This window comes from Melospiza melodia, chromosome 7, assembly GCF_035770615.1.
Source record: "Melospiza melodia melodia isolate bMelMel2 chromosome 7, bMelMel2.pri, whole genome shotgun sequence".
NCBI lineage: Eukaryota > Metazoa > Chordata > Aves > Passeriformes > Passerellidae > Melospiza > Melospiza melodia.
Window position 1 is genome coordinate 10518043 of NC_086200.1, and position 72089 is coordinate 10590131.

At 48.7% G+C, this 72089-nt stretch overlaps 2 protein-coding genes across 2 annotated transcripts; one reads left to right on the forward strand and one right to left on the reverse strand.

The window, feature by feature from the left end:
- Window positions 1–3865: 3865 nt before the first annotated feature.
- LOC134420873 (olfactory receptor 14J1-like) lies at window positions 3866–48753 on the forward strand (the record flags this gene model as incomplete). The annotated part of the gene is made up of 2 exons (XM_063161283.1): window positions 3866–4327; window positions 48733–48753. Coding segments are annotated over 2 exons (483 nt in total), but the record flags the coding sequence as incomplete, so codon positions are not given.
- Window positions 48754–53838: 5085 nt separating this feature from the next.
- On the reverse strand, window positions 53839–67005 carry LOC134420874 (olfactory receptor 14J1-like; the record flags this gene model as incomplete). The annotated part of the gene is made up of 2 exons (XM_063161284.1): window positions 53839–53985; window positions 66544–67005. Coding segments are annotated over 2 exons (609 nt in total), but the record flags the coding sequence as incomplete, so codon positions are not given.
- Between the last annotated feature and the right edge of the window lie 5084 nt (window positions 67006–72089).

Here is a 72089-nt window from a genome sequence, read left to right on the forward strand (position 1 = left end):
ACAGACAGGTCTGGCTGCCCTTGTCTTCTTTAGAGCTGACTCTCACCTGCCTTCAAACACTGGGGCTCAGTGCTTTCCTTCCTATGGAAAAAAACCGTCTCTCCTGCCCAGGTGGCCATATCTGAATTTGGTATTTTTCCTCCAAAATTCCTATGTTCAAGGGGTTTTCCTCCCAGACAAAAGCTCCCAGGACAGACAGCTCTGGCTGGCCTTGGCCTCTGGTGGTTGCCTGAATTCTGCCCTGAAACACTGGGGCTCTGCCCTTTCCATCCTAAGGGAAAAGAACCATCCTTCTTCTCCAGGTGCCCATGGCTGAAACTGGGATTCCACCTTCAAAAGTCCGATATCCAATTATTGCTCCTACACAAAAGCTGCCATTACAGACAGGTCTGGCTGGCCTTGGTCTCTGGTGCCTGCAGTTCATCAGCCCCTGAAGCACTGGTGTTCTGTGCTTTCCTTCCTATGGAAAAGAATCTTCTTATTCCTCAATGGCCAAAATTGCTACTCCTCCTAAAATATTAACTACATGAAAGGTTTCTCCCAGACAAAACCTGCCAGCTCTCCCTGGTGTAGTGGGCTCTGATGGCCACCTGTCATCTACCCCTGAAACACTGGGGCTCTCTGCCTTCCTTCCCATGGAAATAGAACAGTCTCCTCGTCCAGGGGCCGCGGTCAAATTTGAGATCTGGCCCCTAAATATCATATATCCAAGGATAGCTCCCAATCAAAAGCTGCCAGGAGAGACTGGCGGCTTGGCCCCCCAGGGGCTGCTTCTCATCTACCATCAAACCCTGGGGCTCTCTGCTTTCCTTCAGATGGAAAAGAAAGGACCTTTTCATCAAGGGACCAGTGGCCAAAACTTGTATTCTACCTCCCAAATTCTGTGTGTCAGCACCAGGCTCTGTGTGGGCAGGCAGAGGCAGGCAGGAGGCAGAGCTGTCAGCAAAGGAAGGGCCCAGCCAGGTGGGGCAGCCGGGGGATGCCGACAGCCTGCAGGGACAGAGGCGCAGGGCAGGGACACCGTGGGACAGCCTGGGCTGCACAGGGCACAGGGATGGGCAGCAGCTGCAAGACAGCCCTGCCAGAGCCAACTTGGGCAGCACTTTGGCCATGGCTGCTGGCCCTGGGCCTGAGGCAGGAGCAGAAGACAAGTGACCCTTGCAGGGCTGGGGCCTCATTGCCTCCTTGTCCCTGCTCAGCAGCCTGGCAGGGGCCGCCCCATGCTCCTGCCCTTGCCATTGCACATCCCCACATGCCAGTGCCCATCCCGGGAAGAGCCCTGAGCAAGGAGGGAGGGACAGGATCTGCCTGGCCAGGGGCTGGGGCTCAGGCCTTGGCCCTTGGCATTCCTCAAACACATCCAGGTGTGCTCAGCACAGAGACACCTTTGCCTTATTTGTCCCCAGCTGTCATCATTGCCTCCAGTGTTCTGCTCTAACTGGAACCTAGGGACACTTTGTGACTTGTGTTCCTCAGTGGGACCCATAACAACTTCAAGAAACTTTGGAGTTTAAATTAAACTTTGATTTATTGAGAAGTTTTCTGAACACTCTCTCAGGGACTGAGTCTGATGTAAACAACACCAAAGCCCCGAGAGGGTCATTAAAATCCTTGTGCTGTGTCTGTGCTGCTGAGCTGGGGTGGGCTCCTGGCACAGAGGCAGCTCCTTGAAAACCAAGAAGAGCTTCAAAAAGACATTTCTGCTGAGGAGCAGCTCCTCTCCTAACCCAGCAGGGCTGAGGCACTGCCTGCAGCCACCCCAGGCACAGCACAGAGGCACAGAGAGCTTCAATCAGGCAGGACTGGGAAGGGGCTGAGAAGTGTCTGGGGCAGAATCACTGCCAGCCATTGGCACAGGAACCTCTGGCTGCAGGACAATGCAGCTGCAGCTCCTCCAGTGATCTCCTAAAGCTGGAACATCTCAATGCCTACAGACTCTGTGAGTACAACTCTGAATATTCCTGGTGCAGGGGAGGTGAAATGCCCATGAAGCTTTGACATGCAGAGGAATGCTGGTCAGTCATAAAATATTACCAATACAAGGATTTCATTAAAAATTAGGACATTTCCAAAGACTTTGTATTCAGTTTCCTAATATTGGAGAATGGCAGGGACCGGGGGGATTAATATTAAAGATTGATTGTGAATTATTAATTATAAAATTTTAAAAGTTCCTGAGACATTGGAACTGTTATTTTAGTTTTCCGTAGATTCACAGGAGATCGCTAATGTACTTTCAGCCACTCTGCCCATGGGCGGCACCAGAATCCCCTCTGCTGGACGCATCAGGCTCAGTCTGAGCTGTTCTTTGTCCCACGTGCAAACAGAACCTGCCCCCAGCCAGTGCCCTGCAAACAGGCAGGGTTCTGTAGGGCCAAGGAGACTGCACAGAGATTTGGGGTCTGTGAGTGCTGGCAGGGAGAGATCAGGCACAGGGAAACACCTGCAGGAGGGAAATCTCCAGGAAGCAGAGAGCAGATCAGGAAATAAGAGTAAACACACCCCAGCAATATTGTGGCAGGGAGAGTTTAGAGATGCCCACAGGACCCCCTCCAGTGCAGCCCCTCCCTCTGAACAAGCCCCCTCCCTCCTGTGCCCCAGCCAAGCCTCTGCCCTCAGGGCCGGGGCTCCAAGGCGTGCAGCCCTTCCTGTGCAGGCAGAGCTGCAGCAGAGCCGTGGGGCAGCTCTGCAGCCCCGGGCCCAGTTCCCTCTGCAGAGCACAGGGCTGGGAGCAGCTGCCCGGCACTGGGGGCTCTGGCAGGGGGCACAGCTGGCTCAGGGTGACGCTGCCCCCAGTGCCCGGCTCTGGGCAATGCTGTCAGTGCAGCCAGGGAAGGAGCTGCAACTCCCTTCGTCCAATGCCATCATAAGGACACTTGGAAGTCTCTGAGATTTCAGTCCAAGCTGGGAGCTTCAATCCAGAGTGCAAACCTGTCCTAGAGCATCTCTGAGTTGTAAGATTGATGGGGAAAGGCAGAGGTGTTGTGACACTGAAAATGCTGCTGGGTTAATGAAATGAGCAACATGAGTCCTTGCCTACAAATGTGGAGCTGGGCTGTGGTGGATCCATCTCTTCTCAGCAGTACCTGGTGACATTTTAGGGAAAACATGGGAAGAAGATCACTCTCCACCTGAGAAAGGTTAAAGCCCAGAGAAACTCTGTTCAGGTCAGAATGAGAGACCGTCTCCCCTTACTCTCCTCTCATTACTTTGTCTCACAGAACTTGCTCTGTTCTCCCTGAGTGCAGAAACAATGTAGAGGGTTTCTGATATCCAAGAATAACAGGAGACAAATGGGGGGAGCTCAATCAGAAAACCTCAGAACTCTTAAACACAGAAGCCTGTTATTTAATAATTAAAATAATCCATGCGTGTTACAGAGGAGGGTGTACGGGAAATGGCTTTGATTTTGGTTACAAATATCTCCTCTAACACTTCACTGTCCTTTTCTCCATGAAGAGATCCCCATGTGTAGCCACAGCAAACGTCCAACAGCAGCTCCATCAGGCACTTCCTCCTGCTGGCATTGGCCGACACGCGGCAGCTGCAGCTCCTGCACTTCTGCCTCTTGCTGGGCATCTCCCTGGCTGCCCTCCTGGGCAACGGCCTCATCATCAGCGCCGTAGCCTGCGGCCACCACCTGCACACGCCCATGTTCTTCTTCCTGCTCAACCTGGCCCTCAGCGACCTGGGCTCCATCTGCACCACTGTCCCCAAAGCCATGCACAATTCCCTCTGGGACACAAGGACTATCTCCTACACAGGATGTGCTGCTCAGCTCTTTTTCTTTCTGTTCTTCATCTCAGCAGAGTATTTCCTCCTGACCATCATGTGCTATGACCGCTATGTGTCCATCTGCAAACCCCTGCACTACGGGATCCTCCTGGGCAGCAGAGCTTGTGCCCACATGGCAGCAGCTGCCTGGGCCAGTGCCTTTCTCAATGCTCTGCTGCACATGGCCAATACATTTTCCCTGCCTCTGTGCAAGGGCAATGCCCTGGGCCAGTTCTTCTGTGAAATCCCACAGATCCTCAAGCTATCCTGCTGCAAATCCTACCTCAGGGAACTTGGGCTTCTTGTTGTTACTGTCTGTGTAGCCTCAAGCTGCTTTGTGTTCATTGTTTTCTCCTATGTGCAGATCTTCAGGGCTGTGCTGAGGATCCCCTCTGAGCAGGGACGGCACAAAGTCTTTTCCACCTGCCTCCCTCACCTGGCAGTGGTCTCCTTGTTTTTCAGCACTGGCTTTTTTGCCTACCTGAAGCCCTCCTCCATCTCCTCCCCATCCCTGGATCTGGCAGTGTCAGTCCTCTACTCGGTGGTGCCTCCAGCCCTGAACCCCTTCATCTACAGCCTGAGGAACCAGGAGCTCAAGGCTGCAGTGTGGAGACTGATGACTGGATGGTTTCAGAAGCATTAAACTGCTGGCCGTTTTCTGCAAGTCATTGTAATAAAAGTGAACTTTGATAGTTCTTGTTGAGTTTGGAGGTTGGTTAATTCCTTTCATTCCTTTATTTTTTTAATAGGGTTCACAAAGAAATGCCATTGTTTGTGCCATCTTTCGTTTTGTTTCTTTCCACCTTTGCTGTGGCCCCAGACTGTGTCAATGAGGAGCTCTGCCCCTTGGTGGCTTCAAGTGAACTAAAGGGTCTCCCAGAAGAGATCCTCTCATCAGAGACTTTTCACCACAGATCCCACTTCTGTTGCCTTCTCTGGAGCTGCAGCAGCAATGTCTGTGTGCAGAGCTGGGGCAGATCAGGGCTGGCCCAGCAGCTGTGCCCAGCAGCAGAAGCAGCACTTGGTGTTGCCAGTGCTGCTGCCGTGGCCCTGCCCCGCTGCCCTGGTGGCCCTGGTGTTGCTGCAGGGCCTGAGTGCTCTCGGGGCCGGGCACAGCCCTGGGGGTGGCAGTGCCGGGGCTGCAGCAGGGACAGGCCATGGGCACTGCTGGGGCAGCGCTGATGCCTCAGCCCAGGGCCTGGGGGCTCCAGGCTCCTTGCCCAGGCTTTCTCAAGAACACGCCCAGGCCAATGCTCAGCACAGAAAAGACCCGTGGGCAGCCCCAGGCTGGCCGTGGGCAGGCTGGGGGCAAACAGCATGGCTGGGGCTCTGCAAGGGCCCTGGGGCAGACGGGAAGGAGCAGCAGAGCAGGGGCTGATCCATCCCCAGTGCGCTGCACAGCCCAGGGCAGCGTCCCAGAGCGTCCTGATGGAGCTGCCAACAACATCCCCCCTCTGCAGCCCTGGCCTCTCCCCCAGCTCACACAGGTGCCCCATCCTTGCAGGCACAGACACGGCAGCACTGGCTCAGCAGCCCCTGTTTGCATTGCACAGAGCAGGGGGAGCACCCCCATGCTGTTGGTGTGGGGACATGAACCTGAGGGGGCACAAATGCCATCAGCCCCTGGGGCCAGCAAGGGCTGGGGGACACCAGGGAAACCACTCAGCTTTGTCCTGGCCTCTGCAGTCAGCCAGAAAGTTTGTTCCCATCAGCTGGGAGTTTCCTGTGCCACTGCAGACGCTGTTGCTCAGAGCCAGGGCTGCCTGGCAGCCACCCCCAAACTGACCTGAGCATTTCCTTGGCTTAACCTTGGATTTCTTTCCTCGTCCCTGATCCAGATTCCTTCCTATTGCCCTTTGCTGTTCCCTCCCCTGCAAACAGCCCATCCCTGTTGGCCCTTTCCTCTCTGGCCCCACTCCCATTGCAGTTCCTGACTTGGCCCCATGGGAACGTCCCTTGGGCAGCAGGATCATCCTACAAGTGCTGCAGGAATTGTCTGCAGGCTCCTGCAGTGCCTCCTGCTGCTCCCTTGCCAGAGGCATCCCAGGCCAGGGGGGCACATCTGGGCTGCTGTGTCTGGCTCTGGGGCTCCCTGTTCTGGGCAGTGAGGAGGAGCTGCAGAGGCTCTGCAGGACTGACAGGATGGGCTTTGGGGCTGGCAGGAGAAGCTGAGGGACCTGGGCTGCTGGAGCTTCTGAAGAGGAGGCCCAGGGCTCGTCCTGCAACTGCTCCACGGGTGGTTCCAGAGAATCCCAGAATCAGCAAGGGTGGAAAAGACCTTTGAGATCATCAAGTCCAACCTGTGCCCTGACACCACCTTATCTCCCTGAGCCTCCTCTTCTCCCTGATAAACAACCCCAGGTCCCTCAGCCACTCCTCACAGGAGCTGTGTTCCTGACCCCTCCCCAGCCTTGTTGCCCTTCTCTGGACGTGCTCCAGCCCTTCCATGTCCTTCATAAATATGAGGGACCCAGAACTGGACACAGCACTCGAGGTGTGGCCTCACGAGTGCCGAGCACAGGGGAAGAATCCCTGCCCTGCTCCTGCTGGCCACACCATTCCTGAGCCAGGCTAGGAGCCATTGGCCTTCTTGCCCACCTGGGCACTCTGCTGCCTCATGCCCAGCCTGCTGTCCATCAGTCCCTGCAGGTCCCTTTCTGCCTGGCTGCTCTCCAGCCACTCTGTCCCCAGCCTGTAGCACTGCAAGGGTTGTTGTGGCCAAAGTGCAGGACCTGAAACGTCGAGTTGTTAAACCTGACCTTGTTGGATTTGGGCCCTGGATCCAGCCTGTCCAGGGCCCTCTGCAGAGCCCTCCTACCCTCCAGCAGATCCACACTCACACCCAGCTTGGTGTCATCTGCAAATTTGCTGATGCTGGACTCAGTCCCATCATGCAGATCATCAATGCAGATATTGAAATCCACACTGGCTGGCTCTGATCCCTCGACCATCCTGTGGGTGCCCTGTCATGGCACTCAGGGTGATCTGTTCCATAACCTTGCCGGGCACCCAGGTCAGGCTGACAGGCCTGGAGTTCCCCAGATCCTCCTTCCAGCCCTTTTTGGCGATGGGCTCACACTGGCACCTCCAGTCCTCTGGGCCCTCCCTGCTGAGCCAGCTCTGATGGTAAATGATGGGAGAGCAGCCTGGGGAGCTCATCCACAGCTCTCTCATCCCCCTGGGATGGATCCCATCTGCTCCCAGAGACACCTGTGAGCATCTGAGTGGCTCAGCAGGTCCCCAGCTGCTTCCTCCTGGATTACAGGGTGGCTGTTCTGCTCCCTGTGCCCATCCACCAGCTCAGGAGAACACTTTTCTTGAGGACAACTTGACTTATTCTTGAAAACTGAGGCTCAGAAGGTGTTAAGTACCTCAGCCTTTCCCTCATATTTGGTAACCACATCTCCCCTAATAATGAATGGAGATTGTCCTTGTACCTCGTTTTGCCATTAATGTGCTTTTAGAAACATTTTTATTATCCTTAACAGACATGGCCTAGGTAAGTCTTAAGCTTTCAGCTCTCTAATTTTCATTCTGCATGAGCTAACAACATCCTGAAACATATCCTGAAATACCTGCCTCTCTATCTGAAGGTGATGCATGTTCTGTTTTGCCCCAAATTCCTGCTAAAGGCCCATCACATACAGAACGTCACCTGTTGGCTAAAGTACGCCTCAGAGGAGGAAAATACAAGAGTCCATAAATTAAAAGAGGGAAAGCAAGCTAGTAAAGTAAAAGAAGAAGAAGAGGCTGGGAAGGCTAACAAAAACTGGGACCCCCTTGACCACTTACTTCACCCTACCCTTGCAGTACCTCAAATCCTTCCTCCAATTCCTCTTGCTGTGGACCCAGTTCCTCCTCCTCTCCCAGCTGTCATTCCTTTACCACCTCCTAACCCAGTTATACCTCTACCACCTTCCCCTCTACCCTCTCCTTACTCTCTTTACCCTTCACTACTGTTCCCTTACCTCTGCCATCTCATGCACCCCTAATTCACCAGCAGGTTCCGGCTCTGCCTCCCCCAGCACAAACGAGAAGCCAAAAAACATCTCAGAATCTCATGCCCAAGAGTGAAGTTACCCAGTCAGCCTCCACAGCTGATGTTGTAACACCCGGTCCAAAGTGGGTAAAGTGGAAAAATTGTTCCCCCTCAGAGAAGTTCCCATGGGTGGGGTGGCCAGGGAGATTGGATTTGTAAACCCTCCCTTGATTGCGTCCGAAGTTGGAAATTTAAGAAAGAATTGGGAAATTTAGTTGAAGACCCAGTAGGAATAGCAAATCAAATTGATCAATTTTTAGCCCCTAATATTTAGACATGAGGAGATTTGTACATCTTAAACATCCTATTTTCCCCAGAAGAGACTCGAATAATAAGAACTACAGGAATGAAAATTTGTGAGCGAGAAAACCAACCCGGGCCCCAATGTAACAAAAAATGCCTTTAGTGGAGCCTGACTGGGACCCTAATCAAGAAGAGGGGAGTAGGAATATGAGAGATCACAGGTCCCTGATGACCAGAGGGATAAAAGAATCAGTCCCTAGAGGGAGTAATACCAGGTTAGCGTTTGATGGCACCCAGGAAAAAGATGAGACGCCAGCAACATGGCTTAATAGGCTAAAGCAAAATGTCCAGATTTACTCTAATGTTGACCTAGATAGCCCCAAAGGCCAGATCCTTCTCAACATACAAGTTGTAACTAAATCCTGGCCAGATATCAGATGAAAGTTAGAAAGAATAGAGGACTGGCAGGAAAAATTATTAATGAACTGCTGTGAAAAGCCATAAGAGTATATATAAGAAGAGAAGAAGAAAAGACAAAAAATAAAAATTAAAATTATGGCAGCCATAGCCAGAGAAAGTGTGGGAGCCAACAAATACAGGCCAGTAGAACCACTTAGAAGAGACAAATGTTTTATTGGACCAAAAGGGGCTAGGGTTCTACTCAGTGACAAATATTGTTATTACTGTGGAGAGAAAGGACACCTAAAGAGAAACTGTAAGAAAGTCCAATTAGATGAAGCCATAGCCTAGGAGCAAGAAACTCTAGAGTAAATCTTAAGAAGAGACGAGAAATATGCGGAATAGAGGTGTCAAGGGTAGTATGCCCTGGGGAATTTAATGAATCATCGAGAAGAGCCCTTTGTAAATTTTGAATTGGTCTCCAGAATGATGAATTTGAAGTTTTAGTTGATACCGGAGCAGACAAGTCATGTGTGACTAAAATACCAACAGGAATCACAGTCGGTAAAAAGGTAAAAAGGTCTGCAATGTACGAGGGGCCAAAGGAGAACCATTGGAGGCCCAGATTATAGAAGATGTAGAAATTAGAGGAAATTCAAGAGAGCTAAGTTCATTTACATCCCCAAGTTAGGTTGTGATTTATTAGGATATGATTTACAAATCAAATTGGGAATTGGAGTAATGCCAAAAGAAGGAAAAATGGTAGTACAAATAATGGTCTTAACTAAGGGAGACATAGATGAAATGAATCCAAATGTGTGGGTGGGGGAGGGAAAAATTGGTTGTTTGAATATTCCACCAATAGAAGTAGAGCTGCAGAAAGACATGTCCGCCATTTGGGTAAGGCAGTATCCAATTTCCCCAGAGGGAAAGCAAGGACCAGCCCCAGTAACTCACCAGCTATTAAAGGAAGGATTTTAGAACCATGCATGTCTCCACATAATACTCCCATACTAGCAGTGAGAAAAGCTGATGGAAGGTATCTATTACTACAAGATTCAAGAGAAGTTAATAAAAGAACGGTTGCGAGGCACCCGGTAGTACAAAACCTGTACACATGGTTTTAAGCCAAGTACCTAAGGAGCATGCATGGGTCTCTGTCATGGATTTAAAGGATGTCTTCTGGGCATGTCCCCTGGCTGAAGAGTGCTGGAACTGGTTTGCCTTTGAATGGGAGGACATTGAAAAGAAAAGAAAACAGCAACGAAGGTGGACACATCTTCCCTAGGGGTTTAAAGAACCCCCAACCTCTTTGGCAAGCTTTAGAAGAAGTCCTAGAACACTTTAAACCTGAGAATGGGGTAAATATTTTACAATATGTTGATGATTTATTTGTATCGGTGGACAACAAGACAAAGTTAGAAGTTCCAGCGTATTAGCATCTAAATTTCTTAGGGGAAAAAGGCCTAAAAGTATCACAAAAGAAACTGCAATTTGTGGAACAAGAAGTAACATATCTAGGACATATAATCACCCAAGAGTATAACAGGTGAAGCCCCAAGAGAATGTTGGGAATTCTGTCCATCCCTGCCCCAAAGACCAAAAGAGACGTTAGAAAATTATTAAGTTTATTTGGGTATTGCAGATTATGGCTTGATCAGTACACTAAAAGTGTTAAATTTCCATATGGCAAATTGAAAAACTCAGGTCTGTAACCTGGACCTCAAATGACAAGGAACAGCTTCAGAATCTGAAACTTAAATTGTCCTCTGCCCCTGTACTGAGCCTACCAGACCTTAGAAAGATCTTCGACCTATTGGTAAACGTGGAAGAGGGGACAGCTTGTGGAGTCCTTACATGGGATAGGGGAGGATTCAGGAAGCCGGTCGCATCTCTCTCCAAGTTACCAGATCCAGTAGCCAGAGGGTGGCCAGCCTGTGTACAAGTGATAGCAGTAACAGCCACCCCAATAGAAGACACACAGAAACTAAGCTGAAAGGGGAAGATCCGGGTTCATACCCCACATGATGTAAAAGCTGTTTTAAGTCACAAGGCCCCTCAGGGGCTAACCAACTCCCAAATACTAAACCATGAAATAATACTAATAAGTACCAAGGGCCTCGAATTAGCCACTTCAAAATGTTTAAATCCAGCCCAGTTCCTCACAGGAGAGCTGATAACAGACCTGGAGCGTGATTGTTTACAAATGATTGAAATGCAGACTAAAGTGAGAGAAGATTTAGAATATGGGTCCCTCCCATATAGGAGAATTTTATTTACAGATGGATCATCATGAACTGTGGCCAGTAGACAGGTCTCAGGGTATGCAACCGTAGATGGGCAGAACATGCAAGTTGAGGAAATGGGAAAGCTACCCTCAAATTGATCTGCCCAGTGCTGTGAAATCTGTGCCCTGAAGAGAGGGCTAGATTTACTAGAAAAAGATAAAGGAAAAATCTATACCGACTCCCAGTACGCATTCGGAATTGTCCATAAATTTGGAAAAATATGAGAAGAATGGGGGTACCTAAATTCTAAAGGCAAAAATTTAATACATTAGGAGCTAGAAAATTAGTACTAGAGTTCCTAAGGAAACCAATAGATATAGCCAAAGTTCACATAGAAGGACATCAAAAAGGGGACACCCTTGAAATAAAGGGAAATCATTTAGCTGATCAAGTAGTGAAAGAAGTAGCTTTGGAACAGGAAAGTCCAGTTAAAATTCTTAAGATAGAGGGAACACCTAGTAGAGAAAGAAAAGAGGAAAGACCCATCTTTGATGAGAAAGAATTAAGAGAGTTAGAAAAGATGAGAGGACAGCAAAAAGAAAATGGAGAATGGTGGACCCCTGATGGATGGCAAATTTTAAATAAAGGCTCCAGCCCGAAATGTGATGATGGAGTTACACGAGTTGACCCATTGGTGAATACAAGGATTATGTGACCCCTTTCCAAGGGATCAAATGTGCATGGGAGTATGTACCATAGCAAAGGCAGTTACCAAGGGATGTTTAACTTGCCAAAAAATCAATCAGAAATTAATGAGAAGAGTACTGTCTGATCTGGGAAAGAGAGTTGGCCTTGTGGCCGTTCCAAAGCGGGCAGGTAGACATCACAGAAATGTCCCCTGTCCAGGGATACAGACACTTATTAGTGACCGTGGATCACCTCACCCATTGGGTAGAGGCGTTCCTGACCAAAACAGAGACAGCCCCAGCAGCCACAAAAGCAATCCTAGAAAACATCATTCCCCAATATGGGTTGATAAATAATGTTGATTCTGACCGAGGTCCACATTTTGCTGCCAAAGTCTTACAACAAGTTGTTGAAGCCCTGGGAATGAAATGGAGGTTGCACAGCCCATTGGCATCCCCAGAGCTCCAGAAGAGTAGAAAGAATGAATAAAACCATCAAAAACACGTTAACTAAATTAGTTACAGAAACCCAGATGAATTGGCTTAAATGTCTACCCTTAGCACTGTTACAAATTAGAACAAGGCCTCGAACAGGTATAAGAGTCTCACCTTATGAAATGATGTTTGGACTCCCCTTCTTGACAACCCCGTATAGCACGGGAATTTATCCAGAAGGAGAGACAGCCACCCAAAAATAGGTAAAGGCCATAGGAAGGAGATTCAAAGATCTTAGGAAAAAGGGTTATCTCCCTCAAACCTCTCCCTTAGACACTAAGGGACATAACATCAATCCAGGGGACTGGGTGTTAGCAAAATCATGGAACTCTGCACCTTTAACCTCTAAGTTTGAAGGCCCTTTTCAGGTCCTACTCACCACCAATACAGCCATACAGACCCAAGAGAAGGGGTGGACACATATAACCCAGACTAAAGGACCTGTACCACCTCCCACTGAAGAGTCAAAACCAACCACATCCCCTACTAAGTCTTCTAATGAATGGATTGTGACTAATCACTCAGACAATCTAAAGCTAACCCTCCAGAGGAGACCTAAAGACTATTGGAGACTGTCTATAGTCAAAAACTTGTTAAGAACTGTTTAAATAATCAAAACTTGTTAAGAACTGTTAAAAATTTCAGTTAATGTTATTTATATTTTACTTTTGAGTTTGAAAAGTAGATACTTTCCTGTTGCATGTATTATTAGTTAGTGTTTATTAAATAATGAAGAATTTTTAGTTTGCGTTGGAGCCTTTGTTTGTTTCGGCGTATATTATGATTTTGTAGGATTAGACATAAGGTGTATTATGATTTTGTACGATTAGCATAAAATCATACTATTATTTTGTAGGGTTAGGCATAAGAGTAAATACCTTGTTATTTGTTTGGTGTGAGTATTTTATCTATCATTTTGGATACTGAAAATTCTTAAAGTCATCTGACCATTGAGTTCAAAGTTTTTAGGTCATGTTTTTGTGTTAAAAAGTTAAAATACCCCAGTGAACTCCAATCTTAGTGTATAAAGTAATCTCCTATAGAACATCCCTCAGGGCAAAAATAAATTAGTAAAGAAAAATCAAATGTGACGACACTGACAGAATAAAAAACTCTGTACTAAAACCAACGAGCTCTTCTGTAGGAGAAAAGCATAACCAGGAGGCAAGGCTGGGTGAGTCTACAGTCCGCCTAAAAACAGCCACTCCAATCACTGGGTGCAGCTCAGTAGTTGTAGAGTTTAGGGGAATGCCTCATACCAGACTCCTGGGAATGCTCTTACTGATCTTACTGGTTAACATCACGCTGGGAAGTCAGAAGAGCCCATGTGCTAAATGTTACTACCTCCTTTACAGACGGGAAGAAACCAGATCTTTAATACGAGTACATACAAATTTAAACCTAAACTGTGCCAACCTCTCTCTGTTAGCAACCTGTCAAGGGCACGGGAAGACTTATTGGATTTCACAAAATATAGAATGACTGCAATGACTGCTTGGGAAGCGTCATATAGGAGATGCTTGGCTTTGCTTTGAACCTAAGTCCAATTAAAAGGCAAAGCAAACTTAATAAAAGAGAAAGAAGTAACAACATCAGTAGATGAGAAAGAAGACCTAGAAACATCTCGTGGGAAAAACTTGTTCACAGATTTAGTGGGAAAGATCAGTAAAGAGTTACATTTAACTAATTGCTGGATCTGTGGAAATACACAAATGGCCGAAGTCTGGCCTTGGGAAGGGATCAGCTTAAGACCAATAGATATCCTAAAATAGACACAAACAAGACAAAAAGTACCAGCTATTGGACATATAGGAACAGAATGGTGGGAATGAAAGTCTAAAATAATTGGAGAAGAGTAGTGTATATCTAGGAAAGGGAAAATGCATAAAATGTATAAATTTATAAAACCCCAGTAGGAGAAATATCCTGTAAGAGATATTTAGAAATAAAACATCCATTAGCTGGGGAGGTCCCTAGAGAACCCAATAAATACCTGAAGTATTATTTATTCTTTATATATTGGATAAATAAATATTATTTATTAAATAACAAACAATACCATTTTAATTTATTAATTTTAAACTTATTAAATAATGAATAATATTTTAATTTATTAGAATATTATTTATTAAATAATAGGAAGTAATATTAATTTATTAAAAGAGTATTTTAATATTATTAAATCATTCATTAAATATTATTATATATTAATGTTATATATAATATTAATATTATATTATATTATATTATATTATATTATATTATATTATATTATATTATATTATATTATATTATATTATATTATATTATATTATATTACATTATATTATATTATATTAATATATATTATTATATATAATATTATTGATTAATATATATTATATATCATATATTATTATTATAATATATATATTATATATTATATTAAATATAAAATAATATATCATATATATACTAAAATATATATTATAATTATATATCATATATTATGTATTATATATGATATATTATATATAAAAATATTAATTATATGTAATATATATAATTATATATATAATATAATATAATATATATAAAATTAATATTATTATATTAATTGTATATTAGTTATATATAAGTTATATATAATGTATTTAATAATCAATATAGAATCTATTATATATATTATAATATAATATAATATAATATAATATAGTATAATATAATATAGTATAATATAATATATATATAATATAATATAATATAATATAATATAATATAATATAATATAATATAATATAATATAATATAATATAATATAATATAATATAATATAATATAATATAATATAATATAATATAATATAATACATATTATATATATAAGCTATGTTATATATTAATATAATAGTAGTAATAATAATAATAATAATAATAATAATAATAATAATAATAATAATAATAATAGTAATAAATACATTTAACACTGAAAATCCATTGAGAAGAAAGAAACAGGGTGTATCTACCGAGAAGGATCTAAACTCCATGAGTGTACTGGAAAAGGAATTAATGAAGGAATAAATAAAGTAATAAATAAAGAAATAAATAAAGGAATAAAAGGAATAGACCCATTCTGGGGAGTGAGAGAAATATCCAAGTACTGGGAATTTCCAATGACTCTCAGTGATGCTTCCTGGAAAGCTCCAGAAAACCTGGTTTGGATATGTGGGAATGTGGCTTACACTGAATTACCCGGGGAGTGGAGCAGCACTTGCACTATCGGAATTATTACACCGTCATTTTTCTTACTCCCAAAAGAGTCTGGATTGAACCAAGGGGTCCCAGTATGTGATTATTTCAACAAATCTAGCTGACCAATAAGAAACTTAATTGAATTTGGAGGAACACAGACACGGAAAAACACAGTATGGAACACCCAGGAAATAATTTGCACTCATGGATCGGCGACCCGGGCTCAAGATGGGTCCTGGGGACACCGGAGCCCAATTTATACGGGGTTAAATCGGATTCTGAGATTACAGGCAGTACTCGAGATGGTATCGAACCAAGCCTCTCTAGCTTTAGACCACATAAATGACCAACTATCCCAAGACTAGAACTGTAGTGTATCAAATCACACTAGCAGTAGATTATTTACTAGCCCATGAAGGAAGTACATGTGGAAAATTTAACTCCTCTGAGTGCTGATTAGAAATGGATGACTGCAGAAGTCATTAGAAATATCTCAAAGGAAATCTGGAAGTTAGCTTATGTTGGAAAACAAGAGTGGACCCCTACATTTGATACCAGCTGGTGGGACAATTTCTGGTCATTAAAAGGAAACTGGTGGGGAAAAAAAACCTTTTTCATCTTATGTGAAATTGCTGGTTTGATCCTCCTACCTTGCATGCTCCCCTGTATAATCCGAGTTGTAGCATCTGCTGTACAAGCAAGTGTAATGACACCAAAGGAGCTTAATAAAAAAGAAGTAAAAGTAATCATGAAGATGAATGATCAAGAACGTGAAGATGCCAAGCAAATTTACAACCAATATTAAAAATTGTACTTTCAAGAAGAAGTAATTGCTAAATGATGCAGGCTTGACCCCAACTGAACAATTAGAGGGGGAAATTGTAGAGAATCAATTGTTAAAGGAGTTGATATAAAGTTCATTGTTAAAGGAGTTAATATAAAGTTCCAATGTTAATTATAGATTGTTTGTTGAATGTTGAATAGTTATGTCAAGTTCCAATGCCAGTTAAAGGATTTATAATTACTTAAATCCCCTCACTGTCAGGTGTTCCCCCCACTGCTCCCGTCAGCATTCAGAAACACATAATCATGAGAATGATTCTGTGCAGGTGCTTTTATTGAAGAGCTCTGGGTGTCAGGGGTACAAACCCAAATCTGTCTCCGACATGCATTTGGGAAAAACATGTTTTTATAGTCAATCCTTATATAACTTTCATGTTTATTATTAAACTTATATTGTTCTATTGTATACATAGATTTCATCCAAGCATGGGCTCCTCGTGACCCCCCCCCTCAAACATCTAACATAGTTTCTCAGGATTATTCTTATGAGTATACAATAATTGTATTTAATTACTAAACAATCATCACATCTAACAATTATATCTTTTATCATATACTGCTTATGCAGGTGCAATTTCACATGATCTGGCAAACACAAAGCCTAACATTACCAGAGTCTATTTTTAACATTTTTCTACAGCCCCACTATGTCTAGCTTCTTTCTAATTCCCCGAATTTTAAGATATTAGAATCTTTTACTATCATTCCCACTCCCATCTAAGATGTTGAACCACCCAACACCATAAAGAAGAGGACTGTGTCAGATAATAACCAAATATGAAAATGCCATTAGGCATAACAGAAAAGAATGACCTAATGAAAACCCCTAGAACAACAAGCCACCATGCAAATGAAGAATTAAAATAACACTTCTAAACAGAGAAAACATAACACAACATCAGGACCGTGGTCAGAGCTTTTGCCTTCGTCACACTAACCAGAGCAGGCCAAGAGCAGCACAGGGACCATGGACCTGAAACCAACAGCGCCTACCCAGAGACTCTTGAAAGGAGAGAAAACCCAGCCAAGCCAGGCCTTGCTCAGCATTGCAGTTCCCTGCTCAGAGCCTTGGGCTCCCTGCAATCCTGGCCTCAAGGATCTGCTCTCACCAGGCCCTGGGCAGCCTTTGGCACTCCCTGCCCTCACTGGGGCCCAGCCATGCTCCAAGGCACTTGGAGTTTTGCTGCTGACTCCTTGAGCAGCTTCTCCATCCTTCTCTGTGTGCCTGAGGCTCCTGGAGCCAGCCCCAAATCCAGCGTGGGGCTGATTAAAATACAGAAAGCCCTCAGGAGCTCTTTGTCTCCCTTCCACTGTTTTTGAGTCTCCAGGGCTCGTGCAGTGATTGGAGTCGGTTTGGAGTTCTCTTCAGGAGGGAGATTCCAAAGTGCACATCAGGATTTTTCTTTTCAGTCAACGGAATATTTTTTTTTTGTTTTCATTTCAGAGAAGAAGGGACAGAAGCATTTCCCAGGTGATCTTGATGCTGAATGTCTCCTTAGGAGGTGTGGGCAGGGAGAAGAATGAGCCCCTTGCAGGCTGAGCCTGTTTGGACAAGCTGCTCCTCACCCCCAACCTCACTATGTCTGACATGGCCCACTGGGGACTGACATCTCAAAACACATAAAAAAATGAAAGTATTTTTCTTTATAAAAAAATTTAATTAATAAATAAAGCTATAAACATAATATTCTAATTTATAATAATATTTTTATTATTTTTATTACATTAGTTTTATATTTTTCTTTAAAAATCTATACGTCTTTTAGCAATAAAAAAATTGTCTCTCATGCTAAGAATTCCTTTAATTAATGAATTAATTTAATTAATTAAAACCACAATTCTCTTCATTAATTAATTATTATTTCTTGGCGACTTATTTCTTCCTCTTTATGGTAATTAGTTATATTTGTCGTCTTTTTATCATCTTTTTTTATCATCTTTTTCATCATCTTTTTCTCACACAGGGTCAAGGGGCAGCACTTTGGGGTCCCTGGAGACATTTCTGGGGCACATTTGGGGCAGTTTTGTGTCTGGAGAGGGAATTGAGAGAGAACTTGAGGGTCTGGAGGACACTTGGGGAAGCCGGGTGGGCACTTGGAGGGGCCCTCAGGGATCCCGAGGGACAGTTCGGGGTCCGGGGCAGCACTTGGGGGTACAGGGGGGCCCTTGGAGGTCAGGGAGGGGAATTTGGGGCCCTTCGGGTCCGGGCGGGCCCTTGGGGGAAGCGCTGACGGGGTTCTCTGGGGCGCGGGGGTTGATGGAAGTTGTAGGCGCAGGTATCATACGATTTAATAGGGCCGCGGAGCATCACGGGAATTCGAGGCGGAATTGCAATGGCTCTCGGTAGGGCGCGGGGCATGACGGGAGATGAAGTCCCGGCTGAAATAGCGCCGGACGGGCGCCGCGGAGCATGTTGGGAGCTGAAGTCCCGGAAGTGGCTCGATCACGATGTTTGGGGGTCCGGGACGGCTGTTAGGGGACACTTTTGCGTCCGAGCCGCGACTTGAAACACTCACGGGAACTTACGGGGAGCTCTAACCGGACTCTTTAGGGCGCGGGGCACGGCAGAAGTTTTAGGCGCGGGACTGTTCTGAGGGGCTCTGGGGCCGCATGGGATGAGAGGAGATGAATTTTTACAAGTGACTGTACCGAGCATCTGTGGTGTCAGGAGGACTCAGGAGGTTCGGGGCGCTTTCGGGGCTCCCGAATGGGCGGTGAGGGGGCACTGAGGGATCGTGGAGGGTCTGGGGAACACTGATGGGACAGATGGAGGCGATCCTGGGGGTACTGTGGAGCGCGGGGCATGACGGGCGTTGTAGTCCCGGCTCCAATGGGGCTTATGGTGGCCGCGGGGTGTGATGGGAGTTGTATGCAAGGAGAAAATATGGTGCCTTTTTAGGCACGGCCCCTAGGCCCGGATTCCTAGTGATGATTGGCTGCGAACGGTGATGGGTGGGAGCCTCGGCAAATGGGATGTGGCGGAGGCGGGAACAGCCAAATCACCCTCCTACAGTCCTTCCAGGGACAGTCCAGTCCATTCCCAGTACAGACCAGTATAACCCCACTAAAGCCCATTTCATTCTAAGTAGAACCCAGTTCAACCCCAGTGGCCCTCCAGTCCCTCCCAGTGCAGCCCTGTTGGTCCCAATACACCTGAGTTCATTCCCAGTCGTTCCCAGTTCCTCCCAATGTGATCCATATGATGCCCCAGTGTCCCCAGTTTTCTCCGTAATGCCACCAGTGTCCTCAGGTTGTCCCAGTCCTCCCCAGTGACACTCCCAGTATGTCCCAGTGTCTCCCACAGCGTTCCCAGTATGTCCCAGTCCTCCCCAGTGTCACTTCCAGTATGTCCCAGTGTCACCCATAGCGTTCCCAGTACGTCCCAGTATGCCCCAGTGTCACTCCCAGTATGTCCCAGTGTCTCCCACAGCGTTTCCAGTGTTCCCCAGTATGTCCCAGTCCTCCCCAGTGTTTCCAAGGACAGTTTCATTTCTCTCGGTGGCAGCCATGGCAGCCAAACCCAGCAGTGGGGTCAGTGCAGTGCCCATGGCCACAGCCCCTTGCAGGGGCCCAGTGCAGCTTGGGCTGATGATCCACCCTCACAGCTGGCCCAGGGCAGCTCTGCAGGGCCTTTGGTGGCACCTGGGGCTGGCACACACCTGAGCAGTGTGTCTGTTTGCACTGGGGAAACTCAGCAGTTTGAGACTGCTGCAAAAAGTACAAAAAGTGAAAACCCCTCTTAGGCTGAGTGCAGCCAGCTCTGCAAGCACAGCAGGGCCCAGGGCAGTGAGGACAGACAGGATGGGCCTGGGCAATGTGGAGCAAGGTTGTCCACACTGGGTCAGAGCTCCAGGCACAGCTTCTGTGGGCAGGCCAGAGCTGCTGAGGAGAGACCCTGGGTCAATATCAATCACAGAATGCTGCAATCACCTCTGCTCTGAAGAGAAATTTAATCAAAGACACCCTTTAAAATAGGAATGTATATTTTATTACTGCTCTTTGAAATCTTTCTCTGTAACTGGACTAGGAAAACTTTAATGACCCTCTCAGGCTTTGGTGTTGTTTACATCAGACTCAGTCCTTGAGAGTGTCTTCAAATAACTTCTCAATAACATAGTGTTAAATTTAAACTCCAAATTTTCTTGGAGTTTTAATGGGTCCCACTGAGGGACACCACTGGGAAAGGTGTCCCTCCACCACTGGTCTCTCCCAGGGAGACCAGAACACTGGAGGCAGTGATGGCAGCTGGGGACAAACAAGGCAAAGGTGTCTCTGGTGCTGAGCAAAGCTCAGATGTGTTTCAGGAATGCAAAGGGCCAAGGCCTGAGCCCCAGCCCCTGGCCAGGCAGATCCTGTCCCTCCCTCCTTGCTCAGGGCTCTTCCCGAGATGGGCACTGGCATGTGGGGATGTGCAATGGCAAGGGCAGGAGCATGGGGCGGCCCCTGCCAGGCTGCTGAGCAGGGACAAGGAGGCAATGAGGCCCCAGCCCTGCAAGGGTCACTTGTCTCCTGCTCCTGCCTCAGGCCCAGGCCCAGCAGCCATGGCCAAAGTGCTGCCCAAGTTGGCTCTGGCAGGGCTGTCTTGCAGCTGCTGCCCTTCCCTGTGCCCTGTGCAGCCCAGGCTGTCCCACGGTGTCCCTGCCCTGCGCCTCTGTCCCTGCAGGCTGTCGGCATCCCCCGGCTGCCCCACCTGGCTGGGCCCTTCCTTTGCTGACAGCTCTGCCTCCTGCCTGCCTCTGCCTGCCCACACAAAGCCTGGGGCTGATACCAAAAGGGTTTATTCCATGTTTACCCTGCCTGTGAACTTTCAGCACAGGAACAAGGCATGCAGGGGCTGCTTTCCCAGCAGGAATGGGTGGAAGAGAAGATGAAGACATCTGGCTCAAGGGTGCAGGGATAGAGAAAACAAGGAATGAAACTGGGAACTTGGGTTGGGTTTTATGGAAATGGGTAAATTGTAATTCATATTTAGTGACTGTATATAAGCAACACACTGGTAGAATTACATGTCCATGTGAGGTTGGGAGTTATCCCTCACCAGAGCTCTGGCTTGAATAAATGACACCCTCTGAAATGGCAAATTCATGTACAGGCACAAAGCAGCTCTGTGCTCAGTGGAGTGGAGACTGAGGACAGCAGAGGAGACCTGGGAGGGAATGAAGGGAGGTTTCAGAGATGGTGGATCCTTTTGGCACAATGGAGAACAGCCAGAGAAAAAAAGAATAAATGCAAAAGGCAGATAGGGAAAACAGACAGGACCCAAACAGGAAGGAATTTCCCTGCCAGGGCAGGGCTGTAGTGCAGCATGTCCCCCAGCAGGAGCCTTTGTGTGGGCAGGCAGAGGCAGGCAGTCGTGTCCCTCAGTGGGACCCATTAAAACTCCAAGAAAATTTGGAGTTTAAATTTAACTCTATGTTATTGAGAAGTTATTTGAAGACACACTCAAGGACTGAGTCTGATGTAAACAACAGCAAAGCCCTGAGAGGGTCATTAAAGTTTTCCTAGTCCAGTTATGGAAAAGATTTCAAAGAGCAGTAATAAAATATACATTCCTATTTTAAAGGGTGTCTTTGATTAAATTTCTCTTCAGAGCAGAGGTGACTGCAGCATTCTGTGATTGATATTGACCCAGGGTCTCTCCTCAGCAGCTCTGGCCTGCTCACAGAAGCTGTGCCTGGAGCTCTGACCCAGTGTGGACAACCTTGCTCCACATTGCCCAGGCCCATCCTGTCTGTCCTCACTGCCCTGGGCCCTGCTGTGCCTGCAGAGTTGGCTGCACTCAGCCTCAGAGGGGTTTTCCCTTTTTGTACTTTTTGCAGCAATCTGAATCTCCTGAGTTTCCCACTGCAAACAGACACACTGCTCAGGTGTGTGCCAGCCCCAGATGCCACCAAAGGCCCTGCAGAGCTGCCCTGGGCCAGCTGTGAGGGTGGATCATCAGCCCAAGCTGCACTGGGCCCCTGCAAGGGGCTGTGGCCATGGGCACTGCACTGACCCGACTGCTGGGTTTGGCTGCCACGGCCACCGAGAGAAATGAAACTGTCCTTGGAAACACTGGGGAGGACTGGGACATACTGGGGAACACTGGGAACGCTGTGGGAGACACTGGGACCTACTGGGAGTGACAGTGGGGAGGACTGGGACATACTGGGAACACTGGGAACGCTGTGGGAGACACTGGGACATACTGGGAGTGACAGTGGGGAGGACTGGGACATACTGGGGACACTGGGAACGCTGTGGGAGACACTGGGACATACTGGGAGTGACACTGGGGAGGACTGGGACATACTGAAGACACTGGGGGCATTGCAAAGAAAACTGGGGACACTGGGGCATCACGTGGATCACATTGGGATGAACTGGGAGGGCCTGGGAATAAACTCAGCTGTATTGGGACGGACAGGGCTGCACTGGGAGGGATTGGAGGGGCACTGGGCTCGTACGGGGTTCTACTTGGGATAAACAGGGCTGTACTGGGATTGTACTGGTCTGTACTGGGGATGAACTGGGCTGTACTGGGATTGTACTGGTCTATACTGCGGATGAACTGGGCTGTGCTGGGCGGGACTGGATAAGTTGAATGGGCTGTTCCCGCCTCCACCCCATCCCATTTGCCGGGACTCCCGCCCATCACCGCGAGCAGCCAATCAGCGCCAGAGATCAGAGACTCGGGGACGGTGCCTAGGGTAGCCACAACTCCCGTCATGCCCCGCGGCCCGATTGAGCCCCATTGGAGCCAGGACTACAACGCCCGTCATGCCTCGCGCTCCATAGAACCCCGGGATCCGCAACCCCTCTGTCCCTTAAGTGTCCTCCAGACCCTCCAGGATCCCTCAGTGCCCCCTCAGCGCCCATTTGGGACCCCCCAAAAGCGTCCCGGACCCCCTGAGTGCTCCCAACCCCACAGATGCCCGGTACAGCCGCTTCTGGGAATTCATCTCCTCTCCTCCACCGTGGCCCCAGTGCCCCTCAGAACATAGTCCCGTGCCTAAAACTCCTGCCGTGCCCCGCGCCCTAAAGAGCCTGGTTACAGCTTCCCGACCTCCCCGCAAGTTCTCCCAAACCGTTTACGTTCCCTCAAGGATGTCAAGTTGCGGCTCGGATGCAGAAGTTTCCCCCAAGTGCCTTCCCGCACCCTCAAGCGTTGCATTTGAGCCACTGACGGAACTACGGCTCCCATCAAACTCTGCGGCGCATGTCCAGCGCTGTTCCAGCCAGGACTTCATCTCCCGTCATACCCCGCGCCCCACTGAGAGCCATTGCAGCTGCGCCTCGAACTCCCATGATGCCCTGCGGCTCCGTTTAACCGTATTAGACCCACGCCTACAACTCCCATCACCCCCCGTGCCCCAGAGTGCCCCACCAGAGCCCCTCAAGGGCCCGCCTGGACACCAAAGGGCCCCAGATTCCCCTCCCTGACCTCCAAGGGCCCCCCTGCACCACCCAAGTGCTGCCCCGGACCCCGACCTATCCCTCGGAATCCCTGCGTGCCCCTCCAAGTGCCCACCCGGCTCCCCCAAGTGTCCTCCAGACCCTCAAGTTCTCTCTGAATTCCTTCCCCAGACCCTGAACTGCCCCAAATGTACCCCAGAAATGTCTCCAGGGACCGCAAAGTACCTCCCTTGAGCCTTTCTGAGAAAAAGATGATAAAAAAGATGACAAAAAGACTCAAATATTCCTAGTTACCATAAAGAGGGATAAAAAATAGCCAATGGTGATTAACGAATGAATGAAGGCAATTGTATTACTTAGAACCAATCATCAAAATTGTTTTGGTTCCTAAGAATGTATTGGTTTTTTAATATAAAGTAAATAAATCGGGCAGGAGATCTATCTCCTTTTTAATATCTTTTTTAAAAATCAGCTCAGGTGGGGTGATCCGATGGGTCTCACTCTGCCACTGCCCCCAGGAGTGGCACAGAGGGGGAGGAAGAGTCCAGTTTGTCCACTGGTCTGCCAGCAGGACTGGGGGTTCCTTCCTCACCAGAGCACCAGGTGATTCCCAGTATTTTGGTTTGACATTCGAGGTCCTCTTTGCAGCCAACATGTTTTTTGGTTAGGGTGAGTGGTAAAAAGGGTCTTAGCGGACACTGGATTCTGTTCTTACCATCTAGACGTCACTTTGATCCCTCAATTCCATGTTGGTTTGTTGTTTTTAGGGGTTTTTGGCTGGATTGGTAAAGGGCTTCCTCATTTGCATGCCAACCCCAATGTCATTTGCATGCCAATCAAATGATTGTCCCATCCTTGGTTGTCCCCTCCACTGTCCCATGTGCCATCCTCCAGGAAACAGCAGGGTGCCACTCGACAAAAAGGGAATTCCCAAACATCAACAACAGGTAGTTAATGAAAAACTATTAACAACAGGTGATTACAACAAACAGTTAGAACTCCACCCTGGCAGCAACTGGCCCAACCTGTGAACTCTGCAACCTTTTAATAAAATGGGCACCTTTACTACTCATAACAGTATGACATCACAGAGAGGGTTTTGTGACATCACTGAGGGAGTTGTGACATCATAAAGCTTCTGTGACATCATAGAGTAGGGTGTGTGGCCATAGAGGAGATCCTGCCATCATAAAGGGTGTATAACATCATAGAGCAGGCTGTGACATCGCAGAGCAGATTCTGACATCACATTGTGGCTTTCTGACATCACAGAGTCTTTTGTGACATCACAGTGCAACTGCATGACATTCCAGGCTGACATCAGAGAGGTGGCTCTGTGACATCACAAGGGTGCTCTGTGACATGCTAGAGTGGGCTGTGACATTACAGGGGCTGTGTAACATCACAGTAGGTTGTGTGAGATTACAGGGTCAGTGTGACATCACAGGAGCTGTGTGAGGTCACTGGGGAGGTCACTCTGCCTCGCCCCCCTCACAGCTCCCCACAGAGCAGTCCAACCCTGCTCGTGCACAGCAGGGTCCCCTGTCCCCCCAGGTCCCCCCGCCTCTGGCACTGCAGCCTCCCCCAGAGGATGTTCCACGAGATCGACCCCAGAGCCTGACACGGGGATGGGGGTCGGGGCCCTGGGGGTGGCACAGGGGGACAGGGACCCCCTGGCAGCATCCCTGTGTCCCCCAGGGCCAGAGCCTGGGCCAGGGCTCCTTCACCCTGGTACCAAGGAGGGCTTGAGAGCTCTGAAAAAATCCCCAGCAAGGGATCAACAAAAACCAGGTTTAATATTAAGGGACAGCAGTACAAAGTTCCTTGGCAAGAGTAACTCTGCTCCTGACAGTGTTTGCAGGGCCCGAAGAGAGGGGCTTCAGTCCCAGCAATGGCTCATCCTGGCCACACTTGGCATCAACAGCTTTCTTTGCCAGTGTGAGAACAGGGATGTTGTGCCACTGAGGGAACAAAACAGTTCCCAGGGCTGCTCCTAGAGAAACCAGGAGCTTGTTGGGCAGCAGCAGTGCCTGGAGCAGACAGTGTTTGTGATGAGCTGCAGAGGAGCTGAGCCCAGGGGCTGCTGGCCAAGGCCAAGGCCCAAGGAGCATTTCTCAGCTGGCAGGGCAGCCTGAGAAGGGGAGGGGGGAATGCAGCAGCACAGGGCCCATGGAACCAAGGGACCATTGTGACACTGTGGGGCCCTGTGAGACCAAGGGAGCATTGTGACACTGTGGGGCCCTGTGAGACCAAGGGAGCATTGTGACACTGTGGGGCCTCATGGAATCATGGAGAGCACTGTGACATTGCTGGTCTTCATGGAACAAAGGGGGCTGTACTGACACTGTGTGGCTCTATGGAATGTAGGGATCATTGTGTCGCTGTGAGGCCCCAGCAAACCCAGGGTCCATTTGTGACACCACGAGGCCTCATGGAACGGTAGAGACCATTATGACACTTTGGGGTGTGATGGAACCAAGGGGCCATTGTGACGCTGCAAGACTCCGTGGAGCCGAAGGTCAATTGTGACATTGCAAGGCCTCATGGAACAATGGAGACACTATTAAGTGACTTTACATCCTCATGGACCTAAGGGTCCATGTGGGGCACTGTGACACTGTGGGGCACCATGGCACCAAGGAGACCATTGCTACACTGAGGAGACTCATGGGATCATGGAGACCATTGTGACACTATGAATCCCCATGGAATAAGCACAGAATTGTGATACTGTGAGGCCTTGTGGAACCAGTGAGACCATTGTGACCCTGGGGGTCCGCACAGTACCAAAAGCAACATTGTGATACTCTGGGGCCTAGTGAAACCAAGAGACCTTTGTGAAACTGCAGGCCTGCATGGAACCAAAGGGCCATTGTGACATTGCAGGGCCTGATGTCATCAATGGTCCATTGTGAGACTGTGGAGCCAAAGGAGATCAGTGTAACACTGCAAACCTCCAGGGTCCAAAGGTCCATTGTGACATTGCAGGCCTAATGTAACAGAGGAGTTGCATGACATTGTGGGGCCTGGGGCACAACAGAGACCATTGTGACACTGCAAGGCCTCATGGAACCAAGGTGTCATTGTGACACTATAGGGCACCATAAAACTAAGGGAATGTGGAACAGGTCTGGCTGGTTTGGCCTCCTGGGCCCCCTTACTGGTCCATCTGACCATGGCATGTTGAGGGTAACTTCTCATCTGCTGCTGAAACACTGGGTCTCTGTGCTTTCCTTCCTATGGAAAAGATCTGTCCTTGTCCTCCAGGCACCCATGGCCAGAATTGGGATTTCACCTCCAACATTGCCTTTTGTGAGAGACCGGAGGAGATTGTTGGCTCAAAACATTTCATGTGTGGGGGATGAAAAGGCAGGTCCAGCCCTGCCCTGCCCTAGAACCCCAATTCCCCCAGAGCCTCTATCCCAGCCCAACAGTGTCTGCCGGTCCCTGACACAGCACAGGCAATGCTCCACAGCCACCTCTGGAGCCTCAGCCCAGCTCCTGAGGGACCAAATGAGCCCAAGGCCCAGCTGGGGGAAGGGCCCCGGAAGAACAAGGGGTATTTAAGGCTGACAACAAGGCAAGCACACATCTTGACCCTACCTCCTCTTGGAATTTCCACCTGAAATGTGCTGGAATCCAGGAGTTGGTACCTCTGTTTGTGCTCCTCTGTATCCTTTTTGCCTTTCTCTCTTTCTGTCCTTTCCTTCTGTTTCTGTCCTTGTGAAAATTTGATTATTGTAAAATTCAAGTAGCTTAGAGATTGTGAAGTTGAATGGGCCAAGTCAGTGCTTTAAGAAGTGTTCTGTGTTGATTGAATGTCGTATTAAACCTGTTGCTAAAATTTCTCCAATTATCAAAAGTTGCCAGTAAAGGCTGTTTGGTTGTTTGGAGATCCTGAGAATCTCTTGTAGGTATATCTCCAGTGCATCCAACTCAAAGGACACAAACAATTGTAATTCCTTTTAAATATCTAATTTAGATAATTTTTTGGGGTATGGGAGTCAGGGCTTTTCTGTCCTGGATGGCACAGCCCAGGCAGGGCTTTCCCAGCCACATTCCACACTCCATTTCCCAGCTGGAGCCGCTGCTGCCTCTGAGTTGTGCTGCCCCAGCCCCAGGGACGCTCTCCTTGTCTGCCCATTCCCCCACGGTCTCTGGGCAGGGATGGCCTCAGTGGGGGCTGCTGACATCCTCAGCACCTTGGAGGCTGCTGCTGAATTTTCCTGCTGCAGAGGCTTGTTCAGCCTTCAGCTCTTGAGTGCAGGAATTCAGTGTCCCAGGGCTCATTAACATTCAGAACATATTAACAAGCCAAGCCTCTGGGAATAATTTGATTTTAATTTTCAAATCTTTTGTGGTTAATTAGATGAATTCCAGTGGTGTATTCAAGTTGAATAGATTTTATTTAAAGAGACAGTGAGAAAAGATTTCTTAGGTCCAATTTAGGTTTCTTCTCCCGGTTCATTTATTGATACGTGCGATCTCCAGCTGACACTGAATCCAAGTACCTACTCCTGTAGTTTGAATTGATATGAAAATCAAGACCCTTCATGGCTGACAATCAATCAGACTCTGTCCCTACCCCCACCCCACCATTTCCCCCATCCAAGCCCTGGCACTCAGAGCAGCCTTGTGCAAATCTGAGCTCCCTCCAGCCCAGGCTGCACCTGCAGCTTTCAGCTCCTTGGCTCCAACTCCCACCTGCTTTCCTTGGAGAAGGAGCTGCCCGAGACACAGAGGGATGTTCATTTATTGCCAGCCAACAAAGCCAAGGGAAGGAACAGCTTCATCATATTCCAAAATCATTCCTCTGCAAGGTAATAAATCCACTTTGCACAGCAGACAGTCTCAGAGCAATGGAAAACACCTTCTGTGCCCAGCACAGATCCCAACAGATTCTCCCGTGTAAACCCTCCCTGCCGCAATTCTGCCCAGATTTGCTCTTTGCACACACGAGTCACACACTGAAGTCAGGAGCTCCCTCCATACCCAGAGGGAGGAAAAGAGAGAAAGGAGATGAAGAGCTCCCCTGCACAGAGCCAAGGTCCAAGTGCCCCTGCAGTGGGAGCCACAACTCATCAGGTTTGTGTCCTTTGGTCTCAGGGCCTGGTGATACTCAGAGACACAGAAAGGTTTTTGCCAAAAAACAGAAGTTGAACATTTGAACAGTTTAATAACCATCACAGCTCTTCCCTCGGGTCTCTGGGATGTCCCAGCACCATCTGACATGTCCACCATTGCCCATGGATTGTCGTATAGCAAGAGTTTTGGACAAAGACATAAGAAATGGTAATTCTATGATAGATATAAACACAATTAGGATGCTGTCTAATGTGATATTTATTTAAACTTCAGAAAGATTTGACAACTCCCTGATGTTCAATGCATGAAACGAGTCAGTTGAGAGGTACTTGAATGACTAGAGAGCATCTGGATGAGAAAATCTGGGAGCGATGGAAAGGACATAGATGCAGCTGCTCTAAACGAAGAGATGTTCTTAGACAGGGCCATTTCAACAGGAGAGCTGGAAATACCTGAAGGGAAGGGGTGATTAAATATTAGAGTGAATGTTTGTGTCAAAGGCAGAGGGGAAGATGAGTATTTCTTCTCCTGCCATCAGAAGAAGAATCCAGCACATCCAGGAAATTCCTGTTCCAGGAGAGAAAACATTTACATTTCTCAAAAGTTCTCAGAAGACCCAGAAAATAAAGATTTGCTTGTATATTATGAAACTAACAGGTATTAACACCTGTGCCCCTTTCCAGGCAGACATCAGCTGTGTGCCCATGAACAGGCAGTTCCACTTGTGCCCTGAGGTGCCCAGCTGGGATTGGATCTCTCTGAGAGCACCTGAGGGAGAGCAGAGCACTTTGCAAGCTGCAGGTCCCTGACAGCCCCGCAGGGCTCCTGGCCCATCAACATCTGCTCTGCTCCAGTCTGAAACAGGGCCCAGCATGGTGCCGGGATCATCAGAGAGCTGAGGTGTGTGCTGGAATTCAATGCCCTCCCCATCCCGCAGCAGCCCTGCATTTCCCTGCTGCAGCCTTGGTCTCCAGCACAGCCATGGAGGCTCTTTGGGCTCTGGAGTGTTCCTGCAGCCCCCAAGGGCAGCTGAGCTCTGCCTTTGGCACAATCAGGCCTGGCCAGCACAGGCCATGCTCAGCAATTGCTTGTGTGTGCCTGGCCTTGCTGTCAGCCCCGGCAGCAGCTGCGTGGCCCCTTTGTGGCCCTGTGCTGGCCCAGCCATGGTGGCCCAGCCCCTGTGCAGGCCCAGCCCAGGCCAGGAGCATTGCGGCTGGGAACGGCCCCTGTGCCGTGGTGCCCACAGCAGCCTTGGGGCTCTGTGCCCCATGGCCTCCCTGCTGGGCAGACTCTGCCACCTCCTGCAGAGCCCCTGGCACCTCTGGGGCTGCACAGACAGCCCTGTCCCGGGCTGTGCCGGCCTCTGGGCCAGCAGAGAGGCAGCCAGGGCCGGCCATGGCCAGGAACAGGCCCTGAGCCCTGCAGGAGGATGGAGCTGGGCCACAGCCAAACTCAGCCCAGGCCAAAGCTGCGCTCAGCAACCAGGGCTGCCAATGTATGGGCACAGAGGCTGGCACTGACAAATGTCCTGGGGCCCCTCCCTGCTCTGTCCATGCCACCAAGGGCACAGAGCAGCCTCCTCTCTGGGCCACTTGCCTGTTTGCAATGCCTTGCACAGGCACTGGCCCTGCCCCACAAGGCCTGGCCTGAGTCCTGCCCCTGCACGCTCAGCCAGGCTGAGATGTGTTGGAATCCATAAGGTTAGAGGATTTTTAAGAAATGGTTAAAAACGTATGTAGGCCTTAGATTGGAGTTTTGTTAGCATTGCAGAAAAGTTTCCCATGCAAGCAGAAAAGTTTCCCAAGCAGTAGACGTGACAAATAACAATAGGCCTCTGTAGAATTTGCTTTAGGATGGCAACAAGGTTATTTAATGTATATCTTTAGAAGTTAGCATGAATAGAACTTTGTTCTTTGTCTCTTATGAACCAGTCTTTGTTTTAGCTACGATTACGTATGTTTTATAAGATTGGATAGAATGCTTGTCAATATGTGTTTTCTGTGTCTGATTGGCTGAATTCTAGACTGAGATGATTTTATGTATTTCTGTATCAGCTATCCCGAGGGGGACGTTTTGGTGTGGATCAGTGAGCTGTCACGTCTCCATTTTGTATTTTGAGACTGATGTGCTGGAAATTAAAGCAAAAATCTCTGCACTGGTCTGGTTAAAATGTTATCCATATTTGGATATTTTGCCGCGGCCCAGTGGGTTCCTTTTTTAAGACGTGGGTTCCTGACACAATTAGATTATATCTACCCTTCCCCCACAGAGATGGACACTGATGGTTTCTGGGCCAGGCTCTCTGAGCCCAACCCAGCTCCCTGCAAGCTCTGCCAGCTGCCCTGAGCTCTGGGCAGCACCAAGGGCCTCTCCCCAGCCCAGCCCAGCCGGCTCTGGCCCCACAGCTCTGCTCAGGCCAGGCTGCTCTGGGCACTGCCCCATGGCCTCAGCCCCTGGCAAGGGTGCAGCAGCAGCTGCAGCTGCCACAGGACTCAGCCCCAGCCATGGGGGAAGGTGCTTGGCCAAGGCCAAAGGAGGCTCCCTGGCTGCCCTGCTCCCCTCTGCCTGCGGTGCTGAGATCTCAAGGGCCCAAATCCCTGGCCCTGCCCTGCCCCTGATCCCCACAGCCTGTCCTGTTTCCTTCATCCCTGCATTGCCAGGGACTTTTTGGGACAAGGGAGCTCTGCTCTGTGTATGGAGGGATGAGGAAGTGCCACCACTAGCATGGGAACCACAACTCATCATGTTTGGGTCCTTTGAGGACTAGGAACTGGTGAGACTCAGAGGCACAGAAAGTTTCTCTTCATGACTAGCAGACCACACTTGAAGAAGACATAATTAATAACAATCTTGCTCTTCCCTGAGCTATGTGCAATGTCCCAGCAGTGTCTGATGAGTCATCCAAACACAAGTGATTTCCATATTAAAAGTAGTTTTAGACAAACGTGGTTCTGTGATAGATATACACACAAATGAGTTCTTGTATCAGGATGCTCGTCCTGGAGTGGGAGCAAAACAGCTCAAACAATTCCTGATTTGCAAAGCTGTCAGTGGTGGATGGAGATGGGAGGTAAGGCTGTGTTTGGTGTTGAGGAAATGCTGAAACCAGCCTGACTCATTTCATCTCCTCATGCCCTGGCTGATCTCCCCTCCTTCCCCTTACACCCATTGGCTTTTGTCTCCCCCCAGCCCCCGGTGAAGAGCCTGGCTCTGTGTTCTCCATCCCCTCCTCACTGGCACTGCCAGGCTGGCATGAGGAGCCCCTCAGCCTTCCCTGCTCCAGGCTGGACAAGCCCAGCTCCCTCAGCCTCTGCTCACAGCCCAAGGGCTCCAGCCCCTCCTTGGAGGCCCTTCCCAGACCCTGCTCCAGCTGCCAGACATCTTTCCTGCCCTGGGGAACCCCACCCAGGCCACAGTGACCTGGATAATCCACGTCCTTGTGTGGGGGCCTGAATATATGTATTGTTATAACAGCAATAAGAATACAACAACTGAAATGTAGTGAGAGTCCTATGTATTAGCTAAGTGGGTCCCAGCTATTCTAAATGAGTCACTGCTGTGAAGTCCTTAGTTGGGCAGCAGCTGTGGTTCGTGAAGATAGCTGGGATACAAGGGGTCGGTCAAGAGCCCAGGAGGAGCCCCTGTGAAACCATGAGGAGCTGTGCTACAGAGAAGGAGTGCATGGTAGAAAACCAGCAAGAAGGTATGGACTTTAGATAAGATTGCAACAGCATGGGACTCTAGAAATATGGAATACAAGAAGATAAGAACATGCTTGATGTCCTGGTCACCCAGCCCTGGCCCCTTGTCCCCTGTCAGGCTCTGGGGTGGATCCTGTGGAACATCCTTTGGTGGAGGCTGTGGCTCCAGGTGGGCCGGGTGGATCCCGGGGGACAGGGACCCTGCTGGGCATGGACAGCATTGGACTTGTTGGGAGAAACTGTGAGGGGGAGCTGGGGCGGAGTGATCAACCCAGTGACCTGACACAGCCCTGCTGGGATGTCACACAGCCCCTCTGTGATGTTACAGCCTACTCTGTGAGGTCACAGCCAATTCTCTAATGTCACACCGCTGGTCACTGATGTCACAGCCAACTCTGTGATGTCATAATCTGCTCTGTGATGTCAGATCTCTGCCCTGTGATGTCACAGTTGGCTCTGTGATGTCACAGAGGCAGTCTATGATGCCATAGCTTTTCCATGACCAAACATAACTCGCTTTGTGATGTCATAGCCCTGTCTGTGACCTCATGTTACCAGATGATAAATTGTCTACACCAGGTGAACTGACACCTGGAGCTTGTTCTCCACAACCCCAGGCCTGTGGAAACCACACAATGCCCATTGTGTGAGAAGGGGAACTGGAAGTTCACCAGCCTCAGTGTCCTGCCAGCTCAGCCAGGCCCACAGGAACATTGGGGTCCACGACCACCAGGGACCACCAGAGAGACCCCAAGACAGAAGAACACATGGGTAAAGGGGAGAGGAAATGTGTTAATGATTTTGGGGAAATTAATATCATATGTGTGTTTAGTCCAGGACAATCAATGAATATATGTGCAATATACAGAATATAAACAGAAACTTTCCTGTACTCAGCCTGCACGGCTTTGGGAGGAGCTCTCCCCCGTGGATCCAGCTGAATAAAGAATGCTGCTTCTTAATGCTACATTGGTGTTAAGGAGTTTTCTGTTTTACTAAATTTTTGGTAACACTCCCACTGCCAAGGAAAGCTCTGTCTGCTGCTGTTCACAAACAGAGAAGGGCTGGTGGCAGATGTGGGGCTCGGAGGCTGCCTGGGGCACAGTGACCATGAAATAATCAAGTGTTCAATGTTCCGGGAAAGAAGGAGGGGCAGCAACAAAACTTCTACACTGGAATTAGGAAAGGCAGACTTTGATCTATTTAGGATGCTGATGTGTGGAGTACTAAATCTGGTACTGATTTTTTTAGGGGACACAGGCCTACAAAACCAAGGGATCCAGGAAGGATGGACACATTTCAAGACAGTAATCTTAAGGGGGAAGGAGCAGCCTGTCCCAGTGTGGCAAAAGATGAGCTAGTGAGGAAAATGACTGGCCTGGCTGGCCGTGGAGCTTTTGTGGGAACTCAGGGGAAAAAAGAGAGAGCATCAACTTTGGACAAAAGGTCAGGCAACTTAGGAAATGTTTAAGGATCTTGCTAGGTCATGCAGAAAGAAAAGCTGAGAGGTGAAAGATCAATTAGAGCTTAACCTGGCCACTTCTGTGCAAAAGAGTAGTAAATGTTTCTACAAATAAATTTTTAGCAAAATAGGGGATAAGGAGAACCTCTACTCTTTTTTTGACACAGTGTAGAATATAGTACCTAAAGATAAGGAAAGGCTGAGCTGCTTCATACCTTGTATGTCTCAATGTTCAATATTAGGGCAGGCTGTCCTCAGGACAAGTGCTCTCCTGAGCTGGTAGATGGGCACAGGGAGCAGAACAGCCCCTGTAATCCAGAAGGAAGCAGCTGGGGACCTGCTGAGCCCCTCAGATGCTCACAGGTGTATGGGATCGGATGGAATCCATCCTAGGGGGATGAACGAGCTGGTGGATGAGCTCCCCAAGCTGCTCTCCATCATTTACCATCAGTGCTGGCTCAGCAGGGAGGTCCCAGAGGACTGGAGGTGCCAGTGTGAGCCCATCCCCAAGAAGGGCTGGAAGGAGGAGCTGGGGAACTCCAGGCCTGTCAGCCTGACCTGGGTGCCCAGCAAGGTTATGGAACAGATCACCTTGAGTGCCATCACAGGGCACCCACAGGATGGCCGAGGGATCAGAGCCAGCCAGCGTGGATTTAGGGGTGGCAGGTCCTGCCTCCTGTCCAACCTGGTCTCCTTTTATGACCAGGTGACTCACCTATGGATGCAGGAAATGCATGTAATGGATGTTGTGTGCCTGGACGTCAAAGCCTTTAAAACCATGAGCCACAGAAATCCTTGGAAAAACTGCAGCCCATGGCTTGGACATGTTCACCCTTCCCAGGGTAAAGAGCTGACTGGAGGCTGGGCCCAGAGAGTGGAGGGGATGGTGCTGCACCCAACTGGTGTCCAGGCACTGGTGCTGTCCCCCAGGGATCTGTGCTGGGCCCAGTCCTGTTTAATATCTTCACTGATGATCTGGGTGAGGGGATCGAGTCCACCGTGCACAAATTGCAGATGGCACCAAACTGGGTGTGAGTGCGGATATGCTGGAGGGCAGGTAAAGAAGACACAGCCTTAAGCTGCACGAGGGGAGGTTCAGGCTGGACTATAGGAAGAAGTTCTTCACAGAAAGGGTGAGTGGGCATTGGAATGGGCTGGCCAGGGGGGAGGTGGCAGAGTCACTGTCCCTCTCCAGTGGCACTTAGTGGCATGATCTGGGTGACAAGGCAGTATTAGGGTATTGGTTGGGCCTCATGATCCCAAAGGTCTTTTCCAGCCTATTTGATTCTGTCATTCTGTGATAATTGGGACGTGCTGGGGCCATCATGATACTGCAGGGCCTCATGGAACTAAGAGACCATGGTGACACCGTGCAGGCCCACAGAACCAGGGGTCCAGTGTGGTGCTCTGGGGCCAAATGGAGCCAGGGAGTGCACCGTGACACTGGATCCTCGTGGAACCACAGAGACCATTGTGACACTGCAGGGCCTTGTGTAACCAAGGGGTTTCACCATTTTGACCCTGCAAAATCAAGGAGACCATTGGGACACTCCACGTCCCAGTGGAACGAAGGGGCCTTTCTGACACAGCGCGGGCCCATGGAACCAAGGGTCTCCTGTGAAGCTGCAGCACCAACGAGAACATTGTGACAGTGTGTAGCCCCATGGAACCCAGGAGACCATTCTCATATTTGGGGCCCCATGGAACCAAGGACACCATTTGCTCTGCATGGTCTCATGGATCCAAGGAGACCAGTGTGACAGGTCAGGGCCTGGGGTAACCAAGAGGCCATTGTGAAAATGAGGGGCCCCATGGAACCAAGGACATCTTTGCAGATTACACCAAGTTGAGTGTGAGTGTGGATCTGCTGGAGGGTGGGAGAGGGCCCTGGACAGGCTGAATCTGCACAGTGCCTGGGATAGGCTGAATCCAGGGCCCAAATCCAACAAGGTGAGGTTTAACAAGACCAAGTGTCAGGTCCTGCACTTTGGCCACAGCAACCCCTGCAGCTCTACAGGCTGGGGACAGAGTGGCTGGACAGAGTCCAGGCAGAAAGGGACCTGCAGAGACTGATGGACAGCAGGCTGGACATGAGGCAGCAGTGTGCCCAGGTGGCCAAGAAGGCCAATGGCTCCTGGCCTGGATCAGGAATGTTGTGGCCAGCAGGAACAGGGATGCTGTGCCAGCACTGATCTGCCCCCAGCTCTGCACACAGACATTGCTGCTGCAGCTCCAGAGAAGGCAACAAAAGGACATCTCTACAGAAAACTTTCCCGGGAGATCCATAAGTTCCTTTAAAGGCACCGAGAGAGCAGCCCCTCATTGACACAGTCTGTGGGCAGAAGGAAGGTGGAGAGAAACAAAAAGAGAAATGGCATAAGGAATGACATTTATTTGTGGAAAATATTAAAAAGAATTAGAAAAAATAAAAGAACCCCCAATATGAAAACAACAAGAAGTTTCAAAGATGGCTTTTATTACAAGTGATTTGCAGAAATTGACCAGCAGTTTAATGTTTCTGAAAGCATCCAGTCATCAGTCTCCACACCTCAGCCTTGAGCTCCTAGTTCCTCAGGCTGTAGATGAGGGGGTTCAGCGCTGGAGGCACCACCGAGTACAGAACTGAAACTGCCAGATCACGGGATGCAGACGACATTGAAAGTGGCTTAAGGTAAGTAAAAAATGAGGTGCTGATGAACAGAGAAACCACAGCCAGGTGAGGGAGGCAGATGGAAAAGACTTTGTGCCGTCCCTGCTCAGAGGGGATCCTCAGCACAGCCCTGAAGATCTGCACATAGGAGAAAAGAATGAACACAAAACATCCAAATAAAAGAAAAGCAGTCCCCATAAGAGGCCCAAATTCTCTAATGTAAGAGTGTGAGCAGGAGAGCTTGAGGATCAGAGGAATTTCACAGAAGAACTGCCCAAGGTCATTGCCATGGCACAGGGGCAGGGAAAATGTATTGGCTGTGTGCATGAGAGCGTTGAGAAAGGCACTGGCCCAGGCAGCTGCTGCCATGTGGGCACAAGCTCTGCTGCCCAGGAGGGTCCCATAGTGCAGGGGTTTGCAGATGGACACGTAGCGGTCATAGCACATGATCATCAGAATATAAAACTCTGCTGAGATGAAGAACAGAAAGAAAAAGAGCTGTGCAGCACATCCTGTGTAGGAGATGTCCCTGGTGTCCCAGAGGGAATTGTGCATGGCTTTGGGCACAGTGGTGCAGATGGAGCCCAGGTCAGTGAGGGCCAGGTTGAGCAGGAAGAAGAACATGGGCGTGTGCAGGTGGTGGCCGCAGGCTACGGCGCTGATGATGAGGCCGTTGCCCAGGAGGGCAGCCAGGGAGATGCCCAGCAAGAGGCAGAAGTGCAGGAGCTGCAGCTGCCGCGTGTCTGCCAATGCCAGCAGGAGGAAGTGGCTGATGGAGCTGCTGTTGGACATTTTCTATGTCTTGGCATGGGGATCTGTAAGAAAAATAACCATGGAATATTTGGGTTTGGAGAGGACTTGAAATATCCCAGCACAGCCTGGGGGCACTTTCCCCCACTGCCTGCCCAGGGCTCTGCTGCCTGGAGGTGTCCCTGCCAGCAGCTGCTTCCCTGTGCCCAGGGCTGGGCCCTGCCAGTGCTGCCAGAGCCCAGCCCAGCTCTGGGGGCTCAGCTCTGCCCTGCAGACCCCTCCCAGCTCAGGTACTGCCCAGGGGCAGCTCTGGCTCTGCAGGCTCTGATGGCACCATCAGAGGAAAGAGACACTGATGCTGCCTTTGAGGGGCCCTACGGTATTTCTGTCACTGCCTGGTTTATTAACATATGAGATAAAAAATATTTATCTTTCTCGACCTGAACTGTGAGATTAATATCTCTGCAATTTCCCATACCGGCAACCCAGGGCAGTAGAATAAAAAAGCAGGATTTTCCCTTTTCTACAGCCCCTACCTTGCTATGCTCCCTGTATAATCCACTTGGAAATGTTCTGCAGGTTTATGTCATGCTGGGAGCATACCTGAACAATGCAGCATCCTCCCCGCACAAGGAGAACACTTCCAAGCTTGACCAGGTGTCTCCTCCCACCCAGATCTTGTCCCCCAGTGCTGGGAGCAGCTGCCAGGGCTGGCTGAGAGTTGTCCCTGGCAGGCAGCAGAGTCCCTGCCCCAGCACAGCACCCTGGGCTTCAGGACCCTGCTCTGCAGGACAGCCCTGGGCACCCCTGGCTGCTCTGCACAAGAGACAATCAGAGAATGTACTCACAGGGTCTGTAGGCATTGCGATGTTCCAGCTTTAGGAGATGGCTCCAGGAGCTGCAGCTGCATTGTCCTGCAGCCAGAGGTTCCTGTGCCAAGGGCTGGCAGTGATTCTGCCCCAGGCACTTCTGAGCCCCTTCCCAGCCCCGACTGATTGAAGCTCTCTGTGCCTCTGTGCTGTGCCTGGGCTGGCTGTAGGCAGTGCCCCAGCCCTGCTGGGCTGGCAGAAAATCTGCTCATCAAGAGAAATGTGCTTTTGAAGCTCTTCTTGGTTACCAGGAGCTGCCTCTGTGCCACGAGCCCAGCCCAGCTCAGCAGCACAGACACAGCACCAGGACTTAAATGAGCCTGTGGGGTTTGTGCTCAGGCCCTGAACATCAGTCCCTGAGAGGGAGCTGAAGAAACCTCTCCAGAACTCCAAGGCAGATTCCAACTCCAAAGTTTCTTGGACTTTTAATGGGTCCCACTGAGGAGCACAACTGAGAAAGTGTCCCCAGGCCCCAGGCAGAGCAGAGACCTGGAGGCAGTGCTGACAGGTGGGGACAAAGAGAAGCCAAGTCTTGGTGCTCTGGGGCACAGCAGGGTCTATGCCACCAAGGGCTGTAAGGAGACACCTTGTCCTGAGGCCCTGGGGCCTCCTGGCACAGCCCCAACAAGGCTGGGCACTGTCAGCCCCTTGTCCTGCCCTCACCAGGCTCCCCTAGCCCATATCCCAGTGGCCTCAAGGATCTGCTGGAAGGAGTCTCTGGGGAGCCTTGCTCAGCGATGGCCCTGGGGAATCCTTAATGCTCCCTGTAGGGACTGCAGGTTTTTTAAAAACTTTGGGTTTGGCTTTTGCCTTGGAGTCTCTGAGAGGTTTGTGCAATCATGGCCTCCAATTATCTGCAGTAATTATTCCCTGGAGAGGCTTTGTCAGTAACAACACTCAGTGGGGCTCATTAATACTACAGGGTACTTCAGTTATTTTAAGGCACTTGGTGTTTCCCTTTTGATACAGACTCTGTGAGAGGTTTGTGCAATCATGGCCCCAATTATCTGCTTTAATGAGTCCCTGGGGAGCTTTGTACTGACACTCAGTGGGGCTCATTAATGCCTTGAGATACTCAAGGTTTTTAAGGTACTTTATGGATTTAAGTATACTTTAAGGTACTTTTAAGGAATTTCCTTCCAAAATTGAGTGTCTGAGAGGTTTTTGTGCCATCCTGACCTGCAGTTCTCTCCTCCAAGGAGTCCATGAGGAGCCTGTGTTGGGTATCTTCCCTCTTTCTGTTTTACAACAAAGATAAAACTGAAAGAACTTTGTAAGACTTTCTGAAAGCATCTAAACAAACATGAGACAATTAACTATACAACAACAACTAGGAAAATTAAATGTCCTGTTTTAGATAGACATCATCCAACCCTTTAGTCCCTTGGATTGGAAGAGTTCATTGACCCAGTCTTTGTTTTCCACTTGAAGCTTCTTGAACTCTTCATTCAGTACTTGAATGCTCTTGTGGATTGACTCGCTGTGGCTGGAGAGGTTCATGCAACACATGCCCTCAGAGTCTACACAGCCATGCCCATGTGCCCAGAGTAAAAATTCTATCGCTGTTCTGCAAGGTAGCATGTCTGATGGTCTCTATGTCTGAGAGCAGGCCACTCAGTGTGAGGGAGTAGCATTGGTTTGCTTACTTAACAGGCACCCAAGATGGTCTGATTGTCCTAAAGCTTTAGCTGCAGCCACCCAAGCTAGTCCAAATTGGGGGTGCTACCATCCAATACCTGGATTAAAGCTTTCAAAGCCATCTCTTTGATATCATCCAATACTTCTCTGAGGATACCTGCTGCTTGATCATCTGGTAGGCTGTGTTGTCCTTCTCCAGCTAGATGGTTGATTGTCAATTCCGCCCTTGCCTCATTATTAGCATACTCATTGCTATTAGCATAATAAACACTTCCATCCCTCTTCCCACAGGGTGTATTCTGTAAATGACAACAACATATTATATTTTAAATCATAGATGCCAGAATTTTGAAGCACCTTCGGGGTTCACATTGGTGACCTGAGCCATACGTGCTGCCGGAAGCCTGGAAAGCTGCAAGAGCGCTCACGAAAGAGGTATGAAAAGGCAAGCAGCATATAAGTTATCCGCCGCGTATCTAGAATGGCGAGGGATAAAGGGGATAGATTTGTTATTAGCCTACGGATATGCTGAAGAAACTTTCCTTAACCCACATGAACTTTCGGAATGGAGAAAATCTGGAGATATACTGTGGGAAGCAGTGTTAGAAGATGATAAGTCAGCAAAGAAACCGAGCAAGCCATGGCGGGTGATATACAATACACTTCAGCATGTCTCTGAGTGCACAGCAGCAGCTGTGGCTCGGGACGCCTGCGAGGCTGTGCTGCTCCGAACTCGGTATGGGCGCTCCGCCATGGGGAGCAGCCGAGGCGAGCGGCCACCTGAAATGCGCTGTAGCAGGGGCAGCGGCGGCAGCGGCGGCAGCCATGGGGGTTTCGCCCCCTCCGACACAAGCGCCGCGGGACCGGAGCGCTTCTTCCAGCGGGAGCACTCTCCCTCCGCCCCGCAGCCGGCAAAAGCTTCAGAGTGAGACCTAACAGCATAATAAATATAACTCTTGTCAACAAAAGAAAGATTTCTACTGCAATTAAGAAGCCAGTGATAATAAACAATGGACACCAAGGACCATTACGGTCAAGACGTTTTTCACCTAAGTCAAAAGGACTTTTTGTTTTTCCTAGCAGACTGTGAAAGAGACTTTAAACATCAGAAGCCCAACTAACTCAGTCAGTAGAACATTAAACTCTGGAATTATATTTTGAAAAAATTTAAAAATGTTAAAAATGTGTTAAAGTGGTTGTAGAAGTAAGATGTAATGAGTGTGGTTTTTGTATTGTTTAAGCTTTTTTAGATGTGATAAAAGTAAAAGCAAGCACTGAATTTAAAAGAATTTTTCCACAGGTATACCTTGAACAAACTTCTTATGTTTAAGTGCATTCAAGTATAAAAATGCTGCAGCAAATACGTGAAGAAACTTCTTTTAGTTTAGTATTTTAGAATCAGGCCTGTAAGTAAGTTATAGTAAATGCTATCTTTTATTTCTATAGTAAGTATTATCCGTTGCTAAGTAGTTTAAGTTAAATTATCTATTAAGTACCATTAAATGTTAAATACTGTTAAGGTTTAGTTTTGTTAAGTTTATCTCCTGTTAAGTTTAAGTGTTAATAAGTTTAAGTAGATCTAGATTCTGTTTAAATTGTATTAGATTTAAGTTATGTAGAATTTAAAGTCAGTTAAGTTTTGTTAGATTTAAGTGATTTTACATGTAAGTTCTATTGATTTAAAAATCTGTTAAGTTTAAGTAAAGATAAGTTTAAGTAATGTTAAGTTCTATTAAGTTTAAATATTTTAAGTTTAAGTATTTTAAGTCTAGGTACTATTCAGTTTAAGTGATGTTAGATAGATTTATCCTTTTATGATAGGCGTTTTTTTTTATGACTTGTGTGTAAAGTGTTGTTGTGAACATCAGAGAAACTCTAGTTAAAAAAGGACAATCAGAAGCATTTGTGAGTAGAGCCATTCCTGTTTGAAGTGTATCTGCTGTTTGAGAATAGAAAGCAAACTGACCAGACAGTTGACACGGGTGAAACCTGCGCACATGTTACTCCTTTAGCTTATTTTTGTAGTTTGTATTAGCACACCTGAGTTTGGTTTGAGCCTTGTAGCACATAGAATCCTTTTTGTATCTGTTATATAGCATATCCTATAAAAAGTGACAGCCTTTTTGGTTTGTTTCCCTGGCTTAGATCCCTTGTAAAAGAGAAACCTTGCTAGCTGAGAATACTGTTTGAAATACTGTTTAGTTGTTAGAATTGCCTATTTTTGTGTTGCAAAGAGGGTGACACAGTTAGCCCATAGAATTTTGCTTTTCATAAGAAATAAAAACAGGGGAAGTGTTGGGAAATTTAGGAGGCTGGAGAATGGAAAAGTACAAAGCCGTGGCTAATTCCAAGTCCTGCACCTGTGAGATAGCGTGTCCTTGGGCCTGGCTGTAGTAGGATAACAAATAGTGAAAGAGACATGAGAAAAGAGAGATGCAACCCCTAAGGAATGAGGAAGAGTTCATGGAATAGTTTAACCAATAGATTGCTTGGCTTACAGAATATTCATAAGCTTATTATTTGCTGTATAAGTGTTTGTTGCTTTCTTCAATAAACGGGACCTGTGATGAACCAGCTGGTGTCCTGGTCTCCTTCCTACGACAGAACCCCATAACCACATGACCGTGATGGACCTCCATAACCCCATAACTTTGATGGACCTCCATAACCACATCACCCTGATGGACCCCCATAACCACATGGCCTTGATGGACCTCCATAACCCCATGACCTTGATGGACCCCGAGGACCTTGATGGACCCCGAGGACCTTGATGGACCCCCATGACCCTGATTGACCCCCATAACCACATAACCTTGATGGATCCCCATAACCCCATGACCCTGATGGAACTCCATAACCCCATGATCCTGCTGACCCACCATGACCTTGATGGACCCTCATGACCCTGATGGACCCCCATGACCCTGATGGACCCCCATAACCCCATAGCCTTGATGGACCTCCATAACCCCATGACCCTGATGGACCCCCATAACCACATGGCCCTGATGGAACCCCATAACACCATGACCCTGGTTACTCCCATGATCTTGATGGAACCCCATAACCACATGACCCCATAACACTGATGGACCCCCACAACCACATGTCCCTGTGCAGGATGTCCCTGTGCGGGATGTCCCTGTGCGGGACGTCCCCGCACGGGATGTCCACGTGCGGGACGTCCACGTGCGGGATGTCCCCATGACGGGATTTTCACGTGCGGGATGTCCCCATGACGGGATGTCCCTGTGCGGGATGTCCACGTGCGGGATGTCCGCGTGCGGCGCGAAGCCACCGGCCCCCCACAGGAACACCTGGGGCAGCTGGGCCACCACCAGGAGCAGCGTGTCACCCGCCAGGACGGGGTGGCAGGACACCGGGGACGAGCCTGGGGGAGAGGGGACACGAGTGAGGAGACCTTGGAGACCTTGGAGATGTTGGAGATGTTGGGGTGATTGGGACCTTGGGGACCTTGGGGAGCTTGGGGACACTGGGGACCTTGGAGATGTTGGAGATGTTGGAGACCTTGGGAATCTTGAGGACGTTGGGGACTTTGGGAGTATGGAGGTTGTTGGGCACATTGCAGATGTTGGGGACCTTTGGGACCTTGGGCACTATGGAGATGTTGGGCACATTGGAGATGTTGGGGTGATGGGGACATTGGAGACCTTGGGGACATTGGGATGATGGGGACCTTGGGCACACTGGAGATGTTGGGGTGATGGGACCTTGGGGATACTGAGGACATTGGAGACCTTGGGGACATTGGCGAAGCTGGGGTGATGGGGCCTGGGGGACATTGGAGATGTTGGGGACCTTGAGGACCTTGGGAGTATGGAGGACACTGGGGACATTGGGATGATGGGGACCTTGGGGACACTGGAGATGTTTGGGACCTTGGAGACCTTGGGGACCTTGCGAATATGGAGGGTGTTGGGGCCGTTGGGGACATTGGGGACCTTGGAGATGTTGGGGTGATGGGGACCTTGGGGATATTGGAAACCTTGGGGACCTTGGAGATGTTTGGACATTGGAGATGTTGGGGTGATGGGACATTGGGGACATTGGAGATGTTGGGGACCCTGGAGATGTTGGGGTGATGGGACACTGGGGACATTGGAGATGTTGGTGTGATGGGGACCTTGGGGACATTGGAAAACCTGGGGGACATTGGAGATGTTTGGACATTGGGGACATTGGGGACCCTGGAGATGTTGGGGTGATGGGACACTGGGGACATTGGAGATGTTGGGGTGATGGGGACCTTGGGGACATTGGAAAACCTTGGGGACACTGGAGATGTTGGGGCACTGGGGACCTTGGGGACCTTGGGGACCTTGGGGACATTGGGGGCACTGGGGATGTTGGGGCACTGGGGACATTGGGGCACTGGGGACATTGGGGCACTGGGGATGTTGGGGACCTTGGGGACTGTCCTGGTTTAGGGCAAATTTGTTAAAGAATCTGCAAAGGAGGGCCCCTCCAGAAAGCAAAACCCACACGGCCCCTCCCCCCAACCAATTCGGGAAAAAATTCCTCGGAGAGAGGTGGAAAGAACCTGTTTATTTCAGGCACAGCACCCCCCAGCACACAAAATGAATAATACCCGATGACACCACTCTGAGAATGATGACAAAATCAGAAAGTCTCTTTCGGGGGTGGTTGCTCTGTTCTCAGTCCCTCCGGCGCTGGGGCAGCTGCTGCAGCCAAACCTTCGGTGTTCCCGGGTCCCAGTCGGAGCAGGTTCGAGATGGTCACAGGAACAGGAGAGGAGAAACAGTCCAGGAAGGAATTTGGACTGTTTAGCTAAACTAGCTAATAAGCAGAGGCCAAAGCAGAGCAGAAGCGAGAGCAGAAAAGAGAGCAAGCAAAGCAGCAAGCCGAAAGCAAGAAGCGAAAACAGCCCTATGTACTGCCTGTCTCTGTGTCCCTGATAAGAGAAACCCAAACAAAACTTCCACTCTTCAGAGCTGGTCTTAAAGGCACAGAACAGATGATTGGGGTACAAGCATCATAACGTCACCCCAGGACATTCCACCCCTTATCCCCGTATCATCAACATACTACAACACATCATGCATTATTCATACAAAATTTCCATCTGTTTCCCCAAAATTACAAGCAATACCCATCATGCCTTCATCACATCCCCACACTGGACCACTGAATCCAGGCCCTATATTACAGAGCTGCAGGATTCCCCCTTTTCACTTTAGTCACTTAAAGCTCCATCTATCACTTGCTCAGACCTTCAACACTTACACATTTCCCTCTATCTCATGTCTGTATGGTTTAATGTACAGACAATGGCAGTAACATCCAATGAACAGTGATATTGCACATCATTCTTACCCCACAATCAGATCTCCCTGAACAACAACATCGTGTTGTTCCATCTCTTTGCATTATCCACCATGTGCAACCTGGTCCCTGAGCAAAGACAACCCCACGAATGGGTTTGTCTGTACTCCAGGCAGAATTGATCCACACAGTGTTCCCTAACAAACCTCTGATATGTACCACTGGTGATCCACACAGTGTTCCCTAACAAACCTCTGATATGTACCACTGGGACTTTGTCTCCTTCTGTTACATTCAGGGACTCAGACTGGGCAGGACCTGCTCGGTTGGTAGAACCTTGGGTGTTAACTAACCAGGTGGCCTTTGCTAAATGCTGCTCCCAATTCTTGAAAGATCCCCCACCCAGAACTTTCAACTGGGTTTTTAGTAGTCCATTGTACCTCTCCACTTTTCCTGCAGCTGGTGCATGGTAGGGGATATGGTACACCCACTCAATGCCATGTTCCCTAGCCCAGGTGTTGATAAGGCTGTTCTTGAAATGAGTCCCGTTGTCTGACTCGATCCTCTCAGGGGTGCGATGTCTCCACAGAACTTGCTTTTCAAAGCCCAGGATGGTGTTCCAGGCTGTAGCATGAGACACAGGGTAGGTTTCCAACCCATCCAGTGGTGGCTTCCACCATGGTCAGCACGTAGCGCTTGCCCTGGCGTGTCTGGGGCAGTGTGATGTAGTCAATCTGCCAGGCCTCCCCATACTTGTACTTGGACTACCGCCCACCGTACCAGAGGGGCTTCACTCGCCTGGCCTGCTTGATGGCAGCACACGTCTCACAGTCATGGATAACCTGAGAAATACTGTCCATGGTTAGATCCACCCCTCGGTCTCGTGCCCACTTATAGGTGGCATCTCTGCCCTGGTGGCCTGAGGCATCATGGGCCCATCGAGGTAGGAATAACTCTCCCTTATGTTCCCAATCTAGGTCTATTTTGGACACCCCTATCTTTGCAGCTTGGTCTACCTGCTCATTGTTTTGGTGCTCCTCATTGGCCCTACTCTTGGGTACATGGGCATCTACATGGCGGACTTTCACATGTAGCCTCCCTACCCTGGTAGCCATGTCTTTCCACTCTTCAGCAGCCCAAATTGGTTTTCCTCTATGTTGCCAGTTGGCCTTTTTCCACCTCTCCAGCCATCCCCACAGAGCCTTGGCTACCATCCATGAATCAGTGTAGAGGAAGAGCTTTGGCCACTTCTCTCTCTCAGCAATGTCCAGGGCCAGTTGAACAGCTTTGAGTTCAGCAAGTTGGCTTGATCCACCTTCTCCTTCGGTAGCTTGTGCAGCCTGTCATGCGGGGCTCCACACGGCTGCTTTCCATTTCCGGTTCATCCCTACGATGCGACAGGAACCATCAGTGAAAAGAGTGTAGCCTGTTTCCTCTGGTGGCAGTTGGTTATATGGAGGAGCTTCTTCTGCCTGTGTCACTGGTTCTTGTTCTCCATCTGTGACACCAAAATGTTCACCTTCAGGCCAATTTGTAATTACCTCAAAAATACTAGAGCAAATCAGTTTACCTATATGGGCACGCTGTATGATAACAGCAATCCATTTGCTCCATGTAGCACTGGTGGCATGGTGAGTGGAAGGAACCTTGCCTTTGAACATCCATCCCAGCACCAGTAGTCGGGGTGCCAGGAGGAGTTGTGTTTCAGTGCCTATTACCTCTGAGGCAGCCTGGACTCCTTCATAGGCAGCCAAGATTTCCTTCTCTGTGGGAGTGTAGTTGGCTTCAGATCCTCTGTAGCTATGACTCCAAAATCCCAGTGGTCGACCCCGAGTCTCCTCAGGCACCTTCTGCCAAAGGCTCCAGGACAAGCCATTGTTCCCGGTTGCAGAGTAGACCACGTTCTTTACCTCTGGTCCTGTCCTGACTGTGCCAAGGGCTACTGCATGAGCGATCTCCTGCTTGATCTGGACAAAGGCTTGTTGCTGCTCAGGGCCAGTGGAAATCGTTCTTCTTGTGGGTGACCAGGTATAGAGGGCTCACGATCTGGATATGCATTCTCCAAAAGCCTATGGCACCTTGGAAAGTTTGTGTTTCCTTCTTGCTGGTTGATGGAGACGTTGTTGGCATCTTACTGATAACCTCAGTGGAAATCTGACACCATCCATCCTGCCACTTCACTCCCAGGAACTGGATCTCTTGGGAAGGTCCTTTGATTTTGCTCTTCTTCATGGTGAAGCCGGCTTCCAGCAGAATCTGGATGATCCTCTCTCCTTTCTCAAACACTTCCATTGCCAGGTTCCCCCACACAATGATGTCCTCAATGCACTGCAGGTGTCCTGGAGCCTCACCCTTTTCAAGTGCAGCCTGGGTCAGTCCATGGCAGATGGTGGGGCTGTGCTTCCACCCCTGGGGCAGTCGGTTCCAGGTGTACTGCATGCCCCTCCAGGTGAAAGCAAACCGAGGCCTGCATTCTGCTGCCAGAGGACTGGAGAAAAATGAGTTGGCAATGTCAGTAGTGGCAAAGCACTTTGCTGCCTTGGACTCCAGCTCGTACTGGAGTTCCAGCATGTCCGGCACAGCAGCGCTCAGTGGTGGAGTCACTTCATTCAATGCACGATAGTCCACAGTCAATCTCCATTCTCTGTCAGACTTGTGCACAGGCCAGATGGGACTGTTGAAGGGTGAGTGGGTCTTGCTGACAACCCCTTGGCTCTCCAGCTCATGGATCATTCTGTGGATCGGATCACGGCATCTCGATTTGTTCAATATTGCTGGCAGTGTAATTGGTGACAATTGGCACTTGTTGCTCTGCCACCCTCAGGATTTCTACTGCAGATGGGTTTTCTGATAGTCCAGGCAAGATGTTTAATTGATTAATGTCCTCTACCTCTACAGCAGCTATTCTGAAGGCCCATCTGAGTCCCTTTGGGTCTTTGTAAAGCCTTTCCAGAGGAAGTCTATGCCCAGAATCCGCAGGGCCTCTGGGCCAGTCACAATAGGATGTTTCTGCCACTTCTTCCCAGTCAGGCTCACCTGGGCTCCCAATAGGGTCAATTGCTGTGATCCCCCCTCACCCCAGCAACAGAAACATGTTCTGCCCCCACATGTCCTGATGGCATCAGGGTACACTGCACACATTGTATTAGTGGGGTACCCTGATGAAGGAAGGAATGATGAATCTGACCTCATGTTTTCAGAAGGCTAATTTATTATTTTAAGATACTATATAATATTAAAGAATACTAAACTAAACCATACTAAAGAATACAGGAAGGATACTTACACAATGCTAAAAAGCTAATTATGAAAACTCGTGACTCTCTTCAGAGTCCTGACACAGCTTGGCCCTAATTGACCAATGAGTGAAAACACACCAGAAACCAATGAAACAATCACCTGTTGATAAAAAATCTCCAAACACATTCCAAAGGAACAAAACACAGGAGAAGAAAATGAGATAATTATTGTTTTCCTTTTTCTCTGAGACTTCTCCGCTTCCCAGGAGAAAAATCCTGGGCGACAGAATTTTTCAGAAAATGTGAATGCCACAAGTATCAAATAAGGCGTCATATTTTTGTGGCTCTGATGTGCCAGGCCATCGGGTTCACACAATCCAGAAGATCTGTTTTTGCTGTGCCTCTTCCTGGCTAGAGTCAGTGTCCCCCTAGCCCTGGTTATCATTTCTTTCCTGGGCATACATACTAGAGGTTCCTTCAAGGGGATCTGACAGATTATACCTGGCAGCTCGGTCACAGGAGGCTGAGGCTACCTTCACTTTAGTGGAACTCTCTTGGTTGGTGTTTCCCTCCTTGAGGTGACGCACCCGTGCTGCCAGGACAGAAGTGGGTTTCCCATCCCACATTCCCATGTCTTCCCCATGGTCATGAAGGAAGAACCACAGGTCAGCCCGTACGGTGTACCCTCTCTCTCTCTAGCTGGGGAATGTTGGGCCGTGACTGCAGCCTGTGATTTGCACTGGTGCCATATGGGAACTGTTCCTCCTCACCTCCTCCCTCATCTCCCTCTGTGGTCCTTAATAACAGCAGAGACATAATCCTGCATGGGGTCATTGATCACACTCTCACAGTTTCTAAGCTTGTTGGTGACAGAACCCACTGTCTTTTGGTTAATATGGGCATTAATTATTGCAATAAAGGTGGGTTATTGTGATGGCCCCAGGTTTGCCAGGCTCCACAACATTTGCCCTTGGCACCTGACCTTGTTGGGGTCATTATCATGCTATCCATCCCTCTCAAAGAGTATCTCCAATAATTCTGCCACTTCTCTCAGCTGTTAGATCCTTTCCTCAAGGGTCTTCCAGCACATTCTATGGTGGCGCTCCTGCATTCTTTCTCTGTGGACAAACCTCTCTCTGACACTCATTAAAAGGCACTCTCAGAGAGAAAGGGACCCTGGCTCCCTTACAAAAATCTGATTGATACCTGAGTCCTGGGTCAAGAGTCCCAAATTCCTTGCCTCACCACCATCCAGCTGGACACCTGTACCCATAACTTCCCAGACCTGAAGTAGCCAGGTTGTACAAACCTCACATCCCTGTCGTACAATGTCTTTGTGCAGATTACAGAGACTTTCGTACATCAGGGACTCGGTGATGATTACAACCTCTGGCTCCCCGGTGGCTTGTGAGGGCCCTCCCCTATCTGGGCGCTCTGCTTTCATCTTAGATCTCCATGTTTCTAGAGGGGCAACTGCTGCTGGCTGTAAATGCCTTTGCAATTCAGCTGGAACCTGGACAGTTGTAACATCTGTGGGTTCCACTGCTGCACTATTAGACTTTCCCTCTTCAAGGCAGGGAGAGGTTTCCTCACCAGCTGGGGAAGTGTATTCCTTCAGCATCTGGCCCATCTCATGTATCTCCTTCACCAGACCCCCCACCCAATCTGGGTAGTTCACATCTGGGGTGGGCTGTGGGGCAGGGTCAGGTTCTGGGGCAGCAGCATCCCTAGACTCTGGTGGCGTGTTAGGTTCTGGGGTTGGTGTCAGGGTGGTTATCCAGGTTAATCACCCCTTCTCTCTAAATGCTAAATAGAACAGGCTTATCAGCAACACTAGCCACTGTATGATATAATTAATATTCAGAGTGGAACTGAACCCTTCAAAAACTGGTGGGGTGAACCCAAAGGAATGGCTAAAGGGTTGGGAGAAGATTTCGCCCAGTGTCATTTCCTTACAGCAGTTGCCATTATTAAAGTAACCCCAAAACCATACTGTTAGTGTGTGATAGCTGTGAATCCATGTGCCTGCTTTCCAGAGGAAGTTAAAAATCCATGAATTCCTCACCTTATTCACCCATAAAACAAACCGGATAACAGACACAGTAGCCTTGGTTATAGGACCCATGTTTAGATAAGGGCCTACAAATGGGAGAAATACAGCCACAATCACGTGCCACCCAAACCAGGGCAAGCTGGACCACATGGTGTCGCTTAATGAGGTTTCTATAGCGGCACACACACAAATTATTAGATTATTCAAGAACTGTTATTCCCTTTTTGTTTCTGTGCCCTCTAGCTGCATGTTGGGTGCCAAAATCTGTCTTGGTTTGGAAAGACTAGAGTCTGCTAAGGAAGGCAGGAACCTTCCCTGAAATGGAGAATGTAACCCTCCCCACCCCTCTGAATTGCTATAAATTTTAAATAAGGCGCTCTCAGGAAAAAATATGGGAGCAGGAAATAGCAGTTCTTTAATAGGGAAAAGAAAAAAAAAGAATAAAATAAACAATGCAGTACACTAGAACAACACTGAGAGAGTCCAGAACCCAACCTGACACCCTGTGGGTCAGGGTGTTGGTGGCAGTCCTATTGGAAATGTGGCTGCAGTCCTCCTGAATTATCAGGTGTGGTTCTGTTGGAGCAAGGGGGATCTGTAGAGAAGGATGTATTCTTCCTCTGAAGATTCAGTGGAAGAAGAGATGGCTGCTGTTCCTCTGGGAATCCCGTGGAGAAAGATGTGCTGGTGTCTCAAAATCTCTGGATTATATCTGGGTAGCAATGCTTGGCTCCTCCCTCTGGGCAGAGCATCTCACAAGGGGATGTTATAATTCTTATCAGTAATGCCGTGACATTCAGTAGTCTGTTATCAGCAGATGTCCCCTCCCAAGGGAGGTGTGAATGTGGTCACTCAAAGAGAGAAATAAAGCAAACTGCCCACTTGACAAAAGATAATCTGCCATACAGATGGTAATTGAAAACATCTTGCATTGCAATCTTCAACAGAGCTAATTCCCTCCCTCTGGCTGCTACTTTTCTCATAACATTCTGGTTCACTTTTTGACAAATTAAACACTCTTTTGTAATTGATTTTGCTAGGTCATTTACACTTATGCTTAGGTTATTTCTTAGGAAATGATCACATAGTCTTTGGACTCTCCAGTGGGTCAATTATGTAATACTGTTAGCACTGTCTGAACAAGTGTTTGTTTAAAAACACCCATCCATCCGAGATTAACTACTCCCCTGGTTGCCTTTGGTGTAACTTTAAATCTTTTATAACTTCCTGTTCTTTTTCACTAAATATGGGTTCCTCTCTTCTTTCTCCCCTGTCAGGTGAGGCCTCTGCTTTAAAAACTTTCACTGGATCCCCTGGTTCTAAAGCCTCTTGCTTTGCTATCTGATCAGCCAGTTGGTTTCCTCTAACTTCAAAATTGTCTCCTTTTTGGTGCTCTTTCATATGGACCACTGCTGTTTCTGTTGGTTTCTGTAATGATTCTAATACAGACTTGACCAGGTTCTCATGGGCTAAGCTTTTTCCTTTTGAGCTTAGATATCCAGGCTCCTCCTGTATTTTCCCAAATGTGTGAACTATCCCAAATGCTTACTGGGAATCTGTATAAATGGTTCTCTGGTCTCCCTCCAGTAAGTCTAATCCTCTTTTCAGGGCATATATTTCACAACTTTGGGCTGACCAGTTTTGGGGTAGTTTCCCTTTTTCATCAATTTGTAAAATTTCTCCATCTATGATGGCATAACCTGAATCTCTTTTTCCATCTACTACCCTTGAGGAGCCATCTATGAACAAGATTCTTCCAGTTGCTAGAGGCTGATCTTCTAAATCCTCTCTTACTTTTGTTTGAAGGTTAATCAATTCAAGACAATCATGTTCTAAATTTTCTATAGGCTCTCCCATAAGGAATTGTGCTGGATTGAGGGCATTTGATGTGATGAATTCTAAATCATCTGTGTACATCAGTATTATTTAATATTTTAATATTCTTGCATTGGTTGGCCACTGCTGAGCTCTCTGGTTCAGCACTGTTTTAAGATTGTGAGGAGTATGTACTTCAATTTTTCCTTATAAGGTCAATTTTTGGGTCTCCTCGATCAGGATTGTGGTTGCTGCTGCTGCTTGTATACAAACTGGCCAGCCTCTAGCCACTGAATGCAACAACTTGGAGATGTAAGCCACAGGTTTCCTGCAGCTTCCCCACTCTTGAGTTAGTACACCGTAGGCTATACTCTCTTCAGCACTTACAAACAGATCAAAGCACTTCCTGAGGTCTCGTAAGCTTAGGACCGGGGCAGAAGATGACTTGTCTTTTAAGCTCTCCAGTTGTTGATCGTCTTCTGCTTTCCAAATTATGGGGTCTGGACCTACTAACTTACTGTATAAAAATTTTACACTTTGTGTGTATTGATCTAACCATAACTTGCAGTATCCAAACATGCCTAGGAGTTTTCTCACATCTCTTTGTTTTGGACCTGGGAGAACACTTGTGTCCCAGTTAGGAGGAGGTAAAGGGACAGCAGTAGGAGGGGGAGAAGAGCTTGAGTGCATGTTAAGTGGAGCTGAAGAAGGGGTGGAGAGTGAAACAGGTGGAGTATGTACTCGTGGTGGTGCAGAAGCCACTGGAGGAACCAAAGGGGGTGGTGAGGGAGTGGCCACCAGGGGACATACCGGGTCTACCACAGAGGAAGCCAAAGAGGTAGAAGAAGGAATTAGAGGAGGCAGGAATGGGATGGCAGCCGGGGGAAAAGCTGGATCTGCCAATTGAGGTGTCTGAGGAAGAGGATGATAAGGTGGAGGGGAATCGGGAGGCCAGTAGTCCAGGAGGTCCCACCTTTTACTACTCTCTCAAACTCCAGCATCCCCTCTTTCAGTCCCTCTTTCTTCCTCTGCACCCTACAAATTCACACACCTTCATCCCCAATAACACTCTTTAGCCAACAAGCCACATACAATAATTGCTCGGGATAAGTATCTCCTCGAGCTGTCAGATAGTGACTCAGCTGTTGACACATCCACTTGTCTTTTATCCTCTACCACAGCCATCCTCCTTGCACATCTAACTCTGGCCAGACTTCTACACAGTAATGAATAATCTTGACCTTATCTAATCCCTCCATGGCCTCTCTAGAATCTCATCTCTCTAGCAGTTGACCTAAGGGACTATAAGGAGGGTATATTCCTCAGTCTTTTGCCTCTCTTCTTACTATTACATCCTCCCATTTTTTTGGTCTCAACAGAAAAAAATCACAAAGCTACCTCTACTCGAAAAGAATGTACTAAAAGGTGACTCAAGAAAAATCTTATTTGAGGAGTCTCTGCTTCCTCCACTGAACTTCAGATTTGCCTGATCCCTTTCTTCAGGACTTTAAAAGAAAAGAAATGTCTAATTTCTAGTTTGCGTAATTTCTCTAATGCTAGGACTTATGTATCAGGACTTCAAAAACTTGAGATCCTGTCTTTCCCTGCCGAGACTCGTGCCTGATCTCCTTTGTAAGGACTTAATTTGCCTGCAGGACTTGTGGGCTTGCCCGAATCCTTCTCGCAACTTGTGATTACATCCCCCTGTCAGGACTTTTGGGGTGTGTGCCACTCATACACTATTTCCTCCACATGCCCGGTCGGGGGCCCTCTTTACCCCTCAGGAGGCGACTCACTCACGCTGATTCCACTCGCTTCCCCCCTTTCCTGGCTGGCCCCCTCACGGGGGTTTGGAACCGTGGTACTAAGGGGTCCACACTCAGGCTGAGGGTCCGAGCTGCCAGCCCTAATCTCACTCACACACACTCGCTTGCCCCCTACTCCCGCCACCAGATATTTCTCGCCAGTCCAGCGCTCCTCTGCGTCACTGGTCCCAAGCCGAACTTCTCTGGTCCTGATAGCCAGCTGTCCTGGAGGTCCAGTGTGGGTGGCCATCCCAGTCCTGATGTCCTCTTCAGGCACGGCTATCCCAGAAAAGCGCCCAGCTGAAATAAATAGGGCAGGAGATCTTTCTCCTTTTAATACCTTTATTAAAAATCAGCTCGCATTGGAAGAACTGACATGTCTCATGCGTATTTTGGGGGTGGCATACAGTAGGAGGAAAAGTGCAGCTGTGTCCACTGGTCTGCGGGCAAAGCTGTGGCTTCCATCCTCACGAGAGCACCAGGAGATTCCCAGATTTTTGGTTTGACATTCAAGGTCCTCTTTCCAGCCAACATGTTTTTAGGTTAGGGTGAGGGTTAAAAAGGGTCTTAGCAGGCACTGGATTCTGTTCTTCACGTCTAGACATCACTTTGATCCCTCAATTCCCTGTTGGTTCATTCTTTTTAGGAGTTTTTGCTAAGTTTGGTGAAGGGCTTCCTCATTTGCATGCCAACCCCAATGTCATTTGCATGCCAACTTGGTTGTCCCATTCTCTTAACTGTTCCGGGTGCCATCCTCCTGGAAGCAGCAGGATGCCGCTTGACAAAATGGGGGATCCCAACCATCAACAACAGGTAGTTAACAAAAAACTATTAACAACAGGTGATTACAACAACAAACAGTTACAACTCCACCCTGGCAGCAACTGGCCCAACCTATGAACTCTGCAACCTTTGAAAAAAATGGCCAACTTTTCTACTCATAACAGTATGACATCACAGAGAGTGTTTTGGGACATCACTGAGGGAGTTGTGCTATCACAGAGCTTCTGTGACATCATAGAGTAGGGTGTGTGGCCATAGAGGAGATCCTGCTATCATAGAGGGTGGCTCACTGACATCAGAGACTGGGTTGTGACATCAGTGGTTGGCTGTGTAACATGATAGAGCAGGTGGTGACATCACAGAACAGATTCTGACATCATATTGTGGCTTTCTGACATCACAGTCTTTTGTGACATCACAGTGCAACTGCCTGACATTCCAGGCTGACATCCCAGAGTTGGCTCTGTGACATCACAAAGGTGCTCTGTGACATGCTAGAGTGGGCTCTGACATCACAAGTGGCAGTGTGACATTGCAAAAAAGCTGTGTGGGATCACTGGGGGCTCTGTGAAATAACAGGATGCTGTGTGGGATCACTGGGGGCTCTGTGAAATCACAGGATGCTGTGTGAGATCACAGGGGCTGTGTGACATCACAGGGGCAGTGTGACATCACAGGGCCTGTGTGAGGTCACTGGGGAGGTCACTCTGCCCCAGCCCCCCTCACAGTTCCCCCCAGAGCAGTCCAACCCTGCTCGTGCACAGCGGTCCCCTGTCCCCCCGGGTCCCCCCGCCCCCAGCCTCGCAGCTTCCCCCAGAGGATGTTCCACGAGATCAACCCCAGAGCCTGACACAGGGACAGGGGGCCAGGGCCCTGAGGGTGGCACAGGGGGACAAGGACCCCCCGGCAGTGTCCCCGTGTCAGAGCCTGGGCCAGGGCTCCTTCTTCCTGTTACGAACAATGGCTTGAGAGCGCTGAAAAAATCCCCAGCAAGGGATCAGCAAAAACCAGATTTAATATTAAGGGACAGCAGCACAAAGTTCCTTGGCAAGAGTCACTCTGCTCCTGACTGGACACTTCAGGCACACCAAGGAAACAAAGCAACAACAAAACCAAACCAAATCCAGGCAATCAAACCAGAAATCATCAGAGAACTGTCCCTATGTGTGTGTGACACAAGGGCAGTGAGGGCAAGGATGAAAGGAATATGGTCCAAAAGGTTAACAGAGCTCAAACTTAACAGGACTGAACCTTAACTGATACCTTCAACTTCAGAATTTAGCAAAAGAACAGAGCTTAACAGTATTTAACCTTACTTACAACCAACCTATGACTTAGCAATCTAACAGAGGAATAACACTCAACGATATTCAACTTAACTTATATTCAACATAAAAACTTCGCAAAAGAAAAACTCTTAGCAGCATTTAGCTTAGCTTAGACTTCATGACTTAACCTCACTTACAGGCCTGACTGACTCAGCTATCCAAGGCACTCCAACCCCTCAGAGAGCAGCATTTCGGCCACATTTCCCCAGCACAGGCATTCCTGTGTGCACACAGACACAAAGAGTCAGTGCAAGGCACCTGTGAGCAATTTCCCTGAGGGCAGGAAATGCTCCCTGTGGATCCTTTGGCATCTCCCCAGCAAGCAAAGGGTTGAGCCTGGAGGAGGGGGAGCGGATCGGCCCAGGCTCCATCATTGTCTGGGATCCCCGAGTGCAGCAAACGGGAGAGTTCCCGGCTGGGAGAGGCCCCACTCAGAGGGAGTCGCTGGCCCAGGAGAGCTCCAAGGGCTCCTTTTGGAGCGCTGTTTGTAGGGCCCCAAAGGAGGGGCTTCAGTCCCAGCAATGGCTCATCCTGGCCGCACTTGGCACCAACAGCTTTCTTTGGCAGGGTGAGAACAGGGATGTTGTGCCACAGAGGGAACCAAAACACCTCCCAGGGCTGCTCCTACAGAAGCCAGGAGCTGATTGGGCAGCAGTAGTGCCTGGAGCAGACAGTGTTTGTGATGAGCTACAGAGGAGCTGAGCCCAGGAGCTGTTGGCCAAGGCCAAGGCCCAATGAGCCTTTCTCAGCTGGCAGGGCGGCCTGAGAAGGGGAGGGGGGAATGCAGCAGCACAGGGCCCATGGAACCAAGGGACCATTGTGACACGGTGGGGCCCTGTGACAGCAAGGGACCAGTGTGACACAGTGGGGCCCTGTGAGACCAAGAGACCATTTTGACACTGTGGGGCCTCATGGAATCATGGAGAGCACTGTGACATTGCTGGGCCTCATGGAACCAAGAGGGCTGTACTGACACTGTGGGTCCATGGAATGTAGAGATCATTGTGACACTGAGAGGCCCCACAAAACCAAGGGTCCATTGTGACACCGTGGGGCCTCATGCAACTGTGGAGACCATTGTGACACTTTGGGGTGTCATGGAACCAAGAGATCATTGTGACACTGTGAGACCCCATGGATCCAAAGGTCCATTGTGACATTACAAGGCCTCATGGAAGCAAGGGCCATTGTGACACTGAGGGTACTCATGGGATCATGGAGACCATTGTGACACTATGAGGCCTCATGGAATAAGCAAAGCATTGTGACACTGTGAGGCCTCATGGAACCAGTGAGACCATTGTGACCCCGCGGGTCCCCACAGAACCAAGAGGACCATTATGATACTGTGGGGCCTCATGAAACCAAGAGGCCTTTGTGACACTGCAGGGCTGCATGGAACCAAAGGTCCACTGTGACACTGCAGGGCCTCGTGTCATCAGTGGTCCATTGTGACACTAGGCAACCAAAGGAGACCATTGTGACACTGCAGGGATGCATGGAACCTTGGGGCCATGGTGACATTGTTGAACCCCATTGAAACTAGGGTTCATTGCGATGCTGCAGGGCTGCATGGAACCAAAGCTTCAGGGTGACACAGAGGGGCCTCCTGTCATCAATCGTCCATTGTGACACTCTTGAGTCAAAGGAGACCATTGTGACTCTGCAAACCCCTAAGGTCCAAAGGTCCATTGTGACATTCAGGGCTCATGGAACAGAAGAGTCACATGTTATTGTTGGGCCTGGGGAACCATAGAGACCATTGTGACACTGCGAGGCCTCATGGAATCCTTTGGACCATTCTGACACTTGGGGCCCTCTGGAACCTGGGGGCCACTTTGACACTGTGCGACTCCACTTAACCAAGGGTGCATTATGACAGTGCTGGACCCCGTGGAACCAAGGCACCATTGTGACATTATGGGGCCTCTTAAAAACAAGGAGACACAGAGCATGTCTGACTGGTTTGGCTTCCCATGGACTCCCTGACTGGTCCAACTGACCTTGGCATGTTGAGGCTTGCTTCTCATCTGCTAATGAAACCCTGGGGCTCCATGCTTTCCTTCCCAATGGAAAAGAACTGTCCTTCTCCTCCAGGCACCCATGGCCAGAATTGAGATTTCACCTCCAAATTTCCTTATATCCAGGGATTGTTCCCATAGGAATATTGCCAGGACAAGTCTGTCTTGCATTGGTTTTACAAGGGTCACCTCCCATCTGTCTCCAAAACATTGGGGAAGGCTCTGCACTTTCCTTCCCATGGGAAAGAATTGTCCTGCTTCTCCAGGTGCCCATGGCTGAGATTGGACTTCCACCTCCAAAATTCCCTACATCCAAAGATAGCTCCCAGACAAAATATGTCATTTCTGAAAAGTCTGGATGGCCTTGGCCTACTGAGGCTCTCACCTGCCTTCCAAACACTGGGGCTCTGTGCTTTCCTTCCTATGGGAAAGAACTGTACTTCTTGGCCAGGTGCCCATGCCCAGAATTGGGATTTCACCTCCAACACTGCCTGTTGTGACAGACTGGAGGAGATTGTTGGCTGGAAATATTTCATGTGTGGGGGAGGAAGAAGGGGTACGTCCAGTCTTGCCCTGCCCTGTGACCCCAGCGCTGCCCTGCCCTGGAACCCCAATCCCCCCAGAGCCTCTATCCGAGCCCAGCAGTGTCTGCCAGTCCCTGGCACAGCACAGGCAATGCTCCACAGCCACCTCTGCAGCCCCCAGCCCAGCTCCTGAGGGACCAAATGAGCCCAAGTCCCACCTGGGGGAAGGGCCCAGGAAGATCAAGGGGTATTGAAGGCTGACCACAAGGCAAGCACCCATCTTGACCCTACCTCTTCTTGGAATTTCCATCTGAACACAACTGGAATCCAGGAGGTAGTAGCTCTGTTTCTGCCTCTCTGTATCTTTTTTGTCTTTCTGTCTTTCTGTGTCTTCTTCTTCTGTTTCGCTTGCAAATTTTGATTAACATTAAATTGAACAGGCATAGAGTTTGTGAAGTTGAATGGGCCAAGTCAATGATTTGAGAAGAGTTTTTTGTTGGTTGAATGTCTGTTGTAATTTGAGATGAGAAGAATTTTAAAAAGTAATACAAAATTTTTGTGTAACTGAAAATCTGTAAACCACCAAGATACTGAACACGCCTCTGTGAAACACAAATGTTAAAGACGAAAAAACCCAGGAACCTCCTCTTTTGTTCCCAGTCAACAAAGAAGCAGCAGGCCCTGGCCCCAGCCCCCATCTCAACCAAACCAAACCAAACCAAACCAACCCAAACCAAACCAACCAAACCAAACCAAACCAAACCAAACCAAACCAAACCAAACCAAACCAAACCAAACCAAACCAAACCAAACCAACCCAACCCAACCAAACCAAACCAAATCAAGCAACTCTGCCACGGGCTGAGCCCCTTCCCACCTCCCCAGGCTGCCCCCTGCCCCCCCATCGGCCCCATTCTAACCAAACCAAACGTCAACAACTACCAAACAGGAGAACAAGAGAGGCTACAAACCCCTAACCAGAACAAAGCCAGCCACAGCTATTAAAATCTTACCATCAAGTCCCCTCCCCCCAAGACAATTAAAACAAAAAACTCCTACAACCTACAACGCACACAAATTCAACCCTAGAACTGAAGTTAAACAAAAAACCCCACAAAAATGAACCATAAAACCAATCCTAACCCAACCACAACTTCAACCACAAGCTACTGGCAGGTCAGGTGTTAATCCTTTCAATACTTCAGTCCTCCCTCGAGTAAAAGAAAAACAAAATGCAAGCATATAAAAAACAAACATAAAACCATCAAAGTCAGTAAAGAAGAAATTAAATCCTAAAAAATCTATTTTTCATTGAAATACATAAAACTAATTAAAAACTCAAATTAATATCAAAGAAAAGCCTCCATGCTAAAAAAAAGGAACTGTTAAAATAACTGTAATTACATAAAAAGTTTAAACAGGCAGGAAAAAAGTAATCCAGTATTCCCAAGAGAAGATCTGTATTCCAAGAGATAAAAATAATTTTAAAAGTGAATTATGAACACTTTTACCTTTAAAGAGCTATTTTTAAAACAATACCCCATAAGTCAACATGGCCCATCAACAAGCTGTAAAAAACCTTCTGGCAATAAAAATAACTTCACAATAACAAAGTCCCCCAGACCACTGTTATCCATGACAAAATTAGGAACCAGAAAAAAAGCTATTTTTTCCTCTTGTAAAAGAATCTCCATAACCTTAACAAGAAAAACTTCTCTCCCAAAGTAAACTAAAAAAAGACTATTCTAGAAATAGTAAATAGCTAGAAATTTTAAGTTTAGTTTCTTTACATTGTCAGTAAAAATAAAGTTGTAAAAAAAAGTGTTCTTAAGAGTTTATTTTAATTATTACTACATTTTTTCTTTTAGTTACTTTTAATAACATTTTCTTTCTACCATTTAAAAATCTTAAGCCTACTTTACTTTTCTCGCAATCCTATCTCACAACAACAAAAAAAAAACCATAAATAATTAATTGACAATACAACCCAACACACTCATCAATACGCTAATTAAGAAATCTCAAGATTAGAAAAATCTTGAATGAACAAACCAACAACAATGTCATAATAAACGTTTTGCCAAAGTTTCTCTGATTTTGTCAAGTTCCCAGTAAAGGCTGTTTTATAGTTTTGAGCTCCTAAGAATCTCTTGATGGTACTTCTCCAGTGAGTTCAACTCAGAGCACATAACTGTAATTCCTTTGAAATGTCTCCTAAAAAGAGTTTTTAGTGGATGGGAGTCAGGGCTTGTCTGTCATGCTTGGCACAGCCCAGGCAGGGCTTTCCCAGCCACATTCCACACACCATTGCCCAGCTGGAGCCGCTGCTGCCTCTGAGTTGTGCTGCCCCAGCCCCAGGGACGTTCTCCTTGCCTGCCCATTCCCCCACGGTCTCTGGGCAGGGATGGCCTCAGTGGGGGCTGCTGACATCCTCTGCACCTTGGAGGCTGCTGCTGAATTTTCCTGCTGCAGAGGCTTGTTCAGCCTTCAGCTCTTCAGTGCAGGAATTCAGTGTCCCAGGGCTCATTGACATTCAGAACACCTGAACAAGCCAAGCCTCTGGGAATAATCTGATTTCAGTTTTCAAATCATTTGTGGTTAATTCAACAGATCTCAGTAGTATATCCAAACTGAATGCAATATATTTTAAAATGAGTGACAAAACATATTTTTTAGGTCTTGTAATATTTTTTCCTGTTAATTCATTAAAATGTGCAATCTCCAATTGACACTGACTCCAAGTACTGCTCCAGAGGCTTGTTCAGCCTTCAGCTCTTCAGTGCAGGAATTTAGTGTCCCAGGGCTCATTAACATTCAGAACACCTTAACAAGCCAAGCCTCTGGGGATAATTTTATTTCAGTTTCCAAATCTTGTGTGGTTAACAAAGAGAGATTTCAGAAGTGCATTCAACAGAATATGTTCTATTTAAAAAGACAGTGAGAAAACATTTTTTAGGTCCTGTTTAGTTCTTTTTTTTTTCCCTGTTAATAGCAATCTCCAATTGACTTTGAATCCAAGTACCTCCTCATGTAGTTGGAACAGATATGAAAATCAAGACTGTGACATTTTTCACAGGGGTTCTTGGATGAGGGAAGAGATGAGGATCTGACTCCATGTTTTAGAAGGCTTGATTGATTATATTACGATATATAATTCATTAAAACTATACTAAAAGAATAGCAGAAAATGTTTCATCAGAAGGCTTAGGTAAGAAGAGAAAAGAAAGAAATTATAACAAAGGTTTCTGGCTCGAGCTCCGTGTCCAAGCCAGCAGGGCTGTGATTGGCCATTAATTACAAACAACTACATGAGACTAATCACAGATCTATATGTTGCCTTCCACAGCAGCAGATAATCGTTTCCAATTGGTTCCTGAGGTCTCTCAGCTTCTCAGGAGGAAAAATCTTAAAGAAAGGAAGCTCTTCAGATAGATCTGGACAGGATGGAGCCATGGGCCCAGGACAATCGGATGAGGTTCACCACAGCCAAGGGCCGGGTCCTACCCTGGGCTTACACAACCACCCCAAATCCCTGGCCCTACCCTGCCCCTGATCCCCACAGCCTGTCCTGTTTCCTTCATCCCTGCATTGCCAGGGACTTTGTGGGATAAGGCAGCTCTGCTCTGGCTATAGAGGGAGGTCCAAGTGCTACCACTGGAGTGGGAACCACAACTCATCACGTTTGTGTCTTTTGGGGGGTGTGGAACTGGTGACACTCAGAGGCACAGAAAATTTCTCTTCATGGCAAACAGGCCCCAGTTGAACAGGACACCATTTCAAACCAATCACAATCCTCCCTGAGATATGTGCAACGTCCCAGCAGCATCTGATGAGTCCACCATTCACAGGTGATTTCCATACCAAAATTAATTTCTGAAAAAAGAAAAATTAAGTTCTTGTATCAGGATGCTCATCCTGGAGTGGGTGCAAAATAGCTCCAAAAATTCCTGATTTGCCAAGCTGTCAGTGGTGAATGGAGATGGGAGGTCAGGCTGCTCTTGGTGTTGAGGAAATGCTGAAACCAGCCTGACTCATTTCATCTCCTCATGCCCTGGCTGATCTCCCCTCTTTCCCCTTCCACCCATTGGCTTTTGTCTCCCCCCAGGCCCCCTGATGAAGAGCCTGGCTCTGTGTTCTCCATCCCCTCCTCGCTGGCACTGCCAGGCTGGCATGAGGAGCCCCTCAGCCTTCCCTGCTCCAGGCTGGACAAGCCCAGCTCCCTCAGCCTCTGCTCACAGCCCAAGGGCTCCAGCCCCACCTTGGAGGCCCTTCCCAGACCCTGCTCCAGCTGCCAGACATCTTTCCTGCCCTGGGCAACCCAAACCAGGCCCCAGTGGCCTGGATAATCCACGTCCTTGATGTCCTGGTCACACAGCCCTGGCCCCTTGTCCCCATGTCAGGCTCTGGGGTGGATCCTGTGGAACATCCTTTGGTGGAGGCTGTGGCTCCAGGTGGTCCGGGGGAAACCCGGGGGACAGGGACCCAGCTGGGTGTGAATAGCATTGGACTTGTTGGGAGAAACTGTGAGGGGGAGCTGGGGCAGAGTGACCAACCCAGTGACCTGACACAGCCCTGCTGGGATGTCACACAGCCCTGCTGGGATGTCACACAGCTCGTCTGTGACATCACAGCCTGCTCTGTGATGTCACAGCCCATTCTCCAATGTCACACAGCTGATCTCTGATGGTTGGTCACAGCTGGTCACAGCCAACTCTGTGATGTCCCAGTCTGCTCTGTGATGTCCGACCTCTGCCCTTTGATGTCACAGATGGCTCTGTGATGTCACAGGGGCAGTATACGATGTCATAGCTGCTCAAACACCTCACATAACCCGCTCTGTGATGTCAAAGCCCACTCTGTGACCTCATGTTACCAGATGATAAATTGTCTCCACCAGGTGAGCTGACACCTAGACCTTGTTCTCCAAAACCCCAGGCCTGTGGAAACCACACAATGCCCATTGTGTGAGAAGGGGAACTGGAAGTTCAGCAGCCTCAGTGTCCTGCCAGCTCAGCCAGGCCCTCTGGAACATTGGGGTCCACAACCACCAGGCACCACCAGAGAGACCCCAAGACAGAACAACACATGGGTGAAGGGGAGGGGAAATATGTGAATGATTTTGGGGAAACCATTATCATATTTATGTTTAGTCTGGGAAAATCAATGAATATGTGTGCAATATACAGAATATAAACAGAAACTTTCCTTTACTCAGCCTGCAGGGCTTTGGGAGGAGCTGTCCCCCGTTCATCCCACTGAATAAATAATGCTGCTTTTTAATGCTGCATTGGCGTTAAGGAGTTTTCTATTTTACTGAATTTTTGGTAACACTCCCACTGCCAAGGAAAGCTCTGTCTGCTGCTGTTCACAAACAGAGAAGGGCTGGTGGCAGATGTTGGTCTCAGAGGTTGCCTGGGGCACAATGACCATGAAATAATTAAGTTTTCAATGTTCTGGGAAAGAAGGAGGGGCAGCAACAAAACTTCTGCACTGGAATTAGGAACAGCAGACTTTGGCCTATTTAGGATGCAGATTTGGGGAGTACTGAATCAGGCACTGATTTTTTTGAAGGAAAACATCCCTTAAAAACAAAGGGGTCCAGGAAGGATGGACACATTTCAAGATAGTAATCTTAAGGGGGAAGGAGCAGCCTGTCGCAGTGTGGCAAAAGATGAGCTAGTGAGGAAAATGACTGGCCTGGCTGGCCGTGGAGATTTTGTGGGAACTCAAGGGTAACAAGAGGTGCATCAACTTTGAACAGAAGGTCAAGCAGCTTAGGAAATGTTTAAGGATGTTGTGAAGTCGTGCAGAAAAAAAGTCAAGAGGTGAAAGCTCAAATAGAGTTTAACCTGACCACTTCCATGAAAAAAAAAATAGACAATATTTCCACAATTAAATTAATCGCAAAACATGGGATAAGGAGAACCTCTACTCTTTATTGGATGCAGTGGGCAATATAGTAACTAAAGATAAGGAGAAGGCAGAGCTACTTAACATCTTGTTTCTCTCAATTTTCGATATTATGGCAGGCTGTCCTCATGACAAGTGTCCTGCTGAGCTGGTAGATGGGCAGAGGGAGCAGAACAGCCCCTGGAATCCAGGAGGAAGGCGTTGGTGACCTGCTGAGCCCCTCAGATGTTCACAGGTGTCTATGGGAGGAGATGGGATCCATCCCAGGGGGATGAGGGAGCTGTGGATGAGCTCCCCAAGCTGCTCTCCATCATTTACCATCAGAGCTGGCTCAGCAGGGAGGTCCCAGAGGACTGGAGGTGCCAGTGTGAGCCCATCCCCAAGAAGGGCTGGAAGGAGGAGCTGGGAAACTCCAGGCCTGTCAGCCTGACCTGGGTGCCCGGCAAGGTTATGGAACAGATCACCTTGAGTGCCATCACAGGGCGCCCACAGGATGGCCGAGGGGTCAGAGCAAGCCAGCATGGATTCCAATGTCTGCATGTAATGGTCTGGATGAGGGGATTGTGTCCAACATCAGCAAATCTGCAGATGACACCAAACCGGGTGTGAGTTTGGATCTGATGGAGGATGGAGGTAGGAGGGCTCTCCACAGGGCCCTGGACAGGCTGGATCCAGGGCCCAAATCCAAGAAGGTGAGGTTTAACAAGTCCAAGTGCCTAGTCCTGCACTTTGGCCACAACAACCCCTGCAGCACTACAGGCTGGGGACAGAGTGGCTGGAGAGCAGCCAGGCAGAAAGGGACCTGCAGGGACTGAAGGACAGCAGGCTGGACATGAGGCAGCACTGTGGCCAGGTGGCCAAGAAGGCCAATGGCTCCTGACCTGGATCAGGAATGGTGTGGCCAGCAGGAGCAGGGCAGGGATTCTTCCCCTGTGTTGGGCACTGGTTGGGCAGCACCTCAAGTGCTGTGTTGAGTTCTGGGTCCCCTGGGGTGGGGAATTAGAAGAAATTTGTAACAGGAAGAGTAAAGAAAGCAAAGGTGAAGCCAGGGAAATGCTCAGGGCAGTTTGGGGGTGGCTGCCAGGCAGCCCTGGCTCTGACCAGCAGCGTCTGCAGGGGCACAGGAAACTCCCAGCTGATGGGAACAAACTTCCTGGCTGACTGCAGAAGCCAGGACAAAGCTGAGTGGTTTCCCTGCTGTCCCCCAGCCCTTGCTGGCCCCAGGGCCTGATGGCATTTGTGCCCCCTCAGGTTCATGTCCCCACACCAACAGCATGGAGGTTCTTCCTCTGCTCTGTGCAATGCAATCAGGGGCTGCTGAGCCAGTGCTGCTGTGTCTGTGCCTGCAAGGATGGGGCACCTGTGTGAGCTGGGGGAGAGGCCAGGGCTGCAGAGGGGGGGATGTTGTTGGCAGCTCCATGAGGAGGATGTGGGACACTGCCCTGGGCTGTCCAGCACACTGGGGATGGATCAGCCCCTGCTCTGCTGCTCCTTCCCGTCTCCCCCAGGGCCCTTGCAGATCCCCAGCCATGCTGTTTGCCTCCAGCCTGCCCACGGCCAGCGTGGGGCTGCTCACGGGGCTTTTCTGTGCTGAGCATTGGCCTGGGCGTGTTCTTGAGAGAGCCTGGGCAAGGAGCCTGGAGCCCCCAGGCCCTGGGCTGAGGCGTCAGCGCTGCCCCAGCAGTGCCCATGGCCTGTCCCTGCTGCAGCCCCAGCACTGCCACCCCCAGGGCTGTGCCCAGCCCTGAGAGCACTCAGGCCCTGCAGCAACACCAGGGCCACCAGGGCAGTGGGGCAGGGCCACGGCAGCAGCACTGGCAACACCAAGTGCTGATGCTGCTAGGAACAGCTGCTGTGCCAGCCCTGATCTGCCCCCAGCTCTGCACACAGACATTGCTGCTGCAGCTCCAGAGAAGGCAGCACTAGGGCATCTCTGCAGAAAACTTTGCTCGCAGATCCTTTAGTTCTTTTAAAGCCACCAGGAGCACAGCCCCTCGTTCACACAGTCTGTGGGCTCAGGGAAGGTGGAGAGAAACAAAATGAGAAAAGGCCCAAACACTGATATATATTATGGACAATATAAAAAACCTTAAAAAAGGGGGAAAAAACCCACAACCAAACCAACAAGAAATATTCAAAATTACTTTTATTACAAGTGATTTGCAAACACTGGCCTGCAGTTTAATGTTTCTGACAACATCCAGTCATCAGTCTCCACACTGCAGCCTTGAGCTCCCGGTTCCTCAGGCTGTAGATGAGGGGGTTCAGGGCTGGAGGCACCACTGAGTACAGAACTGACAGGGCCAGATCCAGGGATGGGGAGGACATGGAGGGGGGCTTCAGGTCAGAAAATGTGCCAGTGCTGAGGAACAGGGAGAGCACGGCCAGGTGAGGGAGGCAGGTGGAAAAGGCTTTGTGCCGTCCCTGCTCAGAGGGGATCCTCAGCACAGCCCTGAAGATCTGCACATAGGAGAAAACAATGAACACAAAACAGCCAAATACCAAAAAGACAGTAACAGCAAGAAGACCACGTTCTGTGAGATTAGAGTATGAGCAGGAGAACTTGAGGATCTGGGGGATTTCACAGAAGAACTGGCCCAGGGCATTGCCATGGCACAGGGGCAGGGAAAATGTATTGGCCGTATGCAACAGAGCATTGAGAAAGGCACTGGCCCAGGCAGCTGCTGCCATGTGGACACAAGCTCTGCTGCCCAGGAGGGTCCCGTAGTGCAGGGGTTTGCAGATGGACACGTAGCGGTCATAGCACATGATGGTCAGGAAGAAATACTCTGCTGAGATGAAGAAAAGAAAGAAAAAGAGCTGTGTAGCACATCCTGTGTAGGAGATGTCCCTGGTGTCCCAGAGGGAATTGTGCATGGCTTTGGGGACAGTGGTGCAGATGGAGCCCAGGTCAGTGAGGGCCAGGTTGAGCAGGAAGAAGAACATGGGTGTGTGCAGGGGGTGGCTGCAGGCTACGGCGCTGATGATGAGGCCGTTGCCCAGGAGGGCAGCCAGGGAGATGCCCAGCAAGAGGCAGAAGTGCAGGAGCTGCAGCTGCCGCGTGTCTGCCAATGCCAGCAGGAGGAAGTGGCTGATGGAGCTGCTGTTGGACATTTTCTTTGTCTTGGCATGGGGATCTGTAAGAAAAGTAATCATGGAATACTTGGGTTTGGAGAGGACTTGAAATATCCCAGCACAGCCTGGGGGAACTTTCCCCCCTCTGCCTGCCCAGGGCGCTGCTGCCTGGAGGTGTCCCTGCCAGCAGCTTCTTCCCTGTGCCCAGGGCTATGACCTGCCAGTGCTGCCAGAGCCCAGCCCAGCCCTGGGGGCTCAGCTCTGCCCTGCAGACCCCTCCCTGCCCAGGGGCAGCTCTGGCTCTGCAGGCTCTGATGGTAACATCTGTGCAACCCTGAGGAGGCTGGAGAAGTGATATTTACACTGCCTGTGAGGGGTCCTGTGCTGATTTCTGTCACTGCTTGCTTTATTCAGACCTGAGATCAAATTATTCATTTTTTCTAAACATGAACCGAGAGATGAATATCTACGTGCAATTTTCCATCCCAGCAACCCAAAGCAGTAGATTAATAAATTTTTCCCTTTTATGCACCCCCTGCCTTGCTGTGCTCCCTGTATAATCTACTTGGAAATGTTCTGCAGTTAAATGCCGGGATGGGAGCAGTCCTGAACAATGCAGCAACCTCCACACACAAGGAGAACACTTCCAAGCCTTACCAGCTGTCTCCCCCCAACCCGATCTTGTCCCCCAGTGCTGGGAGCAGCTGCCAGGGCTGGCTGAGAGCTGTCCCTGGCAGGCAGCAGAGTCCCTGCCCCAGCACAGCACCCTGGGCTGCAGGACCCTTCTCTGCACCACAGCCCTGGCCACCCCTGGCTGCTCTGCACAAGAGACAGTCAGAGAATGTACTCACAGGGTCTTCAGGCATTAGAATGTTCCAGCTTTAGGAGATGGCTCCAGGAGCTGCAGCTGCATTGTCCTTCAGACCGAGGTTCCTGTGCCAAGGGCTGGCAGTGATTCTGCCCCAGGCACTTCTCAGCACCTTCCCAGCCCTGACTGATTGAAGCTCTCTGTGCCTCTGTGCTGTGCCTGGGCTGGCTGTAGGCAGTGCCCCAGCCCTGCTGGGCGGGAGAAAAGCTACTCATCGAGAGAAATGTACTTTTGAAGCTCTTCTTGGTTACCAGGAGCTGCCTCTGTGCCACGAGCCCAGCCCAGCTCAGCAGCACAGACACAGCACAAGCACTTTAATGAGCCTCTGGGGCTTTGTGCTCAGGCCCTGAACATCAGTCCCTGAAAGGGAGCTGAGGAAACCTCTCCAGAACTCCAAGCCAGAAACCAGCTCTAAACTTTCTTGGACTTTTAATGGATCCCAGAGAGGGACACGACTGAGAAAGTGGCCCCAGGCCCCAGGCAGAGCAGAGAACTGCAGGCAGTGATGACAGGTGGTCACAAAGAGAAGCCAAGTCTTGGTTCCCCTTGGGCACAGCAGGATCTGTGCCACCAAGGGCTGTGAGGAGACACCTTGTCCTGAGGCACTGGGGCCTCCTGGCACAGCCCCAGCCAGGCTGGGCACTGTCAGCGCCTTGTCCTGCCCTCAGCATCCCCCCCTAGCCCACATCCCAGTGGCCTCAAGGATCTGCTGGAAGGAGTCCCTGGGGAGCCTTGCTCAGAAATGGCCCTGGGGGCTCCTTCATGCTCCCAGGGACTGCAGGTTTTTCAAAGAACTTTGGGTTTGGCTTTTGCCTTTGAGTCTCTGAGAGGTTTGTGCAATCATGGCCTCCAATTATCTGCAGTAATTATTCCCTGGAGAGGCTTTGTCAGTAACAACATCCATTGGGGCTCATTAATACTACAGGGTACTTCAGTTATTTTAAGGTACTTGGTGTTTCCCTTTTGATACACACTGTGTGAGAGGTATTACAATCATGGCCCCAATTATCTGTTTTAATGAGTCCCTGGAGAGCTTTGTACTGACACTCAGTGGGGCTCATTAATGGCTTGAGATACTCAAGGTTTTTAAGGTACTTTATGGATTTAAGTATACTTTAAGGTACTTTTAAGGAATTTCCTTCCAAAATTGAGTGTCTGAGAGGTTTTTGTGCCTTCCGGACCTCCAATTCTCTCCTCCAAGGAGTCCATGAGGATCCTGTGTTTGGTATGTTCCCTCTTTCTGTTTTACAACAAAGACTAAATTGAAAGAATTTTGTAAGACTTTCTAAAAGCATCTAAACCAACATGAGACAATTTACAATACAACAACAACTAGGAAAATTAAATGTCCTGTTTTAGATAGACATCATCCAACCCTTTAGTCCCTTGGATTGGAAGAGTTCATTGACCTAGTCTTTGTTTTCCACTTGAAGCTTCTTGAACTCTTCATTCAGTACTTGAATGCTCTTGTTAATTGACTCGCTGTAGCTGGAGAGGTTCATGCAACACATGCCCTCAGAGTCTACACAGCCATGCCCATGTGCCCAGAATAAAAATTCTACCGCTGTTCTGCAAGGTAGCATGTCTGATGATCTCTATGTCTGAGAGCAGGCCACTCAGTGTGAGGGAGGTAGCATTGGTTTGCTTACTTAACAGGCACCCAAGATGGTCTGATTGTACTAAAGCTTTAGCTGCAGCCACCCAAAGTAGTCCACATTGGGGGTACTACGATGTGATACCTGGATTAAAGCTTGCAAAGCCATCTCTTTGATATCATCCAATACTTCTCTGAGGACACCTGCTGCTTGATCATCTGGTTGGCTTTGCTGTCCTTCTCCAGCTAGATGGTTGATTGTCAATTCTGCCCTTGCCTCATTATTAGCATAGTCTACTATTAATTGATTTAGTAAACACTTCCATCCCCCTTCCCACAGGTTGTATTCTGCAGGAGACAACAACATGGTCCTAATACATTTTAAATCATAGGGGGTTATGATGTGCTGTAAACATGGCCCTCATTAGGCCATTAAAACAAAGTAAGTCCTTCCTATGGTCTTTTTTTCCCCTACACAGATCCTTGATTTCCCTGTAAACCAATGGCTGATGCCTGGGATTCTGCCCCCTTCTTTCATAGCATATGGGGGCAATGAGGGGTTTTGAGACTCTTTGCCAGTGTCCTTCCTTAACTGCTTCCTTCCAAATCCTTTCCTAGGGACCTTCTGGGGTTGAGGGGAAAGGTGGCTCTGGGGAATCCAAACTGTCTTCTGGGGAGGAAGAATAACTTGGAGGAGAAACATTTGGATTAGAAATAGTGTGACAGTTGGGCTTAGTATCTGTGACCATGGGGTTATGTTATTGCTGGAGTGTGAGGCAAAGGGCACTGCCATTTTGTCAGGTGTTGGGGAGGAAGGGCCTTGATTTACGATGGCAGACTTCCGGGGCAGAGTTCTGGAGGCATTGCCCAGGGTGAAAGTGGAATTATTGACTGTAGGGACATGACCCACAGTTGTGGGGATGGAGTCTGGAGGTTTGTTCAGGGCGGAAGAGAAGGTTGTGGTAGCAGGAAGTGGAGGAGCCAAGATGGAGGGAGGATGATCCGGCTCCCAAGACACATTCAGGCTCCTTCCATCTTGAGTCTCCAGGGCATGATATTCCAAGACCACGTGGCCATTGCCATCTTGGACCATTGTGGAAGGTCTGAGAAAGGCATGTTTGATGGGAGGTCCTGAGTTAGGAGTGACCAACGGATTGAGTTTTTGAGACATTGCTTGCTGCTGAAGGGTCTCAAAGATGGTATGGAAGATGGGGAGCATGTGGGCTGCAATGGGCTCCCTTTTGATCGAAAGGTTGTAGAGTTTAAGTTCCACTGAGTCCTAAAATTCAGTGGTATGGATTTCATCAGCAGAGGCATCCAGGAAATTTTTAATGATCCACCTCATGATTGATTTTAATTTGTTCTTTGAAAATATTTTGTCATGATCTGTTAGAATTAACTTAAAGCATCCATATAAGCTCCTTTCTACTTTGGACATCTGGCTGCCCATTTTTCTCCTTCTCCACCTTAGGGGCAACAGCCCCTAAGAGCACACCAAATCAATAATGGGACTTGGGTGCATATTGTAAAAACACAGTGGCAAAATGGGCAATAAATGTCTTGCATTTCCCCAAACCCACATGCAGTCCTATACAGGTTAAATCGTTTTTGCCCCTGCCGATCCCGGGCCGAGGTCCCTCGAAGCAACAATGAATCCGCCAGGCCTGCACAATCCAAAATCCCGGGGAGCACTGGCCTATCCATCAGCTAACCCCAGCTGACGTGACTGACATAGGGAGCCCTGAATGTCATGGTGCCTTTTCAGGTGCCAAATGTCACAATGGGGGTGGCTGAAACAAACCTCCCTGTGTCCCTGACTTCAGCAGGGTGAGGGTGGCAAAAATGAAAAGTAGTGGGTTTAATGGAGTTTCCCAAAAAGAACTTTAATTACAGGGTGAAAAACAATAAACATGGAGAAGTCGAGCATGGCACAAGGGGCAGTATCCTAAAACCTGAGACAAAGAGGAAGTCACAACATAGACACTTGGGGCTAGAAAACTAGAACAATAACCATATAGAAGAAACAAGTAACCAATAAACCAATACAGGAGTAGAACTTGGACAACTTAGCATAACAACACTAAAGGCTTATGGGAAAAGTCTCAAGTTCACCCTAAGTAAATCGAATGATTCCTAGAACTTGAAACTCACACCCAGTTCTTCCAGGGTAAAATCTGTCTGACTCTGAGTTACAGCTGGGCTAACTCCCACACCGCTGCTTTGCACTGGCCCCTTGGGACCATGCGGCCAAACAGAGCCACAATGCTGTCCTTGGTTCCA